Source organism: Oncorhynchus masou, chromosome 17 (genome assembly GCF_036934945.1).
Source record: "Oncorhynchus masou masou isolate Uvic2021 chromosome 17, UVic_Omas_1.1, whole genome shotgun sequence".
Lineage (NCBI taxonomy): Eukaryota > Metazoa > Chordata > Actinopteri > Salmoniformes > Salmonidae > Oncorhynchus > Oncorhynchus masou.
Genome location: NC_088228.1, coordinates 40,184,613 through 40,256,701, shown reverse-complemented (window position 1 = coordinate 40,256,701; position 72,089 = coordinate 40,184,613). Strand labels below are relative to the sequence as shown.

The window sequence follows — 72,089 nt, the reverse complement described above, 5'->3', positions numbered from 1 at the left end:
TTTATAAGAGTGGGAAATATGCTCTCAAGTGCACAAACCTGCACACACTCGCTTCAGCTTTCTGAGTCATCAAACCAGCAGCAGTCTGCCACACCCTAGCCTCCTTGAGAACCCTAATTGGAAAGCCTGGTGAAGTTAATGGCAGGAAGTAGCTAAAAAGGGGTGGAACCCCAGTTTAAAACAGTGATGCCTCACATCACATTAAACCAATCGAATGCCTTGCTTGGGCAGAGCAGAGTTGTAATGCCTTCATCGACTCTATTTTGTATATAGAGCACACTATAGAGCACAAATAACTCTGTTTTTCCTCCAGGTTTTTCTTCCATTTTCTGCAATGTTGCAAACTAGCATACGCAACAGCTCTCTGCAAAATGTGTCCTATCCTGTCAGAAAACAGTGATGTGACGAACATGCAGCTCTCTTTCTACGGGCATGTGGGGGGGGGGGGTTCTTGAAATGTAACATCCAATAAAATGTAGCTGTTGAAACACAGAGGACCATTCTCGCCATTTTGGCATATACAAAATTCTCCAGACCGACAAATTGGCATGACAACAACGTGATTTCGACGTATGGCTAAGCAAGACTAGCCACACCCCAATCCACGTTAGGGATTTGTAATTATAGTGAGATTTTCATAACCGAACCTCCCACTACCTTCTTCTTCTCCCTCATCATCCTCTCTCCCCCGCATTTCTTTTCCTCCTTCCTTTCTCTTTCGCTCCAGCACATTCCACCCATCATACCTCTCCTCTCTCTTCTCTTTTTCTCTTTTTCTTTCTGCGTTTGTCCTCTCTCTCTCACTCTGTGTTGGTTGTGTGATGATACTACTCTGTCTGTCTCCAAACTCATTTGCCCCCCATGACTCCCCTCTGTGTCCCCTGACCCCATCTACATCCCCCCACACTCATTCTATAAATACCTAGCACTGATGAGTCATTGGTGAAACGTATGTCGCTCACTCTTGCACTTCTTCCCTCACCCCCCCCCCTCTCCCTCCCTCCCTCCCTCATCCCTCTCTCTCTTTCATCTCACTATCTCTCTCCCTGCTGAGTCTCTTCCTCATTAAAGAGCTCACACACCAACACAGCACAGTACAGCACAGTCCATTCCAACTCAACTCAACACAGCACCAGCCCCGGTCCCAGTCCCAGCCCAGACCTGCCAGTGTGAGCAAGAGAGCAGAGCCAGGTTGTGGGTGAGTTGAGTTCAACAACTTTGGTGTTATTTGTGTGCATTCTCAGAATCAGACTATAAGCTCTGATTCTGAGAATGCACACAAAACAACATTTAAAGGTATTGAACTCTGAGAGTGTGGGCTGAACATTGTACTTGAAGGAGACATGGGAGGAGAGAAAGAAGTAGGTGCGAGACCAGGGATTGGATTTTTATTTTTTTCCCAATAATTTCATTCTGAACAGAGCCTCCAAAAATGTGTCACCCGTTTATCTACTCTGCGTCTCAGAAAGACACAGCGGTTAGAACCAAAAATCTCAAATTTGGACTCATCAGACCAATGAACAGATTTCCACCGGTCTAATGTCCATTGCTCATGTTTCTTGGCCCAAGCAAGTCTCTTCTTATTATTGGTGTCCTATAGTAGTGGTTTCTTTTCAGCAATTCGACCATGGCCTGATTCACGCAGTCTCTTCTGAACAGTTGATGTTCAGATGTGTCTGTTATTTGAACTCTGTGAAGCATTTATTTGGGCTGCAATCTGAGGTGCGGTTAACTCTAAATAACTTATCCTCTGCTGCAGAGGTAACTCTGGGTCTTCCTTCCCTGTGGCGGTCCTCATAAGAGCCAGTTTCAACATAGCACTTGAGGGTTTTTGTGACTGCACTTGAAGAAACTTTCAAAGTTATTGAAATGTTCTGCAATGACTGACCTTCATGTCTTAAAGTAATGATGGACTGTCATTTCTCTTTGCTTATTTGAGCTGTTCTTGCCATAATACGAACTTGGTCTTTTACCAAATAGGGCTATCTTCTGTATACCACCCCTACCTTGTCACAACACAACCGATGAGTCAAACGCATTAACATGTTATGTCTGGGGGCAGTATTGAATAGCTTGGATGAATAAGGTGCCCAGAGTAAACTGTCTGCTACTCTGCCCAGTTGCTAATATATGCATATTATTAGTAGATTTGGATAGAACACTCTGAAGTTTCTAAAACAGTTTGAATTATATCTGTGAGTATAACAGAACTCATATGGCAGGCAAAAACCTGAGAAAAAAATCCAACCAGGAAGTGGGAAATCTGAGGTCTGTAGTTTTTCAACTCATTGCCTATCGGATATACAGTGTCTCTGGGGTCATATTGCACTTCCTAAGGCTTCCACTAGATGTCAACAGTCTTTTGAACCTTGTTTGATGCTTCTACTGTGAAGGAGGGAGGAATGGGAGCTGAATGAGTCAGAGGTCTGCCAGAGTGGCATGAGCTGATTACGCGTGTTCACGTGAGAGTTAGCTTGCGTTTCATGGCAATTCTATAGATAAAGGAATTCTCCGGTTGGAACATTATTGAAGATTTATGTTTAAAAAATCATTAAGATCTACTTCATTTGACATGTTTCTACGGACTGTAATGGAACTTTTGGACTTTTCGTCTGGCCTGTGCGTCATGAATTTGGATTACTGGGCTAAATGCGCGAACAAAAAGGAGGTATTTGGACATAAATTATGGACTTTATCGAACAAATCAAACATTTATTGTGGAACTGGGATTCCTGGGAGTGCATTCTGATGAAGATCATCAAAGGTAAGTGAATATTTATAATGTTATTTCTGACTTCTGTTGACTGTGCTTTTTCGGAAAAGCTTTTTTAAAATCTGACACAGCGGTTGCATTAAAGAGAAGTGTATCTATAATTCCATGCGTAATAGTTGTATCTTTTATCAATGTTTATTATGAGTATTTCTGTAAATTGATGTGGCTCTCTGCAAAATCACCGGATGTTTTGGAACTACTAAACATAACACGTCAATGTAAACTCAGATTTTTGTATATAAATATGAACTTTATCAAACAAAACATACATGTATTGTGTATTGTGTAACTTGAAGTCCTATGAGTGTCATCTGATGAAGATCATCAAAGGTTAGTGATTAATTTTATCTTTATTTCTGCTTTTTGTGACTCCTCTCTTTGGCTGGAAAAATGGCTTTGTTTTTCTGTGACTAGGTGCAGACCTAACATAATCGTTTGGTGTGCTTTCGTCACAAAGCCTTTTTGAAATCGTACACTATGACTGGATTAACAAGAAGTGTATCTTTAAAAGGGTGTAAAATACTTGTATGTTTGAGAAATATTAATAATGAGATTTCTGTTGTTTTGAATTTGGCGCCCTGCACTTTCACTGGCTGTTGTCATATCGATCCCGTTAGTGGGATTCAAGCCATAAGAAGTTTTAACCTCTAAAGGATCAGACCCTTTTTTTTCTAAATTTTTGCCTAAAATTACAAAGATATTGAAAGTTCCTTCATAGAAGCCACTCACTCCTCTATATGTATAATTCCGTGGGCCTAATTCAAATAATGCATGTCATAACAAGATGTCCAGGGATTCAAGCCAAGATTTCTCCTCCAACCTCTCTCGGTCTCTTGCAACCTGCAAAATTTCAGTCACTCATGCCCTACACTTGTTTGTCCAATGGATGTAAACAACTATAGCTTGCCCGCTCCATTGCAAGATGCTCTATCCGCACTTATATCCGCAAGTAATTTAATTTAGAGCTAAAATCATGTCAATTTTCGTGGTTTAAAAAGGAACAGAAATGAACGCTATACAGTACCATTCAAAAGTTTGGACACACCTAGCCATTCAAGGGTTTTTCTTAATTTTTCCTGCATGGTAGAATAATCGTGAAGACATAAAAACTATGAAATAACACATGGAATCATATCGTAACCAAAAAGGTTTTCAACAAATCAAAATATATTTGAGATTCCTCAAAGTAGCCACCCGTTGCCTTGATGACAGCTTTGCACACTTGGCATTCTCTCAACACGCTTCCTGGGGTTATCTGAATGGATTTCAATTAACAGGTGTGCCTGTTAAAAGTTAATTTGTGGAATTTCTTTACTTCTTAAAGTTGGACGAGAGCTAGCAAGCTAGCTAGCTAACAAGAGTGTGTGTGCAGAGCAGCATCAGAATTAAAAGAAAAACATGTTATATACTTTTGTAGTTAATACATCCAACGTGATAACTATTGTATCCTTAACTAGCATTTGAAAAAGTTAATCCATTCTTCTCTAATTAAAAATACATGTCCCTAATTTTTGAATCACGCTTTTAAAGTCAGTAGACTAATGTAGACTATATCACTGGGGTGGCAGGGTAGCCTAGTGGTTAGAGCATTGGACTAGCAACCAGAAGGTTGCAAGTTCAAACCCCTGAGCTGTCGTTCTGCTCCTGAACAGGCAGTTAACCCACTGTTTCTAGGCCATCATTGAAAATAAGAACGTGTTCTTAACTGACTTGCCTGGTTAAATAAAGGTAAAATAAAAATGCTTTGAGGTGCAGGTAGCCTACACAGGCACTCACACTGGCAAAATTTTTCAGCTGGCAGGCAGACACTGGAATAAGTTTCTGAGTGAGGGAGGGCTTTGCATAGGTGCTTTGTGGTGTTTCTTTGTCGGACTGGGGGGGAAAAATGCACATAAAGTAAAATAACGTTATTAACCGCTTTTAAAATAATGGTTTTGTTCCAGAATAGAATAAAAATCCCTTTTGCACGTTCTGAATCTGTTCCTCAAATTATTTTGTTATTTTCCGGTTTTCGATTCTGTTCCCTGAACCAGTTCCAACCCCTGGTACACACACACCAAGTGTATGTGTGCCCTGCTGGTGGTGGTTTCCAAAAGGTTTTGCCTGACCTGCGTCAGAGGGTCAGTGGGCCAATACAGAATGTGTTACTGCTGGGAGGAAGTCAGACTCAAGCGCCAGTCCGTCTGAAGGAGGGACAGCCAGGGGAGCAGCCATTGGTGATGACTACCTATCTCTCAGTAGTGCTCTACAGTGGCTTCTGCTCCAAGTCTTCCGCCTACTCTGCTTTTCCTTCCGTGATATGTACAATAATTGGAACTGTCTAAGGGAAGGAGATAAGGGGATGAATAAAGGAAGGAAAGCATTATGAAAGAATAATCATTTGGTGGGTGCTTCTATCTGTCCTATTCCACACATGTTCTTCTATCTGTCCTATTCCACACATGTACTTATATCTGTCCTATTCCACACATGTACTTATATCTGTCCTATTCCACACATGTACTTCTATCTATCCTATTCCACACATGTACTTCTATCTGTCCTATTCCACACATGTACTTCTATCTATCCTATTCCACACATGTACTTCTATCTGTCCTATTCCACACATGTACTTCTATCTGTCTTATTCCACACATGTTCTTCTATCTGTCCTATTCCACACATGTACTTCTATCTGTCCTATTCCACACATGTACTTCTCTGTCCTATTCCACACATGTACTTCTATCTGTCTTATTCCACACATGTACTTATATCTGTCCTATTCCACACATGTACTTCTATCTATCCTATTCCACACATGTACTTCTATCTGTCCTATTCCACACATGTACTTCTATCTGTCCTATTCCACACATGTACTTCTCTGTCCTATTCCACACATGTACTTCTATCTGTCCTATTCCACACATGTACTTCTCTGTCCTATTCCACACATGTACTTCTATCTGTCCTATTCCACACATGTACTTCTATCTGTCCTATTCCACACATGTACTTCTATCTGTTCTATTCCACACATGTACTTCTATCTGTCCTATTCCACACATGTACTTCTATCTGTTCTATTCCACACACGTTCTTCTATCTGTCCTATTCCACACATGTGCTTCTATCTGTCCTATTCCACACATGTACACGTGTGTATTAATACACGTGTGAATTGGAAATGTGTTTTACATATTTTAGAGTGGGGTTACGTCACGGCCTGCTTTATAGTAACAAATATTGGGACATATTCCAACTTCCCCTGAGACACCCTCGTAGCTTGGGGTCACGTCACGGCCTGCTCTTCAATAACAAATACAGCTGATGATAATAACAAAGGATTTCATCCACAGTACTGCATCTTTCTATACAGTATTTTTCCACCTTTCAATACAAACCACAGTCCCGCACGTTTGCTTGCATATGAATGTATTGGAATTGTCCTGATATTCATGCAGCAAAGGTATTGATTTAGCCCTTGATAGAATGGAATTACAATGTCATTTCATCCTAGTCTGCTGGGATCATGGGAATTGACTTCCTGTGCGTTAGAATGGAAGGCTTTTGTTTACTCGAGCTGATATGAATGACTGTGAGTGTTGTATGCGATGAGTGATATGAGGTTGTAGGGGAGTGGACGGAATATGCAATGAGAGAACCTGGAACGGTTTGTTCTGTCCACATCAATTCATCATGCATCACACAGTCATCTTCACAACTGACACACTCACCAAACACACACACACACACACACACACACACACACACACACACACACACACACACACACACACACACACACTTCCTCCTGGCCTTCATTGCCATAGAAACGCTCATTTCGAGACACGATTCTAATCAAGCCGGCGTGTTAGTCACTCTGTGTCTTTGATGGAATGTACAGGTGTACATACAGTACGCGCACAGACACGGTTACAAGATCATTCTCATTCAGGCATATCCGCATTCCCAAGAATCACAATAATCCTCATAGCAACTATGAATGACACATACACATACGGAATGAGCACATACAAATATGGGCATTGTTTTAGACCAATCACAAACTTTGATTTTCATGACAATTTTCCAAGGTCAAATTAGAAATATATCAATCATTTTCATGACAATTTTCCAAGGTCAAATTAGAAATATATCAATCAAATGTATTCATAAAGCCCTTCTTACATCAGCTGATGTCACAAAGTGCTGTACAGAAACCCAACCTAAAACCCCAAATAGCAAGCAATGCAGGTGTAGAAGCACGGTGGCTAGGAAAAACTCCCTAGAAAGGCCAGAACCTAGGAAGAAACCTAGAGAGGAACGGCTATCAAAAAGGCAACCAATTATAGATCTGGACAACAATTCATTGGTTCTTTTGGAAACATCCATGCAGTACATTGCAACACAATAAAGCAATACTGTCATACTCATTTGTCACTGAACAACTATTATAAAGGCATGAAGTATGTTGTGATTTGCTCCAACACAGTTTTCCTGGTTGTCACCAAACCAAACTCATATTTGAGTTTTATCTCAAGAAAATGTTCATCTGTGATTAAATATAGAGAGGTACAGGTGCATACTTTTATCAATATCAGATCAAAACTTAAAGACCGGTCAAACAAGTCATCAAAACTCTATCATTCCAGTTTAAACGTTTTACAATGAGAAGAGATAATGGAAGGAATTTAAAGGACCATAATCTAATGACTCAGAACTTCAAGAAAAGGTCAAAAGCTGCCCAGATCACAATCTAAAATTAGGTGTACGTCTGCCATCTTGTGGCGGTTTTGGATGAGGCTGCAGAAATGCTTGTATAATGTATAGTTCATTATTGTGTATTTTGGGGGAATGAGTCTACTTGGGTTGTGGCTATCTTGTATGGATTTCTTGACATATGAGTGACCTGATATTTGAGCTTTTTTTCTATAGATGGTGTAATACTTTATTATCTTAAATGTCTTTGGTATTCACTTGCCTCTGCTGTTTTATACATTTTAAATAAGCCTACTACTAGATTCTATTGAGAAGTATTCTCTGGTACAATGAAGCAATTTCTAGTACGTTTCTCTAATTTATCAAATTGACCATCTGATGTCACTGTTGTCACATGCAAACCCAAAACCAACTCATGCACGCACAAACTCGTGGATGCAGACTTAGAACATTAGAAAAAGTTTAAACTGTTTCTGTCTCAAAATGCGCATTAGCCAATTAAAATCGTTGACATGGTTACAGGGGATAAAACACTACATGTTAGCTGTTAACATAACCCAGAGGGCACAATTAACCCTATGCTAACCTGACCAGGTGGCAGTGATTTTGTCCGGTAACAAATTCTGCATCAGCCAATTACAAATGTTGATGTAGTTGGACTTAATGGAACACTTTCCATGAGAGTGTCCTTAACATAAGCAAACGGCACCATAAAAGTTCTTAAAACACCCACAAAATTTGACTAATAGCATACAGTGTAGCCAGCCCGACTCCAAGTCATTTTCCCGTTTGTGGCAAGTTCGAATTCCAGGTGAGATATTGGCCGTGTTCGAGAGCATCAAAACGACTGCCGATTGACTGATAGATCTGCTAATTGCATAATAAATAACGACTCATTTTTAGGTCAGTCTGTCAGTCAAAATGTACCGATGGTGCATTGCGGTTTTGATCCTCTCAAACACGGTCAATGTTTTTCCTTTAAAATGTAGAATTACATTTATTCTAGTTAGGCCTATGCCTAACTGGGAACAGACACCAGTTCAATGTTCAGTTTTGATTAACATTTGGTTGAGTTGTCAACAAACGTGAATTCAACTTGAAATCAACTAAATATTTCACCAGGTCATTGGATTTAGGTTCAAAGTTGGTTGAAAAAAATACGAAATTCCTTTACCTTGATGACTTTTTGCAAATCGAATCAGTTTTCCACGTTGATTCGATGTCATCGAAAAGCATTTTTGTTGTTGAAATGACGTGGAAACAACGTTGATTCAACCAGTGGGTAATGTATTGCGAAGGAAAGTGTAGCCAACACATTTTAAATGAAGATTAAGAATAGCCTACATTTAACGAGCTGCATCTTTCTTCTGCCTTGTAGACAACTACACTGCTAATAATCAAGTTTATAGAGTACCACAGTACGAGTCATAATACCCATAAAATCTAACGGTCAAACAGGGAAAAAGTAACCTTGTCCGTGAAAGATTGACATGGTTATCAAAATGTCATGCCAGAGTAAGCCTACATGAAAAATAGGCCTTATTTTAAGTGTTTCTAAAATCCCCTATGGGAAAAATGAATGGTGGAAAAACGATTGGAACCATTTCCCTGTTTGGCCGCTAGGGTATTGACACCTCCACTGTGGGACTCTATTAAGCCTACATACACTGAGAATACAAAACATGAAGAACACCTGCTCTTTCCATGACATAGACTGACCAGGTGAAAGCTATGATCTCTTATTGATGTCACTTGTTAAATCCACTTCAATCAGTATAGATGAAGGGGAGGAGACAGGTTAAAGAAGGATATTGAAGCCTTGAGACAATTGAGACATGGATTGTGTATGTGTGTCATTCAGAGGGTGAATGGGCAAGACAAAAAAACATAAGTGCGTTTGAACAAGGTAGGTCCCAGGCGCACAGGTTTGAGTCAAGAACTGCAATACTGCTGGGTTTTTCACGCTCAACAGTTACCCATGTGTATCAAGAATGGTCCACCACCCAAAGGTCATCCAGCCAACTTAACACAACTGTGGGAAGCATTGGAGTCAACATTGGCCAGTATCCCTGTGGAACGCTTTCGAAACCTTGTAGAGTCCATTCCACGATGACTCAATATTAGGACGTTTTGCCTAAAACCCCAAACAGCAAGCAATACAGGTGTAGAAGCACGGTGGCTAGGAAAAACTCCCTAGAAAGGCTAGAACCTAGGAAGAAACCTAGAGAGGAACCAGGCTATAAGGGGTGGCCAGTCCTCTTCTGGCTGTGCCGGGTGGAGATTACAACAGAACATGGCCAAGAAGTTCAAATGTTCATAAATGACTAGCATGGTCAAATAATAATAATAATCACAGTAGTTGTTGAGGGTGCAACATGTCAGCATGTCATTTGGCTTTTCATAGCCGGTCATTGAGAGTATCTCTACCGCTCCTGCTGTCTCTAGAGAGTTGAAAACAGCAGGTCTGGGACAGGTAGCACGTCCGGTGAACAGGTCAGGGTTCCAAAGCCGCAAGCAGAACAGTTGAAACTGGAGCAGCAGCACGGCCAGGTGGACTGGGGACAGCAAGGAGTCATCATGCCAGGTAGTCCTGAGGAATGGTCCTAGGGCTAAGGTCCTCCGAGAGAGAGAAAGAAAGAGAGAAAGAGAGAATTAGAGACCATACTTAAGTTCACACAGGACACCGAATAAGACAGGAGAAATACTCCAGATATAACAGACTGACCCAACCCCCCCGACACATAAACTACTGCAGCATAAATACTGGAGGCTGAGACAGGAGGGGTCAGGAGACATTGTGGCCCCATCCGATGATACCCCGGACAGGGCCAAACAGGCAGCGTCAAAATGTGTGGGTTCGAGTAAAGGCTCAAAATGGCCAGAAACAAAGAACTTTCTTCTGAAATGCGTCTATTCTTTTTCTGAGAAGTGAAGGCTATTACACATGAGAAATTGCCAAGAAAATGAAGATCTCGTACAACGCTGTGTACTAATCCCTTCACAGAACAGCGCAAAGTGGCCCTAACCAGACTAGAAAGAGGAGTGGGAGGCCCCAGTGCACAACTGAGCAAGAGGACAAGTACATTAGAATGTCTAGTTTGAGAAGCAGACACCTCACAAGTCCTCAACTGGCAGCTTCATTAAATAGTACCCGCTAAACACCAGTCTGAACGTCAACAGTGAAGAGGCGACTCCGGGATCCTGACCTTCTCGGCAGTTCCTCTGTCCAGTGTCTGTGTTCTTTTTCCCTTCTTAATATTTTATTTTTATTGGCCATTCTGAGATATGGCTTTTTATTTGCAACTCTGCCTAGAAGGCCAGCATCCTGGAGTCGCCTCTTCACTGTTGACATTGAGACTGGTGTTTTCTAAGTGAACTTAAACTTTTGAACGGTAGTGTATCTTCTATCATTAAGGAGGTCGATGAGAACATAGGATTTGATCCTAATTTGATAACCCTCACATCAATCCTCCAATAGAGACCCCTTTCTGTGTTTGCAAGCATTGCTGCACGAGGGTGATACGTGCAAATTGGTGGCAGAACAAGGGGGGGTTGTTATAGAACGCCAGCAAAAACACCTCTATTTACATGTTGCTTATGAGTGCATTTCACACTACTTTTGGATTGTAATTGGATTTCATGGCTCATATGAATGTCCTGCATACTATGTCTTTGTCAACATCGCAAATCAACTGCATTATACTTCAAAAATACTTATTAAAAATGGCTGCCAGCCTATGTCAATAAGCATTCACAATCTAGCTAACAACTGCTGCATCCAAAAGGATAGATGGTATTGGCTTTCTTACTGCAGCAAAGAGTCGCTCACATCTGTGTGTGACGTCAGTGTGTCTTGTACTGGAAAGGGGTCATAGATCATAGAAAATCATAGAAAAAGGAACATAGAATGCCCACCCCAAATCACACCCTGACCAAACCAAATTACAGACATAAAAAAGCTCTAAGGTCAGGGTGTGACAAATATTCAAATTCGATCTACAGCTGTCCCCTAGTAATGAACCTGTCAGGAGTCGGGAAGAGACAGAGACAGGCGGGCAGGCAGGCAGTGTTTCTCAGCCCATCGAAATCATGAATCAGCTTGCATCATTTTTATGGATATATACAAAGAAATGTCAATTGGAAAAAGGTAAAACAAAACCAAGTGTAGCTAGTTTGCAGTCTTTCCAGCTTCAGCGTGAAGTGATTGTGTTAGCTGTGTTGTTCGCTTGCACCTCTGACGAACAGTGGACTGACAAGTGAGCACATTTTCTATGCCAGGCGAAAGCGTGCCTCATTATCCAAATAAATAGATGTCACTAGAAAACAGCTTAAACACAGGTAAATGTAGCTACTTTTCTGTTATTCTGGCTGCCAGTATGGCAATTGTGACACGCCCTGATCTGTTTCACCTGTCCTTGTGCTTGAGCTTGGGCTTGTCTCCACCTCCTCCAGGTGTCGCCCATCTTCCACATTATCCCCTGGGTGTTTATACCTGTGTTTTCTGTCTGTCTGTGTCATTTCGTTTTGTTCATTCAAACCTACCAGTGGTTTTCTCTTGCTGTCTTTGCTATAGTCCCTGTTTTCTAGTATCCCAGTTTTGACCTTTTATGCCCACCCTGACCCTGAGCCTGCCTGAAGTCCTGTACCTTTGCCCCACTACTCTGGATTTTCAACCCCTGTCTGCCTTGACCTGTCGTTTGCCTGTCACTGTTGCTGTAATAAACATTCTTACTTCGATACAGTCTGCATTTGGGTCTTACCTGAAACGTGATAGTACGAACTGGCCATGACTGACCCAGCAGACTTGGACCAGCTCTGCAATGCCATCTCATTCCAAGGAGCCACCATTGGAAGGCACGAGGAGCTGCTTTGTAGTCTTATGGAAGGGTTCCAGGCCGTTTCCAAAATCATGACCTAGCATTGGACGATTTGCGGGAGCAATTCCATGGGTTGTCAACTAAGATAGCGTACCGCATCACGCTGATGTCCAGGAGGGCCCTCGCCTGGGCTACGGCTGTTTGGGAACAACAGTCGGCCGTATGCTTCAGTCTGGAGGGATTTGTGGCAGAGGTGAAAAAAGTTTGAGGCTCCGGTATCTGGGAGAGAGGCTGCCCAGAAGTTACTCCAGCTTCGGCAGGACTCCCTCAGTGTGGCAGACTACACAGTGGATTTCCACACGCTAGCAGCAGAGGATGCCTGGAATCCGGAAGTGCTGTTCAACACGTTCCTGCACGGATAATCGGAGGAAGGAAAGCACAAGCTTGCAGCCCGGGAACTACAGATGGATCTCGACTCGCTCATCGCTTTGACCATCTGGATCAACGGTTGACTACAGGAACATAGGAGGGGGAAGAGGTCTGATTGCGGTCCCAATCGCTCAATCAAGGATCCCACCTTGTATCTGATGAACTCCGGAAGTCTCCGGCGTCTACCTCCCCGAGAGGATCCGAGGTTACCTGAGTTCCTCCAAGAGCCTCCGAAGACTGCCGATTCACTTCATCCCGTGCCGATGCAGATTGGCAGGGCTAAGCTGTCTCCATCCGAACGCGTACGCAGACTTGACACCCAGAGTTGTCAGTATTGCGGTACTGCCAGTCATTTTGTGTCTACCTGTCCCTTCAAGAGACCTAGCTTATTTGTAGGAATGAGTGTTCTGGTGGGTCTTAAGGATAATGTTGCTTCTCTCCTTAATCGCCCTCCTCTCCATGCCACCCTACTGTGGGGTGACCAGTCCAAGTCTCTCCAGATAATTATCAACTCGGGGCCGATATGAGTCTTATGGATGTTACCCTGGCGTCCGAGCTGGGAATCCCCACTCAACCCCTCTCCATTCCCTGGACATTAGCGCGCTGGACGGGCGCTCTATAGGCCAGGTCACCCTCCATACCACCCCTATTAACCTAAGAGTGTCGGGGAACCACAGCGAGATGATCCAATTCCTGCTAATTGATTCTCCGCAGGTTCCCGTGGAATTGGGATTCTCTTGGCTCCAGCGAAACAATCCCTCTATTGACTGGTCTACTATTGCCATTGTGGGCTGGAGTCCATTCTGCCACACTCATTGTCTGAAGTCAGCTCTGCTTGCCCTGGGGTGTCTTCCTGGGGGCTTGGAGATTGCCCCGGACCTCTCCGCCAGCCCCACGGATTACCAGGACCTCTGGGAAGGGTTCAGTAAGGCCCGGGCCACTTCGCTTCTGCAGCACCGACCGGTGTCCAAGAAGGTCAAGCCAGATGCACTGGCACTCCACTATAGCCCCATGGCTATACCCCCAGAAGCCGAGACCTTTCCGCCCCACTCCAAGATCATTAGCCCCTCTGCTGTTCGTCCTCTGTTACCACGTACCCTCCGTATACTTCCTCCCTTTCCTGCTCTGTGTCTAGAATTAAAACCATGTCTCACAGCCCTTTGTCTCCTATTTTAAAGCCCAGCCCTCTCCCCCATCTCATCAACGGCCAACCGGCGTACAAGGTGAGACGTCTCCTGAAGGTTCGACCTCGGGACAGGGGATTCCAGTAGCTGGTTGACTGGGAGGGTTATGGCTCGGGGGGAGGTGCTGGGTCTCCACTAGGGATATCCTGGACCCAGGCCTCATCTGAGTTCCAACGCTGGCACCCCACTCAACCAGGTATGCACCCAGGTGGGATCCCTAAAGGAGGGGTACTGTCATTCCCTGATCTGTTTCACCTGTCCTTGTCTTTGTGCTTGTCTCCACTCCCCCCGGTGTCGCCCATCTTCCCCATTATCCCCTGGGTATTTATACCTGTGTTTTCTGTCTGTCTGTGCCCGTTTGTTTTGCTCGTTCAAACCTACCAACGGTTTCCCTTTGCTCCTGTCTTTGATATAGTCCCTGTTTTCTAGTTTCCCGGTTTTGACCTTTTCTGCCCACCCTGACCCTGAGCCTGCCTGAAGTCTTGTACCTATGCCCCACTACTCTAGATTACTGACCTATAAATCTATATACAGTGTGTGCAAATGTAGTAAGATTAGGGAGGTAAGGCAATAAATAGGCCATTGTGGCAAAATAATTTCAATTTAGCAATTAAACACTGAAGTGATAGATGTGCAGAGGATGAATGTGCAAGTAGAGATACTGGGGTGCAAAGGAGAAAACAAAATATGGGGATGAGGTAGTTGGGTGGGCTATTTACAGATGGGCTATGTACAGGTGCAATTGATCGGTAAACTGCTCTGACAGCTGACGTTTAAAGTTAGTGAGGGAGATATAAGTCTCCAACTTCAGCGATTTTTTTCAGTTCGTTCCAGTCTTTGGTAGCAGAGAACTGGAAGGGAAGGCGGCCAAAGAGAAGTTGGCTTTGGGGGTGACCAGTGAAATATACCTGCTGGAGCGCATGCTACGGGTGGGTGTTGCTATAGTGACCAGTGAGCTGAGATAAGGCTGAGCTTTACCTAGCAAAGACTTATAGATGACCTGGAGCCAGCGGGTTTGGCGATGAATATGAAGAGAGGGCCAGCCAACGAGAGCATACAGGTCGCAGTGGTGGGTGGTATATGGGGCTTTGGTGACAAAACTGATGGCACTGTGATAGACTACATCCAATTTGCTGAGTAGAGTGTTGGAGGCTATTTTGTAAATGACATCACCGAAGTCAAGGATCGGTAGGATAGTCAGTTTTACGGGGGTATGTTTGGCAGCATGAGTGAAGGATTGTCTTTGTTGCGAAATAGGAAGCTGATTCTAGATTTAATTTTGGATTGGATATGCTTAATTTGAATCTGGAAGGAAAGTTTACAATCTAACCTGATGTAACAGTATAATTTTAAACCGTCCCCTCGCCCATACCAGGGACCTTCTGCACACATCAACAACAGTCACCCTCGAAGCGTCGTTACCCATCGCTCCACAAAAGCCGCGGCCCTTGCAGAGCAAGGGGACCAACTACTTCAAGGTCTCAGAGCAAGTGAAGTCACCGATTGAAATGCTATTTAGCGCGCACCGCTAACTAAGCTAGCCGTTTCACATCCGTTACACAGACACCAAGGTATTTGTAGTTGTCCACATATTCAGGATTCATATCCTAGCAGAATGTTGGTGACAAACTGTGTTGCTTGCAACAATTTAATTACATTTTTATGCCAAAGTTTACTGACACTGGCCATATTCAACGGGTATTGATAGTTCGTAAATTCATCAGTTATTCTGCGCTCTGGCACACTCAGACGAGAGTGCTCTGAAATCGGAGTAGATAGCCAGAGTGAATTTATGAACGCAGCCTTAATTGGAACTCTCCACAGATTAAGTTTGAGTCTGGTTGCTAAGCAATAGTTTTTTTTGGTCCAAATGATACCAGTCTGTCAAAAGTTGCTAGCTCATGTCTAAATTCTCTAACTAAATACATACTGCAATTCCAACCCCAGAACATCTTATCTTTGAAACCTCAAAATATCTCAACTTGATTAGCTAACAGCTTGAAGCTCTACATTTTGCCATGGAATTATTCATGTTATGTTCAACAACCAATCAGTGATCACGCACAAAATACAGCTGCATAATGTTGCCATTACCGAAAAGCCAGTCTCTTTGGGACACAGAGTACAAGGAGTGGAATGTTAGCTAAACAGACTGGTACCCAAGCTATCGAAGACCAGCAGTGAACAGTTTTTTCCTTAACAAAACGCATGATTCAAGAGGGGGTTCAAACCAATAATGTATGTACCCTGCCAACTTCATGTCAACCACTTTAGCGAATTGTGCCACCTGCAATGATGGTAATAACAGAAGCCCATAAGGCCCTTCTACTTTTTTTAATGATGTATGTTTAAACGTACATGTTGCAATTCATATTTTTTCCGTAAAAGCAAGTGTGTGAAATGAATAAGCAAAAATGTGTGATTTCGTAATATACTGTATGCTAAAACATGCCTTTTTAGTTTGTCTAACGTAGGTACTAGTAGCTAGTAGCCTAGTCCAGGGGTTCCCAAACCTTTTCACTCAGGCCCCCTTCCAGCATCGGGGAACATCTCGTGCCCCCCATTTCTATGGACACAAGCACTATTCATACACAAACTCTTCACACCCCTCTTGTTGGCTGAGAGAAAATGTTGCAGGTTTAAAGTTTATTTCCTGTAATTCTACACATTTTTGCAACGGGGTGCAAAGAAAATGTAGCAGTTTTAAAGCAAATTTTCTTGCAATTCTATACATTGCCATGACTAATATGTATTCATGTGATATTTGAATAACTCGAACATTACTACAAAATCTATGGGCTAAAAAAACAGATAAAAAATGTTAGCTGACATGGGCTAGTTGATCTGGACTTTTCTGACAAGTTATAAATGGCTCCCTAAGTTATGCAATGACAAGAGGAGTAGTGATGATGCACTACCCAATTTCGAAATTTCACCTTGTGCTTTCTACTATTACAACTTTCAAGAGTAAGTTGAAAATCAGACTGAGATCCTTAAAAAAAACACTGGCCTAGTCAAGGATGCATCAATTATGTAATATTGGGACTACACTTTACAGACCAGGTAGAACAAAAGTAAACCTTGAATTTTGAGATTTAAAATAACCCTTTGGTGGCCAAGTTGAGCTATTTTAAAGGCCCAGTGCAGTCAAAAACGTGACTTGCCTGTGTTTTAAATATATTTCCACGCTATGAGACTGGAATAATACTGTGAAAAGTATGTGTAAGAGCAGTTTGAGAAGACTATTCAGACAATAGACCAATAAGAAAGAGTTCCAGCCTCTCTGCCAATAACAGCTAATTGTCAGTTTCCCCATCCTCACTCAAATCACTCCCAGACAGTCCTAGCAAAATTCTTGATTGAGAAATTGCTCTTCGCTAAGAAGCTATTGCAAACAGCTATTTTGGTTTCATTTGACCATTTTAATTGAAAGCAGGATGTCTAAGTTGTCATTTTCATGATGGTAAAACAGTTTGTCGACTTAAAGTACCAAAACCAGACAGAAAGCATGCAGAAAAGATATTGAACTATATATATATTTTAAATAATACCATATTTGAGAACTACCAATCAAATAAAAGCTAGACAGTCAGGGAGAATAGACAATTTCAAAAACTGAGAATTTTTACCTTGTGCATTCTACTATTACAGAGGAGCAACATTAGCCATGGCAAAATACAGGAAATTTGCTTTAAAATTGCAAAATTGTCTCTGAGCTCCATTCAAAACTATGTAGAATTGCTAGAAATTAGCTTCAACACTGTGTATTTTTTCTCTCAGCTCAATGGAAAATGTGTAGAAGTGCAGAAAATTTGCTTACAACAGCACAATCTTCTCTATGCTGCCAAGATAACGGTACCTTTCTAGCTAAATGTTTACACTTTCTCCACCAATGAAATGTGGGGAGGTCAAAATAATGAAACTGTCTACCAAATCTAGTAATGTTAAAATGCTGATTACTTGCCATTATCATTCACCTGATAAGATGCAACTACAGAGGACAAACAGGTAAGCATTTCATAATTAGCATTTTTTAAATGATTGACCTTTTAGTCTGAGCTGAATTCAACAAAGTCTGTTCAAAGTGTCGGATGTCCACCTCTGTTGGTGGTGTTCATCAGACACTTCCTTCACCATGAAGTTTAGTCTAGTCAGATTGAAATACATTTATACAGGGATGATGACGAGGACACAGTGCTAAAACTTATTGGGTCTGTCAATAAGGAAAGATGTGGAAAATAATGTCATGTATCTATATCCCATAATTTTGCTTTTAATGAAAACTAAACTCATAGACGACCATCATTCATCATCAGAGGGAATATAGAATAATCAATAACCATGTATTGCCATCAAGAAAATGCCATATTATCGCTTCATGAAAGAGTGATAGCTAAGTAATAACTGATCTCAACAAATAGTATATTGGTTGATTATTGCCATAGTATATGAGCTTATATAGGTCAATGGTAAAAACTTGCAGAAACATACATTTGCCAATCAGGATAGTGTACTTCAGAGGGAGTGTTGGGGATTTAAGGCAGGGGTCCCCATTACATTCAGCTGTGGGCTGACATACAGTAGTTGTAAATTAATTGTACACTGAAAATTGCCCACAATATTCCCAATCAGTATTTGACGAAAACAGTATAATTTCTGACCTGGGATATGTTCACATATGTCTCTATTTATGCGTTTGATTACTTGGGAACAGATTTCCTAAACGAAAATCAGTTTGACCTCATTTCCTGGTGATTTCAGTGTTATGTCCAAGAAAAAAAACATGTCATTGTTTTGTTTTGATCAGAAAACTTTGGGGGCCCAAATAAAATGCCGACTATTGGGGAACCCTGATTTAGAGGGACGTAATTTGTTGTGTCCCACACAGACGGAGAGTGTGCCTGTGATCCATTGATATCATGTCTTCAATATTGGAGAGGAAGTGATTTAGCACAATCCTAGAAGAAAATAGCCATTCACTGTAGAAAATCTGAACCCATTCTGGTCTCAGGTTGGGACCGAGGGGCAGGGCCGCACTCACTTGCTCGGTCGGCTCTAGAACGAGGATCTACTGTGTTGTATTGTGAGTTTTCATCCGCAAATCGTGGAAGATGGCCGACGTACCGGCGGAGTGCACCATCAAAGTGATGTGCCGTTTCAGGCCCTTGAATAGTTCAGAGGTGACCAGAGGGGACAAATACATCCCAAAGTTTCAAGGGGAAGACCATGTGGTCGTCGGGGTAAGTTGGTTGCCATAGCTATTTATTTGTCTGCAAGCGAGTGCCCTCGATAGTGCGCTGCGCCACTGTTGATCGGCAAGTGTCAGAACAGTAGCTAGTTAGCTTAGCTGGCTAACATACCTGTCCACCCACATCAGCTATGTTTTGCACTGACGTTAGTTGTAGGCTAGCTTACCAACACCATCGCCGATCAGGACAGGACAGTATGTTTGGCTAACAGTTGGTGGCCAGTCAAGTGTGTATAAGTAGCTAGCTGTATTTCGCTGATTTGGCGAGTTGACTACAGTCGACGTGATTAGTTAATATTGCCGTATCGACTAGCTAGCCAGTCAGCTGTCACTAAACAACAACAATGGCAGCCAACTGCTTGCTATGCCTTTGCTAACGGCAGCTAACTACACTAGCGCCAACGTTATCTGCTAACAACATGTAATTAACTACACGTTGCCTTCAAAATAACTGCACATCTTTTGAGGTAACACCCAAAATCTGCTGGGACTGAGTTAATTTATCTAACTAGCTAACGTTAGCAATTTCAAGCATTGCTATGATTTGAAAGCTATCTAGTAGTTAGGCTGGTAGAACTGGCAATGGCAAATTAACTAGTTGGTCTAACGTTAGCTACACCTAGCAGCAAAGATGTTTCAGAATTTGACTAGCTAACTAGTATTAACTATTTAATCAACAAGATCACTGACAAGCGCGCTATGATGATTATGCCCCCTGACCCTAGTTAATTTAGTCAAACAAGACTGCTGTGGGATACAGAACACAGCTCAATACAGCACTGACTGTATCAACAGCAGAATTCAGATGCAATACATTTCGTTCATTTATAACCACTGGCAGTGCATGTGTTTTGTAGCTAGAATTTATTCATTTCATAGTCTTTAGCCTAAAATGGGTTTCTAACATGATGTAGACAAATACATTTCGTAATCATATTATTGTACTTGGCTACATTAGTTATCTCTGAACATATCTTGTTACAGTTACTCCACTGGTCCATTAGTAAATAGATTCTTTGGCCCAATTAGTCATCTTGTAATGTAAAACATTTTGTACATCTCAAATGGCTCCCTATGTAGTGCACTACTTTTGACCAGAGCCCTATGGGGTGTTCTGTATATAGGGAATAGGGTGCCATTCAAGATGCACACTTGTTATGCCAAAAGAAGGAAGTGCCTTCCACACAAAGTGGTGCTTAGAATGTTTTCAAACAGCAGACCTGGCCTTCATTCCTTATTTAATGGAGAAATCCATTTGAAAGAAAAAACTATGCACATGTCATTAAATTAAATCATCCATATGTACTGGTCACATCTTTACTAATGCTGCAGAAATCTGCTCTAAAGCAGTATCCACATCCATCGGATGTAGTGATCATAATATAATAGCCATATCTAATAAAACCAAAGTGACAAAGGCTGGGCCTAATATTGTGTATAAGAGATCATACACGAGGTTTGGTAGTGATTCCTATGTTGAAGTTGTAAAGAACATTTGCTGGTCTGTTGTGTGTAATATGGACTAAGCAGAAACTGCACTTGATGCATTTATGAAAGTGATTATTCCAGTTACTAATAAGGATTCAGCTATTAAGACAATTACTGTAAAAAGTGTTAAATCCCTGTGGTTTGATGAGGAATTTAAAAATGGTATGGTTGAGAGATTATTCCAGTTACCAATAAGCATTCAACTATTAAGAAAATGACCTGGCCTTCATTCCTTATTTAATGGAAAAATAAATGGGTTTGAAAGATAAAACAATGTACTCGCCATATTTCCATATTTGCGCTACAGGCCCTCAGAATAAGAACGATATGAGGAATAACCTTCCTTTGTCATTGTTCAAACAGAGCTTTAACTTTACAATGAAAGAACATAGAGGAACTCCAACGGAACCAGGTTAGAAATAACTGGAATTGACAGTAAAGCAATAGACATGAAAAAGGATGGTTAAATATTATATTTTCACCACAAGATATCCTCCTGTTTCTCATGGACTTTGATACACTGGACATGCCTCACCAAAGCCAACATCATTAAGTCTATAAAGCTTTTTACTGACATAAATAAATTGTAGTTCAGTAACTTATTTGCACCGAGTGTGTCCTCACAAATCTTCACCGTCAACCTACCTTTCAACACAGTCAGTGTCTCTTGTTTTCATTTAGGTAGTGCACTACTTAAGCAAAAAGGCACGAGGGGGTGTGGTATATGGTCAATATAACACGGCTAAGGGTGGTTCTTGTGCTCAACACAGAGTGCATGGACACAGCCCTTAGCCGTGGTATATTGGCCATATACCACAAACCCCCGAGGTGCCTTATTGCTATTATAAAACTGTTTACCAAAAGAATTCGAGCAGCAAAAAGCAGTTTTGTCATACCCGTGGTATACGGTCTGATATACCACGGCTGTCAGCCAATCAGCATTCAGGGCTCAAACCACCCAGTTTATAAATAATAATAACACACTTTGGTAGAGCCTAGTCCTAGGACGGCCTAGATTTGGAGGCTGAATGAAGAATTACATAATTCATGGGAAACACTCAAGATCAACAGACCTTTGGCGGTTATTATCTACTATATGTCATCATGGCTATTGGCTACTGAAAGGGATGCTCAGTAGGGATATATTTGGGCCAGGGGTGGATCTGATCTGTCAAAATAGGCAAGCTGGCCTAGTCCCATCATCCAAGTTGGAAGATAATAATGTAGTGTTTTGTAATATAAAATAGATTTAGAAGGTGATGGTTGTCTCCAGTGCTTGTTTTGTTTACATTTTCAGGGCTTGTGACATCACTTTCCCAGCTTATTATCAGCTAGTTGTAGGATCTGAGTTTAGGCTTATCTGGCTGTGTAACTAGACTCCACATCTCAATCTGGGCCTAGAGGTGTAAAAAGGACTATCAAATACATTTGATTGATTGATTAGTACCATGACCTCCACTGATGCTACCGTTGTGCTTACAACAGACTACCCATAACACACACACACACACACACACACACACACACACACACACACACACACACACACACACACACACACACACACACACAGCACCATGAGAGTGTGCTACTATCAGCTTTAGCAGTGGAAACTAACAGCAGGAGGAGAAGGGGAAGAGGATTGTAACTGGGAGTAGCCTACTATTCAGGCAGTTATTACCATTGCTTAGCAGATAGTCTATGGGGGGGTGGGGAGTTGCTAAAGCACTTGTCCTTCAACCCCTTAGCTACCCCTGCGGCTATTTATTTTGCTCTCTGAGTGATCTTGGATGTATCACTGGCCTATTGATTAGAAGTGTTTGTACATTCAAGACATCAGATTTGCCTAAAGGGTGGAAGACCAAGAAGCCAGTAGTAGTAGTATGCGTGAAAGAGATCACTTCTAAATACCAAAACAATGGTTTCACTGTGTCATCATGATTATCACTGAGTAATCATTGTTTCCGGCTACAGTGTAGTGGAGGTAACTGGGGTACTGCCTTCCAGACTCATGATGACTTTGAACTGGGGGCTGTGCTCAGGCTGTACTGTTAGTAAGGGGCCTGGCTGACCTGATGTTATGGGTACAGCTACAATACTCGGCTTCAGTGGCAGTCATGAGTTTGGTCCAAATGGCACCCTTTTCCATGTATAGTGCAATACTTTTGACCAGGCTCTGCACGATATAGGGAATAGGGTGCAGTGCACTATAACCAATAGGGTAACAATTGGGACGCAACCTCAGTCTGGCTATGTTGTGTCTGGCTGAACTTTAAGTGTCAAGTCTCGTGACTGGCCAGTAGGTCAGGTGATGCCAGGCAGATAACTGTTTATATTTAGAGTCATGTTCCTGTAAAGCTTAGGACGGATCTCATGTCAAATGCTGTTGAAGTAATATGGTTACAGGTTCACCAGCCTCATCTTAAGCCCATTCTGGTGGGAAGCTGCTATAGACCACCGAGTTCTAATAGTCAGTATCTGGATAATATGTGTGAAATGCTTGAAAATGTATGCGATAACAACAGAGGTATATTTTCTGTGTGACATAAATATTGACCGGTTTTCATGAAGCTGTCCCCCTGCTTCTAACTGTAACCAGCCTGCAACCTGGTTCAGGTTATCAGTCAACCTACCAGGGTAGTTACAAACAGCACAGGAATTAAATCATCCATATTTACTGGTTACATCTTTACTAATGCTGCAGAAATCTGCTCTAAAGCAGTATCCACATCCATCGGATGTAGTGATCATAATATAATAGCCATATCTAGCAAAACCAAAGTGACAAAGGCTGGGCCTAATATTGTGTATAAGAGATCATACACGAGGTTTGGTAGTGATTCCTATGTTGAAGATGTAAATAACATTTGCTGGTCTGTTGTGTGTAATATGGACTAAGCAGAAACTGCACTTGATGCATTTATGAAAGTGATTATTCCAGTTACTAATAAGAATTCAGCTATTAAGACAATTACTGTAAAAAGTGTTAAATCCCTGTGGTTTGATGAGGAATTTAAAAATGGTATGGTTGAGAGGGACGAGGCAAAATGAATGACAAATAAGTCTGGCTGCACAGCTGATCATCAAATGTACTGTAAATTGAGAAATCATGTGACTAACCTTAACAAGCAAGCTGCGCTAATGTTGCTATTTTGTAGAAAGCCTTTATTGATACTAGCCAGATGGCCAAAGTTAGATAACTACCTAGCAAGATGACGAAGAAACGATTTAAGTCACTTTCCATACTGCCAGTGCCAGCCCATAGCCAATAAATGTTTAACCAGCTAGCTAACGTTATCATATTCGCTCGCTAGCACAATATAGCTAGAGGGCTAGCTAGCAAAGGACACTGCACTCGGAAGCTGTTTCAAGGAAACTAATCCATTGTGATGTAATTATGTCAATAGTAGCTAGACTGGTTAGCTAGCTTGGAGGAATTTAGTGTTGTGTGCATTGTGTCTGTGTACTTAGCTACATTTACATTTACATTTAAGTCATTTAGCAGACGCTCTTATCCACCTTACACCATACAAGACTCACAGTGCGTTCGGAAAGTATTCAGACCCCTTTACTTTTTCCACATTTTGTTATGTTACAACCTTATTCTAAAATTGATTGAATCGTTTTTTCCCCTCATCAGTCTACACACAATACCACAATGATGAAACAAAAATAGGCTTTTAGAAACTTTGGCTAACTTATGAAAAAATAAAAACATAAATATTCTGTTCACATTGAAACACCTTTGACAACGATTACAGCCTCGAGTCTTCTTGGGTATGACACTGCAAGCTTGGCACACCTGTATTTGAGTAGTTTCTACCATTTTTCTCTGAAGATCCTCAAGCTCTGTCAGTATGGATGGGGAGCGTTGCTGCACAGCTATTTTCAGATCTCTCCAGAGATGTTCGATGGGTTCTGACTTCTAAACTTGACATATTGTTTAATCATAAGGTATTCTATGGAAAGGATAAGGGCCACTGGTTGTTACACCAGAAGTGAATGGTTATCTATAGAAGGAATGTATATGGTGTAGTCAAGTAAGGTTGGATATGAGCCAGTGGCTTGGAATGTACTGAGGAAAGGCAATTCATTTTATGTATTTATTTAACCTTTATTTAGTCAGTTAAGACCAAATTCTTAACTACAACAACGGACTACCCCAGCCAAAGCCTAACCCAGACAACGCTGGGCCAATTCTGCGCCGCTTATGGGACTCCCAATCACGGCCGGTTGGATTTGAACTACAGTCTGTAGTGACGCCTCTAGTACTGAGATGCAGTGCCTTAAACCGCTGCACCACTCGGAATAAGGGTTGATAAGGGTGGAGAGCTATGGATGAGTGAGGAATGGGGGCCGAGGTCAGGTCACATTAAGGGAGAAGGAACAGTTTATTACCCACATCACTTAACTTCCTGCCTAGCAATAAAGCTGTAATGTTTAGAGGGAAGGATGAGACATCACCTAAATTGGGGTATGTATACTTGTGCTGGTGGGAACATGTCTTCGTCTGTTCAGCTGCCTGACCTATTGGGTGAATAAACTTGGTTTGAGCTTTAATAATCGTCTGTGAGTTTTTACTCTGTTAATTTAGAACCTTCCAGGCTCTGGCTGGGCAACTCAAGGACATTCAGAGACTTGTCCCAAAGCCATTACTGCATTGTCTTGGCTGTGTGCTTAGGGTCGTTGTCCTGTTGGAAGGGGAACCTTCTCCCCGGTCTGAGGTTCTGAGCGCTGTGGAGCAGGTTTTCATCAAGGATCTCTCTTTTCATCTGCTCCATTAATCTTTCCCTCAATTCTGACTAGTCTCCCAGTCCCTGCTGCTGAAAAACATCCCCACAGCATGATGCTGCCACTGCAATGCTTCACCGTAGGGATGGTGCCAGGTTTCCTCCAGACATGATGCTTGGCATTCAGGCCAAAGAGTTGAATCTTGGTTTCATCAGACCAGATAATCTTGTTTCTCATGGTCTGACAGTCTTTAGGTGCCTTTTGGCAAATTCCAAGCGGGCTGTCATGTGCCGTTTACTGAGGAGTGGTTTCCGTCTGGCCACTCTACCATAAAGCCCTGATTGAAAGCCCGATGGTCACTCTGACAGAGCTCCAGAGTTCTGCTGTGGAGATGGGAGAACCTTCCAGAAGGACAACCATCTCTGCAGCACTCCACCAATCGGCCCTTCTCCCCGATTACTCAGTTTGGCCGGGCGGCCAGCTCTATCTAGGAAGGGTCTTGGTGGTTCCAAACTTCTTCCATTTGTGCCTCGACATGATCCTGTCTTGGAGCTCTATGGACAATTCCTTCGACCTCATGGCTTGGTTTTTGCTCTGACATGCACTGTCAACTGTGCGCTGTCAAATACATTTCTAAAAACCTATTTTCGCTTTGTCATTATGGGGTATTGCGTGTGGATTGCTGAGGATTTTTTGTGTGTATTTTATCCATTTTAGAATAAGGCTCTAACGTAACAAAATGTGGGGAAAATCAAGGTGTCTGAATACTTTCCCAAGGCCCTCTATACACACAGCACTGATTACATTGTGGTTATGTGAATTCCAGGACAGATAGTCTTTTGACCTTTTGACCATATGAAATTTGACCAACCTGATTCAAGTGTGCTCCATTATTCTGAAGCTGGACGAGTGTCTGGCCACAGCCTCAGCCTTCTGTTACAGCTCATTATATGGTAAAGTGGTTCCCATGATGCTGCTGAACATCAAATCCACCAGGTTGTGTACGTTGCCTGTGAATGAAGTAAAATATCATCACTCAATTAACCAATTGCAAGAGAATTAACGTTCACTACTTTGGAAGTAATTTATATGCTAATAAAGGGACTGTATAGTTACAGAATAGATTCAGGCCTGGTGACGCTGACGCCGTTACTATGCAACCAGCTGTGTAAGTTGCTGGACGACGCTGGGCCAATTGCCCTTTGGGACTCCCAATCACAGCCGGATGTGATACAGCCTGGAATGGAACCAGGGACTGTGGTGGCACCTCTTGCACTGAGATGCAGTGACTTAGACCGCTGCGCCACTCGGGAGGGCAAAATGCTTGCTGATGCTGATACTTTTGTTATTTTCTGCCTGAGCTATATTTGTAGTTGACCATCCATTTTTTTTGCTACAATCCATTCATTTTTGCCCTACAAAATACATTTTAAACTTTGAGAACAGGCATGTTGTTTTGGGTTAGCAGACGAAACCCCCAAATGCTAACTACCTAACTTGCAAATCCGAGTTAGTTATGTCTTTGTCCAAGTTGAAATTAGTTGACTTGCTAGCTAATGTTAGCTAGCCGATTTGAGTTTAAAGATTATTTAAAGAGAGGTCTACATCCTATTATTAGCTAGCATCCAAGTGCCTGCCCTAACGTGAGCTATGCACATCTTCCTCTCACATGCTACATCACATTACACGTTCGTTTGATAGATTTAACGAGCGACATTATCATTCCCCATTCATCTGTGGTATCATACACTAGCCTGGCCCGCTAGCATTATCAAATCATGTTGTATAACCAAAAGTAGCTACCAGCAAGCTCGTACCAGCTATCTACTTAGCTAACGTGCTAACCAACACCAGTGGTTGACAGGCAGCAGAAGTGACCGCGTCGGATGTAATCCATACTTGGCCATCTGGCAGTATCGTTGGAATTTTGCACCGACTTTATGGAAGCCAATTTTCACTCCTATTAGCCAAGCAAAATGTGCATGCGTTGGACCATATCATATACAGACTTGACTACAAACATCCGCATGGCAGCTGAGGGGTGGACCACAACGTGTTGTCTCTGGTCGATTGGGCATCACTGAAAGAAGTGTCCATGTCAGTGATCCATAACCAACCCTCCAGTATGTCATGACGAACACACTTACAAAACCTACTTTTGGACGAGACTGACTTTATGACCAAAATTATCCTGTTTACACTTTGGAGGCATTTTAGGCCTTTTCATTCATCCTGATAATTACTGCTGGGAGGGCACTGAGACGATCTGGTCTGCCCCCAGATCAGGCCAATGGTCTAGTCCGACGTGGCTGTGTCTGAATGGTTCATGTCCATCTGGTGGATAGGAAGGGGGAGAGGAAGGTTTTTGCACAGACCGAACTGGGGCCTTATCTGTCAAGCATTTCAGAGTATGAGTGCTGATCTAGGATCAGGTCCACCCTGTCAATTTAATCTTATTCATTAATATGATGAAAAATGCTAAACTGATCCTAAATCAGCACTCCGACTCTGAGTCACTTTATACAGTTCTTCAAGCTCAACCAACAAAGTGCCTATAATTAAGCAAAAAGGCACGAGGGGGTGTGGTATATGTCCAATATACCATGACTAAGGGCTGTTCTTATGCACGCGACGCGGAGTGCCTGGATACAGCCCTTAGACGTGGTATATTGGCCATAAACCACAAACCCCTGAGGTTCCTTATTGCTATTATAAACTGGTTACCAATGTAATTAGAGCAGTAAAAATACATGTTTTGTCATACCCATGGTATATGGTCTGATATACCACGGCAGTCAGCCAATCAGCATTCAGGACTTGAACCACTCAGTTTAATACCCTCTGTGGTTGACTATTTAAATGTATTCTTTTGTCCATTATTGCCATCTCATTAGAATGGTATGTGCTTTGTTTTCTCCCTCCACACAGCTCTCCTCCCGAATTGGCACCTTATTCCCTACATAATGCCCTACCTTTTACCATAGCACTATATAGGGAATAGGGTGCCATTTGGGACACAGACCATATTTGATGTAGGCTACCTTGCTCATTAGGCCAGAGCTGCAGAGCTGAAGCACAGAGCTGTGGGAGTGGGGAGACGAGAGCCACAGCACTATTCTGCATCCCAAATGGCACCCTATTCCATATATATTACACTACTTTGACCAGCTCGCTATATTGGTTATCTCTTGTGGACAGACTACGTAAACATGAAAATGATCTGACCAAATTACGGAAGATTTTAGTTCTGGGTTAACCAAGATTAATACTGTATATACAGTACCAGTCAAAAGTTTGGACACGCCTACTCATTCCAGGGTGTTTCTTTATTTGTATTGGCATTCTCTCAACCAGCTTCATAAAGAATGCTTTTCCAACAGTCTTGAAGAAGTTCCAACATGCGGATCACTTGTTGGCTGCTTTTCCTTCACTCTGCGGTCCAATTCATCCCAAATAATTTCAATTGGGTTGAGGTTGGGTGATTGTGGAGGTCAGGTCATCTGATGCAGCACTCCATTACTCTTCTTGGTCAAATAGCCTTTACACAGCCTGGAGATGTGTTTTGTTTCATTGTCCTGTTGAAAAACAAATGATAGTCCCACTAAGTGTAAACCAGATGGGATGGTGTATCGCTGCAGAATGCTGTGGTAGCCATGCTGGTTAAGTGTGCCTTGAATTCTAAATAAATCACAGACAGTGTCACTAGAAAATCACCCGCACACCATCACACCTCCTCCTCCATGCTTCACGGTGGGAACCACACATGAAGAGGTGATCCGTTCACCTACTCTGCATCTCACAAAGACACGGCGGGTTGAACCACAAATCTCAAATTTGGACTCATCAGACCAAAGGACAGATGTTCACCAGTCGAATGTTCATTGCTCATGTTTCTTGGCCCAAGCAAGTCTCTTCTTCTTATTGGTGTCCTTTAGTAGTGGTTTCTTTGCAGCATTTTAACCATGAAGGCCTGATTCACGCAGTCTCCTCTGAACAGGTTGATGTTGAGATGTGTCAGTTACTCTGTGAAGCATTTATTTGGGCTGAAATCTGAGGTGCAGTTAACTGTAATGAACTTATCCTCTGCAGCAGAGGTGACTCTGGGTCTTTCCTGTGGCGGTCCTCATGAGAGCCAGTTTCATCATAGAACTTGATGGTTTTTGCGACTCCATTTGAAGAAATTTGAAAAGTTCTTGAAATTTTCCGCATTGACTGACCTCCATGTCTGACTGACCTCCAAGTAATGGACTGTCGCTTCTCTTTGCTTGTTTGAGCTATAATATGGACTTGGTCTTTTACCAAATAGGGCTGTCTTCTGTATACCATCCCTACCTTGTCACAACACAACTTGATTGTCTCAAACGCATTAAGATGGAAAGAACTTCCACAAAAGAAGTTTTAACAAGGCACACCTGTTAATTTTAATGCATTCCAGGTGACTACCTCATGAAGCTGGTTGAGAGAAGGCCAATGGTGTGCAAAGCCATCATCACGGCAAAGGGTGGCTACTTTGAAGAATCTAAAATCTAAAATGCAATTTGTTTAACACTTTTTGGTTACTACATGAGTATTTCATTGTTTTGATGTCTTCACTATTATTTTACAATGTAGAAAATAGTCTAAATAAATAAAAACCCTGGAATGAGTGTCCTTTTACCTGGTACTTTAGGTAACAGCTTGCCTTTTGGGACGTAGCATGGGTTAACATTCCGTGGCGGCTCACCAGGGGTTTATTGGTCTGTGTGGAGTTGATCATGGCGTTGTTTTTAACAGAGTGGTGGGGTGTTGCATTTGTTGGTGATTATAATGAGCGTTTTCTGTCGAAGAGAGCTGTGTGTCATGGGTGTGCATGTGAGAGCAGATTGATACCTTTTTGATAACTCATTTGGATGGCATAGCCCCTTACTGTGGCACACTTTATGTGGGCTTCATCTTGACTTTAAAGCTGTGTATAAATTGAATGTCAGACAAGTTGTTCAATTCATTCTCTAATCTCTCGTGCTCTCTCTCTCTCTCAGAGCAAACCGTTCCAGTTTGACAGAGTGTTCCAGCCCAATACGACACAGGAGCAAGTATACAACGCCTGCGCCCAGAAGATCGTCAAAGGTGAGCTCTCCTCGTTCACTGTTTATGAACACTCTCCCTACTGTAGGTGTTTTGTTCATGTGTCCAAACCTGAGGAGAAAGAGGAGTAACTTTGCAGGGACTACTGCCTTCTGGCTGTCTATTGGGTTTCTTTTTGTGACGGGGGTTGAGTACAGAAGACACATCATCTCTCTCTTGTACGAATGAATATAGTAGTCTTCTTCTTTCAGATGTTCTGGAGGGGTACAACGGGACAATATTTGCATACGGACAGACATCTTCCGGCAAAACACACACGATGGAGGGTAACCTCCATGACGCAGATGGAATGGGGATCATCCCCAGGATAGTGCAGGACATCTTTAACTACATCTATTCCATGGACGAGAACCTGGAGTTCCACATCAAGGTAGGTACTGGTTAGTACTCTGCAAATACATCCCCCTGCTTGCCTCCTCAATTGCACTCTTTTCCCTAGATAGTGCACTACTTTTGTCAGAGCCCATAGTTTCTGGTCAGATTTGTTCTGTCCAATTAGAACAACTCTTCCTACTCTCCATAGGCAGCATGCTAACCTTTATTGCCACAGCTAGTTCAAAGACACTCTGTAGAATCACTTCACTTAACAGGTTTTTAAAACCTATTGATTTCTCTATGTGGGATCTCTGCTAATAAGAGCTGACTCTTCTCTTCCAGGTTTCGTATTTTGAAATTTACTTGGACAAGATTCGGGACCTCTTGGATGGTATGTCCCAGGCATAGCCACTGTCCCAATGGCACCCGTTTCCCTACTTTTGACCAAGGCTCTCTGGTGAAAAGTAGTGTACTACGTAGGGAATGGGGTGCCATTTGGAACACACGTTGTATAGCCTGCCTCTCCTTTTGGCTCGTGGCCATGCTACAGTAGTGTGGATAATTGGCTAGTTCACATAACGATCTGTTGAAAGGCTACGTAGAGCTTATCTAATTAATGAAAATTTGCATATTGAAAGAGGAAAAGAGTGAAACTGTTATTGATATTGGAATGAATATTCAGTTCATTTTTTGACTGAAAAAAAATTGTCTGCATATTGGTACGTTAATATGCTGTATCTGGATCTGCCATTATGTAAATTCTCCCCACCCAGTTTGAGCATGAGGATTCTTCACACACTATGGCTGCATTTAAACAGGCAGCCCAATTCTAATCTTTCCCCCAATTATTGGCAAAAAAAGCTGATCTGATTGGTAAAAATATCAATTAGTGCAAACAAGTCAGAATTAGTCTGCCTGTGTAAATGCTGTCAAGGATACTTAAATGGCTAATTCAGGGGTCTCCTTAGTGTACATGAGAAAGTAGTGCACTATGTTTTCTGTCAATATACCTAGTAAAATAATGGTTAATAAACAGCGCTCAAGGGGGGCCCTATAAAATCTTTGTTTTTTTTCACCCAAATTATTTTGTATATATTTTTTTGTATATTGGTTTTTCACTCTCAAAATTATTGTTCATAGAGAAGCAATGAAATTGTATGTTCTGAGTCCATGTCAATGCTTAAATCATATTCGAATACCATTTTATTTTAGGTCTGGAAGAACACCAACCTATTTCAATATTTTTGTTGTGTAATTCCCCTTTAATTGCACATCTAGCGAGTACGGAATGTGCAGTCTAATGTGCTGGTCTAGTAACGCTGCTGCTAATTTCATAGCAAAGTTTGCAAATAACAGATACAAATGGTTTGCAAATAACAGATACAAATGGTTTACTTACTGCCAGGTAAACCCTACTTTGCAGTTACCATTTAATTGAGAAGGTTTTGGGGAAGTATTTCTGTCTGCACACAAGATGGTTATCACATCAACTGGCTACACACGGAGTGACAGGCAAACGCGCGCACCACACAGACAGACGGTGGCAATATGGCTGGAAATGATTTGGCAAATAGTGTGTTAGGTTTGGCTTTTTAAGCTAATATGCGAGATTTGTTTATGACAGTTTGCGGTGGAACACGTGAATATTGCATATACTTTTAGAATTGTTTGGCGAGCTACTCGTAGGTGGGCTGCGAGCAACTGGTAGCTGGCGATCGACCTGTTGGAGACCACTAGGATAATGAAATGTATGTTTCCTTCTCTCTTCTCCAGTGTCAAAGACGAACCTGTCGGTGCACGAAGACAAAAACAGAGTTCCCTATGTCAAGGTGAGGCTTCATTCAATCCAGGGATGAACTAACTGTCCCTCGCCCATTCAACTGTCACAGAGTTAGACCGCAGCCACCTAATAACAAAAGACATGAAGGTGTCACCTGACCTTGTTAATGTAGTTTTTCCCTATGAAGAGACACATTCTCTGAAGGTATGTACGCACACACTAGTGCAAGTCGTTCTGAATAAAAGCATTTGTTGAAATGGCATTTATTATTGTTATTATTATGTTATTATATTTAGAATTTATCAGATGGCCCAGTGTCACATCATTGTTTTGTTTTTTTTGCCCACAGGGATGCACTGAGAGGTTTGTCTGCAGCCCAGAGGAAGTCATGGACACCATCGACGAAGGAAAATCTAACCGACACGTAGCAGTTACAAGTAAGAGACCGCACCAAATCTACGTCCCAAATGGCGCCCTATTCCCTTTATAGTGCACTACTTTTGATCAATCCCCATAGGGCTCTGGTATGGGCCCTGGTCAAAAGTAGTGCACTATAAAGGGAATAGAGTACCTTATGGGACGCATCCCTAAGCACCAACCCCGAGCCTCACTTATCTTGTGTGTCCATTTCAATGCCATATTCTTTGCCGAAATGGTTCCTCTGTCTGTAATGTTACCTGATACACCTCAATAGGTCATTGAGTTTGATTTTCTTTTTGTTCTGATTTAAGAAATGGTGCTCAATGGTTTCTCACACTACCCTGGTCCCAGATCCATTTCTGCTCTCTTAACGACTCGTCACGCATCGCCACGTCAAACATGGCATGACAATTCCATAAAGTAGTTGGCAAGAGAGCACAAACAGATCTAGCATCCAGGCTATTCTCACGCATGTGTCAGAGCTCTGGTTACCGTAACCGACTCATCCATCAAATCAAACTACTGTATACCATAAGAAACAGTGTGCCACATACTACATGATCATACACTCTGTCTGTAGTGTATATTCATTCCCTTTATAGTGCACTACTTTTGAGGTTTCTGGTCTATGTAGGGAATGGGGTGCCATATAAATGCCTGTTCAGTGCTGATCCCAGATGTGTTGTCTTGCTGTAGATATGAATGAGCACAGCTCCAGAAGTCACAGTATCTTCCAGATCAACGTGAAGCAGGAGAACACTGCTACCGAGCAGAAACTCAGCGGAAAGCTCTACCTCGTCGACTTGGCTGGAAGTGAAAAGGTTGGAAAAGCCTTCGCACGTCTGAGTTAGCTTGTTGCAGGGGCGTGGGAATAAACAATGATATTAGGGGAGAGAAACCTGAACACTGCTCTTTCGTGTTCTGATGACGGCTGAGGGAGATACCGTTATGTAATCTTAATAAAGGTATACTGGCAAGAGCAGTCTCGCTCGCTTGCTCTCTCTCTCTCGCTCTCTCACACTTAGTCCTCTCTACTACATGGTAGAAATGGAAAAAAGATTTCCATCTCTGAGCAAATGCACATAGCCCATCTGTCTTTTCCCGGTCCCTAATGTTGTTATTATCAGAACTGATATCAGAACTGATTAACATCGTTAGGTTAATGTCATTCAGACCACATGCTTGACCCGTGATAATATACTATCAAGACCTCTTAAGGACTCTGTTGCAAAGAAAGTGTCACTGTTCAAGTCCTCCATCTTACCAGAAGGTCTGTCTCTTTCCTCCCAGGTCAGCAAGACGGGAGCAGAGGGTGCCGTGTTGGATGAGGCCAAGAACATCAACAAGTCTCTGTCATCACTGGGCAATGTCATTTCAGCCCTGGCCGAAGGGTCTGTGAGTACTTCTCTACTATGACGGATATTATGACTGGCGGTTCGTGTTCGTTCAGTGCAAAGACGCGTACTTTCATCTCTTAAAGACTTCTACATGTACCTCAAGGCAAGGTTTTGGTTCAAGCTGATTCAAACTTGTCTAATTCTACACCTTTTGTTTTAATCATAGATTGGTTTGTATTGTTTCTTTGCTCAGAATTTCACAACCTGGAGGCAATTCTATTGTTGTTTCTCTTAATGAATTGTCTTTGTTTGTTTGGTCTGCTTTGTTTCAGGGTTATATCCCATACAGAGACAGTAAAATGACCAGAATCCTTCAGGATTCTTTGGGGGGGAACTGTAGGACCACCATTGTCATCTGCGCCTCCCCCTCCGCCTACAACGAGTCGGAGACCAAGTCCACTCTCATGTTCGGTCAGAGGTGTGCCCGCTCACTAGCTCTTAAAGGACAGTTCACTCAAAACGATCTTTTCAGTAGTCCACTGTTGATACTTTAGTGAGCTATTCAGGGCTGTTGAATTAGAATAGGGTGTAAAGCCTTGGTCCTGTTTGTGATGTTCCCAGAGCGAAGACCATTAAGAACACTGTGTGTGTGAACGTGGAGCTGACGGCAGAACAGTGGAAGAAGAAGTACGAGAGGGAGAAGGAGAAGGGCAAGGCCTTGAGGAACACCATCACCTGGCTGGAGAATGAGCTCAACCGCTGGAGGAACGGTGAGGAGGACAGGACATTCACCTGCGCTGAGTCCCATATGGCATCCTATTACCTATGAAGTGCACTACTTTTGACCAGGGCCTACAAAACATTGATACCATTGACAGCCCATAGGGCTCTGGTCAAAAGTAGTGCACTATATAGTGAATAGGGCATCATTTGGGACGCATCGAGGTTTGGGCCCCACTCTTCACATCATGGTCTCATTTTAGCTGAGTGGCTGCATCATTCACTGGGAACCATCTGCACTGAGGGGAAAGACTCCACCCCCCTCCAGCTTCATCCAAAGCATGTATTCATTGTAGATTATTCAAATAATCCTCCCTCCCGAACACGACACCAATGACCATGACCTCTCTGGGGTAAAGTTTTCCCTAGGTATAGATCTAGGATCAGCTTTCCCTCCACCAATCCTAACCTTAACCATTAGTGGGGAAAATGCAAAACTGACTGAAGGTCAGCTTCTAGAAGCAACTTCATCCTACTCCTGTCTGATCTTTCTGTGTCACCACGCTGCCCGCTGCAGGGGAGAGCGTGCCGGTGGACGAGCAGTTTGACAAGGAGAAGGCTCAAGCTGAGGTGCTGGCCCTGGACAATGTGCCCAACGACAAGCCTGCCTCTACCCCCAACATGCCCCAGCTCCGTCTGACTGACGCTGAGAAGGACTCGTGTGAGGTGGGGCTGGCCAAGCTCTATAAGCAGCTGGATGATAAGGTGAGAGAGACCTGCCACAGGTCGTGTTTGTGTGTGTGTGTGTGTGTGTCTAAGCTCATCTTTCATCTTTGCAATGACCGCTTCTGTGACAGCACGGGCAGGGCCGTTGACGGCTATCTCCATTATGGGCCAATTGCACCCTCGTTCCAACTCAAGGGTGAAACCGGTCACAGAACCTCCAGTCCTGTAGGAACAGAACAGCCAGCCGCCCTGTGGTCATAGAGACCACAGCGTGGAACAGTCAATGGTTGAATTCAGAGAGGGTACTGTGCTTGAGCGGGAGCAGGCTCTGAGGTTATTTGCAGCAGTCTTCTCTCAGAAACATGGCCATGGCCTCTCCTGTTCACCACTTCATTTTGAAGGGAGACAATGCTCAAACTCAGGCCAAAATGTAGACACTTCCAGTTTGAGTCCTGTTTTAAATGTGTGATGCTAACCATGTCCTCTATCTGTGTGTCCAGGATGATGAGATCAACCAGCAGAGCCAGCTGGCGGAGAAGCTCAAGCAGCAGATGTTGGACCAGGAGGAGGTGAGTTTGTCTGTTTCCCAAATGGCACCCTTTTCCCTATATAGTGCAGTACTTTTAACCAGAGCCCCATGGGTTGAATCATAAAATGGATTCAAAACGTGTTTGTATTTGTAGCTACTGGCGTCGTCTCGGCGCGACCACGATAACCTGCAGTCAGAGCTAAACCGCCTGCAGGCTGAGAACGAGGCTTCCAAGGATGAGGTGAAGGAGGTTCTGCAAGCATTGGAGGAGCTGGCTGTTAACTATGACCAGAAGAGCCAGGAGGTCGAGGACAAGACCAAGGAGTTTGACATGGTCAGCGATGAGCTCAACCAGAAATCGGTGAGACAATGTCCCTCATTGTCCCTGCTCATGAAGAGACCTGTCTCTCTCTCTCTCTGTCTGATTCATTGTGATGCTTTCTAGGATCTGCATGTAATTTTTTCCTGGTCACTTCGATATATTCTTATAATATTTTAAATACATTACCAGTCAAAAGTTTGGACACACCTACTCATTCCAGGGTTTTTCTTTATTTTGACTACTTTCTCCATTGTAGCATAATAGTGAAGACATCAAAACTATTAAATAACACATGGAATCATGTAGTAACCAAAAAAGTGTTAAACAAATCCAAATATATTTTTGATTTTAGCCACCCTTTGCCTTGATGACAGCTTTGCACACTCTTGGCATTTTCTCAACCAGTTTCATGAGGTAGTCACCTGGAATGTATTTCAATCAATAGGTGTTAAAAGTTGATTTGTGGAATTTCTTTCCTTCTTAATGCGTTTGAGCCAGTTGTGTTGTGACAAGGTAGGGGAGGTATACAGAAGATAGCCTTATTTGGTAAAAGAACAGCTCAAATAAGCAAAGAGAAACGACAATCCATCATTGCTTTTAGACATGAAGGTCAGTCAATCTGGAAAATGCGCGGTTGCAAAAGCCATCAAGTGCTGTGATGAAACTGGCTCATGAGGACCACCACAGGAAATGAAGACCCACAGTTACCTCTGCTGCAGAGGATAAGTACATTAGAGTTACCAGCCTCAGAAATTGCAGCACAAATAAATGTTTCACAGAGTTCACAAGTAACAGACACATCTCAACATGAACTATTCAGAGGAGACTACGTGAATCAGGCCTTCACAGTCTAATTTCTGCAAAGAAACCACTACTAAAGGATACCAATAATAAGAAGAGACTTGCTTGGGCCAAAAACACGAGCAATGGACATTAGGCTGGTGGAAATCTGTCCTTTGGTCTGATGAGAATTTGAGATTTTTGGTTCCATCCGCCGGGGCTTTGTGAGACGCAGAGTAGGTGAATGGATGATCTCTGCATGTGTGGTTCCCACCGTGAAGCATGGAAGAGGAGGTGTGATGGTGCCTTGTTGGTGACACTGTCTGTGATTTATTTAGAATTCAATATAGTATATTATATTGTCAATATATTTTGATTTGTTTAACATTTTTTTGGTTACTACATGATTCCCTATGTGTTATTTCATAGTTGTGATGTCTTCACTATTATTCTGCAATGTAGAAAATAGTAAAAATAAAGAAAAACCCTTGAATGAGTAGGTGTGTCCAAACTTTTGACTGCTACTGTATGTCAGTCATGGCCCTTTTTTGCCCCTAATATTTAGGAAATATTCATGTCAAGAGGTTTTTCTCTTTCTCTCTCCAGAGCGTCCTGACGTCCATTGACTCTGAGCTGCAGAAACTGAAGGACATGAGCAACCACCAGAAGAAGAGGGTCTCTGAGATGATGTCATCACTACTGAAAGACCTGGCAGAGATTGGCATCGCCGTGGGCAGCACCGAGATCAAGGTAAAAGGACATGACACATCACCACATGACACTCCAAAGATTGGCATTATTTTGTTGGCAACTGAAGGAAATGTTTAATGTCATTTTCTCAAATCACTCACTTTACATCAGCCGATGTCACGAAGTGCGATACAGAACCCCAGCCTAAAACCCCAAACAGCAAGCAATGCAGATGTAGAAGCACGGTGGCTAGGAAAAACTCCCTAGAAAAGCAGAAACCTAGAGAGGAACCAGGCTCTGAGGAGTGGCCAGTCCTCAAATAATAAAATCACAGTGGTTGTAGAGGGTGCAACAGGTCAGCACCTCAGGAGTAAATGTCAGTTGGCTTTTCATAGCCGAGCATTCACAGTTAGAGACAGCAGGTGCGGTAGAGAGAGAGAGTCGAAAACAGCAGGTCCGGGACTAGGTAGCACGTCTGGTGAACAGGTCAGGGTTCCATAGCCGCAGGCAGAACAGTTGAAATAGGAGCAGCAGCACGACCAGGGGGACTGGGGACAGCCAGGAGTCATCAGGCCAGTCGGTAGTCCCGAGGCATGGTCCCAGAGCTCTTGTCCTCCAGGAAGAGAGGGAGAGAGAATTAGAAGGAGTATACTTAAATTCACACAGGACACCAGATAAGACAGGAGAAATACTCCAGATATAACACTGTCCCTAGCCCCCCGACACAAACTACTGCAGCATAAATACTGGAGGCTGAGACAGGAGGGGCTGGGAGACAATGTGGCCCCGTCCAACGACACCCCCGGACAGGGCCAACCTGAATAAAATCATAACACTACTCCGACTCCTCTCTCTCTCTGTTTCTCACTCACCTCCCTCACCCCTAGCAACACGACGGCAGTGGTCTGATAGATGAGGACTTTACGGTGGCTCGCCTGTACATCAGTAAGATGAAGTCGGAGGTGAAGACCATGGTGAAACGCAGCAAACAGCTGGAGAGCACCCAGTCAGAGAGCAACAAGAAGATGGACGAGAACGACAAGGAGCTGGCCGCCTGTCAGCTAAGGATCCAACAGGTATTAACATATCGTTACATATAGAAAGTGTATTATTAAATGATCTCTATGGGTATTAGCCCGCTTCTCTCATCATAGTTCTAGATCCACACACTCCACAACAGCCTCAATCTGCCACTATCAGGGTTGCGCTCAATTCCATTTAAATTCAGTTAATTCAGGAAGTAAACAAAGTCCAATTCTAATGCAATTCCCTTCCTGAATTGACTGAATTTAAATTGAATTGGCCATAACACCATACCATAATCACTCTCAGCAACCTAATCTTCCACTGATGTTTGGCTTGGCAATGACAGTGGAGTAGGCAAAGCACAAACAGATCTGGGATCAGGCTTACTCTTTCCTGTTCCTCCCATGAACACAGTAATCAAACTGAGACCTGCTAAAGAATCAGTAGCTATTTAATCCAGATAAACCCCATGTGTTTGTGTAATTAACATTCTCCATCTCCCCCCCCCATGCAGCACGAGGCTAAGATCAAGTCCCTGACAGAGTACCTTCAGAACGTGGAGCAGAAGAAGAGACAGCTGGAGGAGAATGTTGACTCTCTGAACGAAGAACTGGTCAAGATCAGTGCCCAGGGTACCACACACACACACACACACACACACACTGCTACAGCTACTCTCTATGCACTGATAACACATAATGGAATACATTGCATATAAACATCTCTAAAACAGATTTAAGGCCTTTAGTGCCACCTAGTGACAAATGTTTCCCTTTTGCAGAGAAAGTCACCGCCATGGAGAAGGAGAACGAGATCCAATCAGCCAATGAAGTCAAGGTACGATATCTTCTCCATCCCACAGGGCTGCCTTCTACACCAAATTCAATTTCAGATCAGTGGTGTGAACCAAATAGTGCACTACTTTTGACCTAGTTGACTAAACTCCACTCCATGGAGGTTTCTGATGAACTCCACCAACGGCGTGGAACCGAGACCAGGCTTCATAAAGTATTGACCTCCGGGGAATTGAGTAGTCGGAGCTTGATTCCACAGAGCCTGGTCTCAGCTCCACGTCGTTGGTGGAGTTCATCAGAAACCCCCCTCACCGTGGAGTTTAGTCTGCTACTTTTGACCAGGCTCTGGGTAAAAGTAGTGCACTAAATAGGGAATAGGGTACCAGTTGGGACGCAGACCCAGAAGTCATGATGTATTCCAGATGATAAGGTTGATTGGTGTCCTCTTGGTACGACTAGTCCAGACTTGTCCGACTGCCTACTATATGTTACGGATGTTGATTGGTGTCCTCTTGGTACGACTAGTCCTGACTTGTCCGACTGCCTACTATATGTTACGGATGTTGATTGGTGTCCTCTTGGTACGACTAGTCCAGACTTGTCCGACTGCCTACTATATGTTACGGATGTTGACTGGTGTCCTCTTGGTACGACTAGTCCAGACTTGTCCGACTGCCTACTATATGTTACGGATGTTGACTGGTGTCCTCTTGGTACGACTAGTCCAGACTTGTCCGACTGCCTAATATATGTTACGGATGTTGACTGGTGTCCTTGGTACGACTAGTCCAGACTTGTCCGACTGCCTACTATATGTTACGGATGTTGATTGGTGTCCTCTTGGTACGACTAGTCCAGACTTGTCCGACTGCCTACTATATGTTACGGATGTTGATTGGTGTCCTCTTGGTACGATTAGTCCAGACTTGTCCGACTGCCTACTATATGTTACGGATGTTGACTGGTGTCCTTGGTACGACTAGTCCAGACTTGTCCGACTGCCTACTATATGTTACGGATGTTGATTGGTGTCCTCTTGGTACGACTAGTCCAGACTTGTCCGACTGCCTACTATATGTTACGGATGTTGATTGGTGTCCTCTTGGTACGACTAGTCCAGACTTGTCCGACTGCCTACTATATGTTACGGATGTTGATTGGTGTCCTCTTGGTACGACTAGTCCAGACTTGTCCGACTGCCTACTATATGTTACGGATGTTGATTGGTGTCCTCTTGGTACGACTAGTCCAGACTTGTCCGACTGCCTACTATATGTTACGGATGTTGATTGGTGTCCTCTTGGTTGGTCCAGACTTGTCCGACTGCCTACTATATGTTACGGATGTTGATTGGTGTCCTCTTGGTACTAGTCCAGACTTGTCCGACTGCCTACTATATGTTACGGATGTTGATTGGTGTCCTCTTGGTACGACTAGTCCAGACTTGTCCGACTGCCTACTATATGTTACGGATGTTGATTGGTGTCCTCTTGGTACGACTAGTCCAGACTTGTCCGACTGCCTACTATATGTTACGGATGTTGATTGGTGTCCTCTTGGTACGACTAGTCCAGACTTGTCCGACTGCCTACTATATGTTACGGATGTTGATTGGTGTCCTCTTGGTACGACTAGTCCAGACTTGTCCGACTGCCTACTATATGTTACGGATGTTGACTGGTGTCCTCTTGGTACGACTAGTCCAGACTTGTCCGACTGCCTACTATATGTTACGGATGTTGATTGGTGTCCTCTTGGTACGACTAGTCCAGACTTGTCCGACTGCCTACTATATGTTACGGATGTTGATTGGTGTCCTCTTGGTACGACTAGTCCAGACTTGTCCGACTGCCTACTATATGTTACGGATGTTGATTGGTGTCCTCTTGGTACGACTAGTCCAGACTTGTCCGACTGCCTACTATATGTTACGGATGTTGATTGGTGTCCTCTTGGTACGACTAGTCCAGACTTGTCCGACTGCCTACTATATGTTACGGATGTTGATTGGTGTCCTCTTGGTCGGACTAGTCCAGACTTGTCAGACTGCCTACTATATGTTACGGATGTTGATTGGTGTCCTCTTGGTACGACTAGTCCAGACTTGTCCGCCTGCCTACTATGATATGTTACGGATGTTGATTGGTGTCCTCTTGGTACGACTAGTCCAGGCTTGTCCGCATGCCTACTATATGTTACGGATGTTGATTGGTGTCCTCTTGGTACGACTAGTCCAGACTTGTCCGACTGCCTACTATATGTTACGGATGTTGACTGGTGACCTCTTGGTACGACTAGTCCAGACTTGTCCGACTGCCTACTATATGTTACGGATGTTGACTGGTGACCTCTTGGTTACGATGTTAGTCCAGACTTGTCCGACTGCCTACTATATGTTACGGATGTTGACTGGTGACCTCTTGGTACGACTAGTCCAGACTTGTCCGACTGCCTACTATATGTTACGGATGTTGACTGGTGACCTCTTGGTACGACTAGTCCAGACTTGTCCGACTGCCTACTATATGTTACTGTTGATTGGTGTCCTCTTGGTACTTGTCCGACTGCCTACTATATGTTACGGATGTTGATTGGTGTCCTCTTGGTAGACTAGTCCAGACTTGTCCGACTGCCTACTATATGTTACGGATGTTGATTGGTGTCCTCTTGGTACGACTAGTCCAGACTTGTCCGACTGCCTACTATATGTTACGGATGTTGATTGGTGTCCTCTTGGTACGACTAGTCCAGACTTGTCCGACTGCCTACTATATGTTACGGATGTTGACTGGTGTCCTCTTGGTACGACTAGTCCAGACTTGTCCGACTGCCTACTATATGTTACGGATGTTGACTGGTGTCCTCTTGGTACGACTAGTCCAGACTTGTCCGACTGCCTACTATATGTTACGGATGTTGATTGGTGTCCTTTTGTGTGTCATCCCCAGGAGGCTGTAGAGAAGCAGATCGCTGGTCACCGTGAGACCCATCAGAAACAGATCAGCAGTCTGAGAGATGAGCTGGACAAGAAGGCGCACCACATCACTGAACTGCAGGAGTAAGAGACTAAACACACCCCCATGTACACATTGTCCACTGTTTACTGTGATTATGTCCCACTTGGGAGGCAACTACAATGTCTCCTGTCTCCAGGGCTAGGGTGTTACACCGGGGCCAAGCTTCCTGCCATTCAGGACCTCTATACCAGGCGGTGTCAGAGGAAGGCCCTAAAAATGGTCAAAGACTCCGGCCACCCAAATCATAGACTGTTCTCCAAAAGGCTTCTTGACAGCTTCTAACCCCAAGCCACCACAAATGGCTACCTTGACTATTTGTATTGACCCCCTTTTTAAACTGCTGCTACTCACTGTTTATTATCTATGTATTGTCATATTACCCCTGCCTACATGGACATATGACGTCAATTACCTCCACTAACCTGTACATCCGCACATTGACTCGGTACCGGTACCCCCTGTATATAGACTCGTTATTCTTATTTTATTGTGTAACTTTTTAAACTTTAGTTTATTTACCAAATATTTCTTACTCTGCATTGTTGGTAAGGGCTTCTAAGTAAGCATTTCACATGAAGGTTGTACACCTGTTGTTTTCGGCGCATGTGACAAATATATGATTTGATTTGTTCCAGTCTCAACCAGGAGATCATGCTGGAACAGGAGCGTCTCAGGGTGGAACACGATAAACTCAAGTCTACCGACCAGGAGAAGAGCCGCAAACTTCACGAGCTAACGTACGATACAGAATATGTGATCGCTGTGGCATATACACACTGATGTTGCTCCCGAGTGCCCACATGACATGCTCATTATAGAAGCTATCACTTCTGTTCAGCTTAGATTAGCACTATACTTGTCCAGTGTTACTGCGGTCAAGCTGTGGCTAACGCGTCCGTGTGTTGTGCTGTGCAGGGTGATGCAGGACAGGAGAGAGCAGGCCAGACAGGACCTGAAGGGACTGGAGGAGACTGTGGTGAGTAGACTACAGATAACAACAGCTCTTCGGTTTCCCCCTTAAAGGGCAGTTAAAAGGTACATTTGAATGAACCTTTATAGTCAAACTTCTTTCTTTTCATGAATCTTTATGCCTTTCTATGAATAATAATTGCAAAAAAAAGCAGGGTAATTTGGGTGAGTGTTTCCATTCCCCTTTAACCTAACACTTCCCCTACTCCGCCAGGCCAAGGAGCTCCAGACCCTGCACAACCTGAGGAAGCTGTTTGTCCAGGACCTGGCTACCCGAGTGAAGAAGAGTGCTGAGATGGACTCTGATGACACAGGAGGCAGCACAGCTCAGAAACAGAAGATCTCCTTTCTGGAGAACAACCTGGAGCAGCTTACCAAGGTTCACAAACAGGTATGTTCTCAGCTGTGAAACCAACAATTAGACCCAAACACACTGAAATCATACCAACTCTAGTGCTTTTGGAGATGGCTAATGTGTCAAACCTCTCTCTCCCTCTCAGCTGGTGCGTGATAATGCAGACCTGCGCTGTGAGCTTCCTAAACTGGAGAAGCGTCTGCGTGCTACGGCGGAGCGGGTCAAGGCCCTGGAGTCGGCGCTGAAGGAGGCCAAAGAGAACGCCGCACGCGACCGCAAACGCTACCAGCAAGAGGTGGACCGCATCAAAGAGGCCGTCAGGGCTAAGAACATGGCCAGGAGGGGCCACTCTGCTCAGATCGGTGAGGGAAGCTACACACTGCATGCTGTAATCCTGGTGGTTAATGTATGGTTGGATATCCAGTACATTAATGGATGCCATTCCTAAACTGAGTTCCTCTAGTATATATTTTTGTGTACTGCTTTTACATTGGCTGCCTTGTGTGTGACTTATGTTTTTATTGTTTTTGAGCTCATACAAAACACATTGCAATATATGTATTCCAATACCTACAAATGGCTTAATAAACGTGATCCTAGAACGTTGAACACAAACGTTATTCAGTACATAAATGCATGCCGTTCCTTAACTGTTGTGTTCCTCTGCCCCCCCTCCACAGCCAAACCCATTCGTCCTGGCCAGCCTCCAGTGGCGTCCCCCACCCACCCCAACATGAACCGCGGCGGAGGGGGTTTCTACCAGAACAGCCAGGCCGTGGCCATCAGGGGAGGAGGAGGCATGAAGCCAGACAAGAAGTGAGTGACTGACTACTGCCTCAATGGGAAAAATATACTGTAGAATATGATGAGAAACACAAGTTTGATCCATAACTCCCAACATGGGGATCATTTCGACTTCTCCCATATATCTAAAAGAGTTGATGCATTGTAGTAATGTGTTCAGGGCCTGTGTGGTTCAGTTGGTAGACCATGGTGCTTGCAATCAATGCCAGGATCGTGGGTTTGTGTCCCACCGCTGCCCCCCATACAAAAATGTATGCAAGCACTACTGCAAGTTGCGTTGGATAAAAGTGTATTTTATATGGCATATACACACAGTGGCCAGTTTATTAGGTACACCCATCTAGTACCAGGTCGGCCCCCCCCTCCAGAACAGCCTGAATTCTTTGGGGTGTTGAACCATTTCTGAATTGGTGTCAAGGGACCTAATGTGTGCCAGGAAAACATTCCCAACAATATTACACAACAACCACTACCAGCCTGTACCGTTGACACCAGGACACCACCACCACCAGCCTGTACCGTTGACACCAGGACACCACCGCCACCAGCCTGTACCGTTGACACCAGGACACCACCGCCACCAGCCTGTACCGTTGACACCAGGACACCACCGCCACCAGCCTGTACCGTTGACACCAGGACACCACCGCCACCAGCCTGTACCGTTGACACCAGGACACCACCACCACCAGCCTGTACCGTTGACACCAGGACACCACCACCACCAGCCTGTACCGTTGACACCAGGACACCACCACCATCAGCCTGTACCGTTGACACCAGGACACCACCGCCACCAGCCTGTACCGTTGACACCAGGACACCACCGCCACCAGCCTGTACCGTTGACACCAGGACACCACCGCCACCAGCCTGTACCGTTGACACCAGGACACCACCGCCACCAGCCTGTACCGTTGACACCAGGACACCACCGCCACCAGCCTGTACCGTTGACACCAGGACACCACCGCCACCAGCCTGTACCGTTGACACCAGGACACCACCGCCACCAGCCTGTACCGTTGACACCAGGACACCACCACCATCAGCCTGTACCGTTGACACCAGGACACCACCGCCACCAGCCTGTACCGTTGACACCAGGACACCACCGCCACCAGCCTGTACCGGACACCACCGCCACCAGCCTTGACACCAGGACACCACCGCCACCAGCCTGTACCGTTGACACCAGGACACCACCGCCACCAGCCTGTACCGGACACCACCGCCACCAGCCTGACACCAGGACACCACCGCCACCAGCCTGTACCGTTGACACCAGGACACCACCGCCACCAGCCTGTACCGTTGACACCAGGACACCACCGCCACCAGCCTGTACCGTTGACACCAGGCAGGATGGGGCCAAGGAGTCATGCTGCTTACACCAAATCCTGACCCTGCCGTCAGCATGACCCAACAGGAACTGGGATTCATTGGACCAGGCCATGTCTTTCCACTCCTCAGTTGTCCAGTGTTGGTGATGCCCACCGGAGCCGCTTCTTGTTGTTTTTAGCTGATAGGACTGGAACCCGGTGTGGTCGTCTGCTGCATTAGCCCATCCAACGAATGGTGCGTTCCCAGATGCCGTTCTGCACACCACTGTTGTACTGCGCAGTTATCTGCCTGTTTGTGGCCTGCCTGTTAGCTTGCTCGGTTCTTGCCGTTGTCCTTCGACCTCTCATCAACAAGCTGCTTTCGCCGAAAAGACTGCGGCTGACTGGATGTTTGTTTGTTACACCATTTTGGTTAAACCCCAGACACTGTGAAAAGCACAGGAGGCCGGACGTTTCTGAGATAATAAAACCGCGCCCCTGGCACCGACGATCTTACCACGCTCAAAGTAGCTCAGATCACATGTTTTGCTCATTTGAACATTCAATTGAACAGTAACTGAATGCCTGTCTTTCGTCTTTATATAGCAAGCCACAGCCACATAACTCACTGTTTGTAGGAGCAAACCATTCTTTTTAGAACGGGATGGTGTACCTAATAAACTGGCAACTGAGTGTATATATTATAGTGAATGCAGTGTAGTAATTCTGATGCCCCCCTCCATACCACATAGGTCAGATGGCTAGAGTAGAGGCCGGATCTGATACACAGGTGAGACTGACCGGTACCTCTATGGCCGGAGGAGGCAAAGACGATGCCCATAACACGCTTAGTATGAATGGGCCTGTTTGAGAGGCAGCTAACCACAGGGCTTGGGAGTTTTTAATGGGTCAATTTTCTCCTGTGATTGACCTGTGTTAACAGATTCTAAATAGTAGCGCTCTGAAGAACACTCCTGTGTGGTTGAATGGCCTTGACTTTTCTGGTGGCTAGCATGGACCCTCTGATATGAGTCATGTTTGGTTTTGCTAACCCCTGCTAATGTTTTCTAAAATCTTATTACCACATGTACATCTAACATGCCAGATTATTTCTCTCTTGGGAGATGCCAGTAACATTTTGTGTTGGTAGACGTCACCCATGTCTTGTAAGACTAACAGCCCCCCCTCTCTTTCTCTCCCTACCTTCCCTCTCTCTCTCTACTCCCTACCTTCTCTTTTCCTCTCTGACCAACTTCCCTCTTTTCCTCTCTTCCCCAACTTCCCTCTCTCTCTCTACCTCCTCTTTTCCTCTCTTCCCCAACTTCCCTCTTTTCCTCTCTTCCCCAACTTCCCTCTTTTCCTCTCTTCCCCAACTTCCCTCTTTTCCTTTCCTCCCCAACTTCCCTCTTTTCCTTTCCTCCCCAACTTTCCTCTATTCCTTTCCTCCCCAACTTTCCTCTATTCCTTTCCTCCCCAACTTTCCTCTATTCCTTTCCTCCCCAACTTTCCTCTATTCCTTTCCTCCCCAACTTTCCTCTATTCCTTTCCTCCCCAACTTTCCTCTATTCCTTTCCTCCCCAAATTTCCTCTATTCCTTTCCTCCCCAAATTTCCTCTATTCCTTTCCTCCCCAACTTTCCTCTATTCCTCTCTTCCCCAACTTCCCTCTTCCTCTCTTCCCCAACTTCCCTCTTTTCCTTTCCTCCCCAACTTCCCTCTTTTCCTTTCTTCCCCAACTTCCCTCTTTTCCTTTCCTCCCCAACTTTCCTCTATTCCTTTCCTCCCCAACTTTCCTCTATTCCGTTCCTCCCCAACTTCCCTCTATTCCGTTCCTCCCCAACTTCCCTCTATTCCGTTCCTCCCCAACTTCCCTCTATTCCGTTCCTCCCCAACTTTCCTCTCGATCTCTTCCTCTTCTCCTCTCACATTTGAAGCATTTGAAGATGGGAGGGGACATGACATCACAGAAGATGCAGATGGATATCACCCTGGCAACCTGTCATTCCATTACAGCCATTGGCTTCCTGCAGGCTATATATTAGAGAGAGGGAGGAGTTTTAATATAAATACATATTCCTGCCCTGTACAGATCCACCTACCTTCATGTTTCTTCTCTCCGGAACAAACAACAACAGCGAAATGAATTTAATATACAAAACAAAAAAAACAACAAGACGCCCATCAACTGCAGAGGGCAGTCTTTGCGCAATGAACTACATTTGACTTGAATGTGTAGCTTTGTTTTTCGTGGCACAGTTTGTCGTCATCTCTGATGTCTTAAGGTTTGGTCTGCACTGTGCCAATGTGAATGTACGCTAACCGGGATTTCAAAAGAGATGAGAAAATAAGAAAATGTGACTGAAACACAGTAAATATAAATGTTGATCCCTGATACCACAAACATTCGAAGGCTAATCTCTTGTACATTATTATTATTATAATGGTTGTACCACACTTCTTTCTATCAATAGATTTGACAAGCTTCTTGAAAGGTTTGAACCGAAATGGATGTCATTTTGAGCACTACTGTCCTGTTGTACATATGTAATATGGCACATGCTTCCTTAAGAGGTGTGATTCCAGTTCAGATTGATTTAATTACAGAGGCCATTGTTTTTACTGTAAGGAAGATAAAGTGCTGGCGCGGTGACTCCATTAAACGGATATGAGAAGGAAAGAGGAGTCTGATCAGGACAAGCTTTCATGCCTGCGTCCCAAATGTCTTTATTCTTCAAATGTTATTTATCTATCTGGCCATTGTTTTTACTGTAAGGAAGATAAAGTGCTGGCGCGGTGACTCCATTAAACGGATATGAGAAGGAAAGGGGAGTCTGATCAGGACAAGCTTTCATGCCTGCGTCCCAAATGTCTTTACTTCTTCAACGGGTTGGATGTTATGTATCTATCTGGCCATTGTTTTTACTGTAAGGAAGATAAAGTGCTGGCGCGGTGACTCCATTAAACGGATATGAGAAGGAAAGGGGAGTCTGATCAGGACAAGCTTTCATGCCTGCGTCCCAAATGTCTTTACTTCTTCAACGGGTTGGATGTTATGTATCTATCTGGCCATTGGCGCACATAGATGGCACACACACGCTGGTCCTCTCATCCACTCACCATTTTTGTCCTGACCTCCTCTGAACAAACCATTGGCTGGTGGTTGTTTTAACATTTTATTTGAAACTTAACTGTTTATAGTACTTTGATCAATAGGCTCCTTTCTGTGCCCCCACCCCCCACCACCAGTAATGTCAAGACGTGTGGAGTAAATGCATTTAGGGGGGGGGGCTCTGTTTAAATGGATATTGGGAATCGATATAAGGCAGGCTCTGACTTTTCCAAAATCCGCCCTCTTTTCATTAAGTCAGGTCAAGTGCACATGTAATATTATTGTGGATTGGTGTAGTTGTCTCACTGTTCTATAGCTTGACCAGCATATCTGATCTGTATTGGTTGGAATGTTGGATGGCAGTGTTTGATTGGCTCGCCCTTGCCACTGATCAGCCAGTTAGATGAGCAGGGGGCCTTTGGCTAGGAAGGGGATTGGTCGGGTTCAGTCTGCTGGTAAACTAGTCTGTGTCCGTAATGGCCCAGCCCTGTGGGCCCTGGTCAAGACGACATAGTGACTACGGTGCTGTTTCAGACTCTGCCTTTCCCAAAGCAGTGCATCTTGGGAAGTGGTTTATTAATGATCGAAGTTGTAATCAGGAGCCAAGGATTTTATACATTTGACACTTCTTGTCTTGCGTTTGTTGTTTTCTTCCCGAATCCCCTTCAATTATTTTTCCTGTGAGAGTAAAATGTCTCTCCAACCCTTGTTTTTAATGTCATTTTGTGTAAATTCTGAAGCATTTGCTGTTGCTGTGATTGTAGGCCAGCATGAAACAAAAACACTGACATCTTGTGAGTACAATATTATATACCAATGATATACTGTTAGGTGTGACCAGGGTTGAGTCTTTAATAGTCTGCAGCCACAGCAAGGTGTTGGGTTTTATGTTATGAACTTTTGTTGTTTTTGGAAGGATTTGACATAAAATTGACAGATAAGATGGCACTTAATGTAAAGTTTAAACCTTAAACAGGGTTAGAAAACACTCCAACCTATGGTAAACCATACTTTCTGCTATTAGAGGCTAGTTTGGGAGAGGTAGGTAGCCTATACCTTTGACAGGACAATGTGTGTCAAGTTTTCATCTTTGTAACCTTTAGAACAGTAAACACTTTGCAACGTGGTCTTCAAAGTGCATCGTACCCTTACCTGCCAGGGTTCCACTGTACTCCATCAAGTTAATGGATATGAAATGGGGAAGTACAGAAAAAGATCAACAACCATTTGTCCATGATGTTTTACCAAATTCATTTGTTTGCATTGATTCTAAAGAAAAGCGTAGCCACTTTATTACTGTGTAATAGTTACTTAAATTTCTAATTGACAGATAAGGATTCCATCAATGGAAAAAGGTACTGGTTCATTCCTAGGGCACCTCCCAAATGACACCCTATTCCTTATGTAGTGCACTACTTTTGACTGCATAGGGAATAGGGTGCCATTTGGGACGGAACCATAGCGACCTGGGGAAGAGGTTGAATGATATCACCATTTTGGATTGACTGCATGATGTAAATGTATGTGTGATTAAATAATTCTGAGAAAAACCTACCTGGTGTCAGTCTAATTCAGTGCTCGACTCATTCGGTCTCATTCAAACTTTCTTATGGAGTGCATGGCAAGTTCTAGGATGATATTTCTGGGTGGGCAGATAGAAATTTGTTGGCTATTTCTGAGGTAATAGGACTCAAGTGTTTAACATGACTCAAGCGTAGTAATTTGGGCTGGCAAACAATACCTTTTGGGAGGGCAATGCCCTGCACCCCCACTGGAGACGCCCCTGTGGAGGTGCTCTAGATTCTATTGTGTCTGATATTGAAAATGATCAAAGTAACCGGACGTTGCCAATTTTGCATTATACCATCTTTGTTATATTGTTCATACCACTGAGAATTCCAGTTGTAATGGGGTGTAACCTTGATAGATAGATACAGTGTCAAAATGTATTCTTGCATGTGAAAATGAAAAGAATCCGGCAATAAATATTGAGATCTGATTTACTGTGTGAACAGTACTGCATACAGCAGCTTTATGAGTGCTGTAGCCATACTTGACATTACTGCAGTGACCACCAACCTGGTTTCAGAGCATTTCATGTTATTCTGTACACCCATTTAGTATGATATTTTGTGTTTCGAACGGTATGTAATAATTTGTTGATGTCCATCACTCATTTTGTATTATATGTAAGGAATGTGCAAAGCTTACAATGTGTTACGAATTTTCCAAACGTACAATATGTTACGAATTCTAGCTAGGTGGCTAACGTTAGCTAGGCTATAGGTTAAGGTTAGCGTTACTGTTAGGGGAAGGGCGAGCTACAAGGTTTAGGGAAAGGGTTAGCTAACATGCTAAGTAGTTGCAAAGTAGCTAAAAAGTAGTAAGTAGTTAAAGTTGCTAATGATCTAAAATTGTAAAGTTGTCTGTTGCCAAAGTTAGTTACTTTAAGGAGCAGTTCTCTCTCTGTGTGTCTAACCCCAAGAAGTTCTGGAAAACGGTTAAAGACCTGGAGAATAAACCCTCCTCCTCACAGCTGTCCATGTCCCTTAAAGTTGATGGCTTGGTTGTTACTGACATGGACATGGCTGAGCTCTTTAATCACTACTTCATTAAGTCTGGACTCCTATTTGACTCAGCCATGCCTCCTTGCCTGTCCAACATTTCCTCATCTCCCACCCCTTCTAATGCGACCCGCCCTGATGCTTCTCCCTCTTTTCCCCCTGTCCCGCTACAAAGTTTCTCCCTGCAGGCAGTTATTGATTCTGAGGAGCTAAAGGAGCCCCTTTTAAACTTGAACCCTAAAAAACATCTGGGTCAGAAGGTTTACACCCTTTCTTCTTTAAGGTTGCTGTCCCTATCATCGCCAAGCCTTCCCATTGCTTGGAAGGCAGCCACAGTTCGTCCTTTTATTTAGAGAAGAGATCAAGCTGATCCTAACTGTTATAGGCCTATTTCTATTTTGCCCTGTTTATCAAAAGTCATGGAAAAACATGTCAATAATCAACTGACTGGCTTTCTTGATGTCTATAGTATTCTCTCTGGTATGCAATCTGGTTTCCGGCTCAGGTTATGAATGTGTCACTGCAACCTTATAGGTCTTCACTGATGTCACCATTGCCCTTGAGTCTAAGCAATATTGTGCTGGTATTTTTATTGACTTGGCCAAAGCTTTTGATACGGTCGACCACCCCATTCTTGTGGGCTGGCTAAGGAGTAATCAAATCAAATCAAATTTTATTTGTCACATACACATGGTTAGTAGATGTTAATGCGAGTCTAGCGAAATGCTTGTGCTTCTAGTTCCGACAATGCAGTAATAACCAACAAGTAATCTAGCTAACAATTCAAAAACTACGACCTTATAGACACAAGTGTAAGGGGATAAAGAATATGTACATAAAGATATATGAATGAGTGATGGTACAGAGCAGTATAGGCAAGATACAGTAGATGGTATCGAGTACAGTATATACATATGTAAACAAAGTGGCATAGTTAAAGTGGCTAGTGATACATGTATTACATAAAGATGCAGTATATGATATAGAGTACAGTATATACGTATACATATGAGATGAATAATGTAGGGTATGTAAACATTATATTAGGTAGCATTGTTTAAAGTGGCTAGTGATATTTTACATAATTTCCCATCAATTTCCATTATTAAAGTGGCTGGAGTTGAGTCAGTGTGTTGGCAGCAGCCACTCAATGTTAGTGGTGGCTGTTTAACAGTCTGATGGCCTTGAGATAGAAGCTGTTTTTCAGTCTCTCGGTCCCAGCTTTGATGCACCTGTACTGACCTCGCCTTCTGGATGATAGCGGGGTGAACAGGCAGTGGCTCGGGTGGTTGTTGTCCTTGATGATCTTTATGGCCTTCCTGTAACATCGGGTGGTGTATGTGTCCTGGCGGGCAGGTAGTTTGCCCCCGGTGATGCGTTGTGCAGACCTCACTACCCTCTGGAGAGCCTTACGGTTGTGGGCGGAGCAGTTGCCGTACCAGGCGGTGATACAGCCCGCCAGGATGCTCTCGATTGTGCATCTGTAGAAGTTTGTGAGTGCTTTTGGTGACAAGCTGAATTTCTTCAGCCTCCTGAGGTTGAAGAGGCGCTGCTGCGCCTTCTTCACGATGCTGTCTGTGTGGGTGGACCAATTCAGTTTGTCTGTGATGTGTATGCCGAGGAACTTAAAACTTACTACCCTCTCCACTACTGTTCCATCGATGTGGATAGGGGGGTGTTCCCTCTGCTGTTTCCTGAAGTCCACAATCATCTCCTTAGTTTTGTTGACGTTGAGTGTGAGGTTATTTTCCTGACACCACACTCCGAGGGCCCTCACCTCCTCCATGTAGGCAGTCTCATCGTTGTTGGTAATCAAGCCTACCACTGTTGTGTCGTCTGCAAACTTGATGATTGAGTTGGAGGCGTGCGTGGCCGCGCAGTCGTGGGTGAACAGGGAGTACAGGAGAGGGCTCAGAACGCACCCTTGTGGGGCCCCAGTGTTGAGGATCAGCGGGGTGGAGATGTTGTTGCCTACCCTCACCACCTGGGGGCGGCCCGTCAGGAAGTCCAGTACCCAGTTGCACAGGGCGGGGTCGAGACCCAGGGTCTCGAGCTTGAAGGGTACTATGGTGTTAAATGCCGAGCTGTAGTCGATGAACAGCATTCTCACATAGGTTTTCCTCTTGTCCAGATGGGTTAGGGCAGTGTGGTTGAGATTGCATCGTCTGTGGACCTATTTGGGCGGTAAACAAATTGGAGTGGGTCTATAGGGTGTCAGGTAGGGTGGAGGTGATATGGTCCTTGACTAGTCTCTCAAAGCACTTCATGATGACGGAAGTGAGTGCTACGGGGCGGTAGTCGTTTAGCTCAGTTACCTTAGCTTTCTTGGGAACAGGAAAAATGGTGGCCCTTTTGAAGCATGTGGGAACAGCAGACTGGGATAGGGATTGATTGAATATGTCCGTAAACACAGCTGGTCTACGCATGCTCTGAGGGCGCGGCTGGGGATGCCGTCTGGGCCTGCAGCCTTGCGAGGGTTAACACGTTTAAATGTTTTACTCACCTCGGCTGCAGTGAAGGAGAGTCCGCATGTTTTCATTGCAGGCCGTGTCGGTGGCACTGTATTGTCTTCAAAGCGGGCAAAAAAGTTATTTAGTCTGCCTGGGAGCAAGACATCCTGGTCCGTGACGGGGCTGGTTTTCTTTATGTAACCGTGATTGACTGTAGACCCTGCCACATACCTCTTGTGTCTGAGCTGTTGAATTGAGATTCTACTTTGTCTCTATACTGACGATTAGCTTGTTTGATTGCCTTGCGGAGGGAATAGCTGCACTGTTTGTATTCGGTCATGTTTCCGGTCACCTTGCCCTGATTTAAAAGCAGTGGTTTGCGCTTTCAATTTCACGCGAATGCTGCCATTAATCCACGGTTTCTGGTTAGGGAATGTTTTAATCGTTGCTATGGGAACGACATCTTCAACGCACGTTCTAATGAACTCGCCCACCGAATCAGCGTATTCGTCAATGTTGTTGTCTGAGGCAATACGAAACATATCCCAGTCCACGTGATGGAAGCAGTCTTGGAGTGTGGAATCAGATTGGTCGGACCAGCGTTGGACAGACCTCAGCATGGGAGCTTCTTGTTTTAGTTTCTGTCTGTAGGCAGGGATCAACAAAATGGAGTCGTGGTCAGCTTTTCCGAAAGGAGGGCGGGGCAGGGCCTTATATGCGTCGCGGAAGTTAGAATAGCAATGATCCAAGGTTTTTCCAGCCCTTGTTGCGCAATCGATATACTGATACAATTTAGGGAGTCTTGTTTTCAGATTAGCCTTGTTAAAATCCTTAGCTACAATGAATGCAGCCTCAGGATGTATGGATTCCAGTTTGCAAAGAGTCAAATAAAGTTTGTTCAGAGCCATTGATGTGTCTGCTTGGGGGGGAATATATACGGCTGTGATTATAATCGAAGAGAATTCCCTTGGTAGATAATGCGGTCGACATTTGATTGTGAGGAATTCTAAATCAGGTAAACAGAAGGATTTGAGTTCCTGTATGTTTTTGTGATCACACCACGTCTCGTTAGCCATAAGGCATACGCCCCCGCCCCTCTTCTTACCAGAAAGATGTTTGTTTCTGTCTGCGCGATGCGTGGAGAAATCAGCTGGCTGCACTGACTCCGATAGCGTCTCTCCAGTGAGCCATGTTTCCGTGAAGCAAAGAACGTTAGTCTCTGATGTCCCTCTGGAATGCTACCCTTGCTCGGATTTCATCAACCTTGTTGTCAAGAGACTGGACATTGGCGAGAAGTATACTAGGGAGTGGTGCACGATGTGCCCGTCTCCGGAGTCTGACCAGAAGACTGCTTCGTTTCCCTCTTTTACGAAGTCGTTTTTTTGGGTGGATGGCTGGGATCCATTCCGTTGTCCTGGGTGAAAGGCATCAACAACATAGCTCAGGCAGTAGGAAGCTCTCTCATCCATTTATATGCAGATGATACAGTCTTATACTCAGCTGGCCCCTCCCCGGATGTTGTGTTAAATGCTCTACAACAAAGCTTTCTTAATGTCCAACAAGCTTTCTCTACCCTTAACCTTGTTCTGAACACGTCCAAAACAAAGGTCATGTGGTTTGGTAAGAAGAATGCCCCTCTTCCCACAGGTGTTATTACTACCTCTTAGGGTTTAGCGCTTGAGGTAGTCACCTCATTCAAGTACTTGGGAGTATGGCTGGACGGCGCACTGTCCTTCTCTCAGCACATATCAAAGCTGCAGGCTAAAGTTAAATCTAGACTTGGTTTCCTCTATCGTAATCGCTCCTCTTTCCCTCACCCCAGCTGCCAAACTAACCCTGATTCAGAAGACCATCCTACCCATGCTAGATTACGGAGACATCATTTATAGATCGGCAGGTAAGGGTGCTCTCGAGCGGTTAGAAATTCTTTACCATTCGGCCATCAGATTTGCCACCAATGCTCCTTATAGGACACATCACTACACTCTATACTCCTCTGTAAACTGGTCATCTCTGTATACCCGTCGCAAGACCCATTGGTTGATGCTTATTTATAAAACCCTCTTAGACCTCACTCCACCCTCTTTGAAATATCTACTGCAGCCCTCATCCTCCACATACAACTCCTGTTCTGCCAGTCACATTCTGTTAAAGGTCCCCAAAGCACACACATCCCTGGATCGCTCCTCTTTTCAGTTCGCTGCAGCTAGCGACTGGAACGAACTGCAACAAACACTCAAACTGGACAGTTTAATCTCAATCTTTACATTCAAAGACTCAATCATGGACACTTATACTGACAGCTGTGGCTGCTGTGTGTGATGTATTGTTGTCTACCTTCTTGACATTTGTGCTGTTGACTGTGCTCAATAATGTTTGTACCATGTTTTGTGCTGTTACCATGTTATGTTGTGTTGCTACCATGCTGTGCTGTCATGTTTCTGCCATGCTATGTTGTTGTTTTAGGTCTCTTTATGTAGTGTTGTGTTGTCTCTCTTGTTGTGATGTGGGTTTTGTGCTATATTTATTTTTAATGTATTATTATTGTTTAATCCCAGGCCCCCGTCCCCGCAGGAGGCCTTTTGGTAGGGAGTCATTGTAAATAAGAATTTGACCTTAACTGACTTGCCTAGTTAAATAAAGGTTCAATAAAATAAAACATTTGATTCAAACTTTCAACCTTTAGGCTAAACGCCGAGCCAGCCTACTTTTGTTTTTGCCTTAAGTAACCATCTGTCTTACATAACCATACCAAAGCTAACATATATTAATTTGAGTGTCCCGGATTTTTAAATGACTATGTTACGTCTAGTCTATGAGACCAGGCTGCGACTACAGGTGTTTGGAGACGTTTTCCCTTCCGCCACAAGGTGGCAGTACCCCATCACCGCTCTCTCCCTCGAAAAAAGGTTGCGGGCTGTCTTGAGTGGTAGTGAAGTTTGCAGGCAGGCAAAAGCGGGAGCGAGCACCAGCGGGAACGTCAAGGAAAAGTGGAAACGAGGTGGAGAAAATGTGTGTTGTGCTGCTACTAGTGGTGTGACTTCAGTGTTGGGTTGACGGGGAGGTGAAGGGGAAAACAGACGAAAAGTTTATGGAATTAACGATTTACCCTTATCACAAGTGCTTAGTTTTACAAAACAAGGATTATCACCGCCAGAAGAAAAGGTATGTCAAGTCTGATTTGTGTCTTTTCCCAGGAGATTGAAAAAGGTCTTATTTAGCAACCATAATTATCGTTAGTGCGTCTTTCCACAAATGTATTTGTTTTCAGCTAGGAAAATGACCCAATTTTCCTGTTTTGACTCACCGTTTCACGGCACAAGACACTGGTCGTTAGATTGTCGACAAGTAAATTACTGGTTTAGGTGAGAGCTTGGAAATATTGACCATGTACCTTGGAGGTAAACACAAACCAGGTAGAGTTGCTTATTTCGTGCCCTGGAATGTGAAAATGAGAATGTTGAGACTCGTTTCCCCTCACACCACCTAGCTAGCTGTAGGTACCTATGGAGAAATGCAGCCCGGTCTCAGAGCAAAACCTATTATATTTGACTATATTTGACTACTTCTGTTAGGTTGCATTACATTTATGTAACGTGTAGTCAATGTAAATCTGAGACACTCAAATAACACGTTACATAAATGCGAGACACTCATAAGTTTATTTGGTATGGACAGTAGGTTGCTTAGTAAGGCAAAAATTAAAGAAGGGTGGTTGGTTGGGCGTATACTTCAAAGGTCACAGACATTTTTAGCTAATTAGGATGTTAGGTTCAAGGGTTAAGGTTAGTTTCTAACGTACTATATCATACTAAAGCAGTCAAACATAGTATATCATGCTAAACGGGTCAAATGTGATCCAGACATAGGATACTATGTCATACAACTTTTATTATATTGTATGACCACTATTACTTTGGTAGGCCAGTGTAACGCTAATGTAAAGTAACATGTATTAAATGATGTGGCATGGATTTAGTCAAATATATTACGTTTTGCTCTGAGACTAGGTTGAGAGAAGAGAGGCAGAAATATTCCAGGAAGCTATGCATTGGCACCGACCTTCATTCTGTTACCAAACTTTGCATTTGCAGGGTGATTGAGTTTTTATAAAGTGTTCTGTGGAAATTGTTTGAAGTAGTCCTTGTAAATAAAGCTGTTTAACTTTGCAATCCTTGTTTTTTGTTTTGACATTTTTAAAGTGGAAAAAATCTGAGTCTCAGCATCAATCTGTTACTGTGGAATTGCCCTGATTACAGCATATCCTCATCTCCTGCCTCATTTGCTAGAGAATGGGCTGGCCTGGGACAAGATTAGTTACAGCATTGCAATAGCATCACGATGCCCTCTGTGTATTTTAGTCCAGGATCTGTGTCTTCTCTTACCCTTGAAAGTTTCCTCAATAATCCCGGTGTTAGTTTCCAAGTTCTTTATTTATCTCCTTACCTTGGTGTCTGTCTCTTTCCATTCTGTAAATAACTGAATGAAGCATCATTGACAGGTTCTAAAATAAAGGCATCTTAAACAGCAGTACTGCAGCAGTCAGTGCCATTGTGTCGGCCTATTGAAATAACCTTCAGTAAAAGTAGCTGATGGCGACGTGACTTCCTCAGTCAATGCCTTATTATCTGTGAGGGAGGGAGGGAGAGTAGCTAAGTGGCGTGCTGACAGTGGCAGATTCTCCATTCCAGTCCATGTAGCCCATTGCTCAATAGATGAAAACACCGGGCCCTCGTCAAAAGTAGTGCACTATATTGGGAATAGGGTGCCATTTGGGATGCAAACACGGAGTTCCATCACTCCTAACTCGGCCTGACTTCTGTCCTGTAGCTCGTGACACTTTGTATTCAGTCAGTGCCATTGAAACTGCCCCTCCCAATCCTATCCCATCCAACACCTCATTGTACTTATGCCATCTTTGTTCCTGGAGGAACATAGGGCGTGTACTAAAGCACCTCATTATCACAGGAAACAGAAATGGCATTTCAAATGCAATTCTTTGCCTCAGTGGGTATTAGCGCTCTGTAGTGAGCAGGCAGATCAAAACCAGACGTGGTAAAGGGATATGTGACATTTTGGCAATCTGTTGCTGTAGACTTCCAGTCATTGCACTAACACTAGTTGGCAATGGTTCCAGAAACTACCTTAACTCCACGCAGAGATGGTATCCATGAGTTCGTCTGATTGGGTAAGTAGAAAAAAGGGCTTAATTGCCAAAATGTCACACTATCCCTTAAGGCACTGTCAAACACAATGCCTGACACATCTCTATCCGGCCCTTGCAATGATTTGGGTTGTCAATTCACTTTGTCCCGCTTTCATACCGCCTGTGATACACTGCACGACAAGTCCCAGCAAGTACTGCCAACATGCTGTGTGCCAAATGGCAGTGCATTGCCAACATAAACCTGTGGCGTTGGGCTGAGATGATCTATCGAGGGAGGAGCTGCTTTTTACTTTGTGTATATTTATTTATTCTGAGCATATTTCTGTTTGTTGGCAACGTCAATTCTTGCAACGAAATAATACTTGTTCGCTAACTGGAAATGCAGTCGAGTACTAAACTGTAAACCAATCAAAACTTGTGTACTATCTCTGCTGATCACGTCTGACAATCATTTTATCCATGCCAAAGGTAGTAGACAGCTGGCAACGGCTCGAGAGAGAGAGATCTGTCAGACCAACTGCTATCTGGTAGTCTTATTTATTTGCAATCTAGTTAACTTTTTCTTTTATAGAAACGTGATACCATCAATGCAAGCTGTAAAATTACTCCCAACTTAGAACACAGCAACCTTCGTAATGTAACTAGCTTGCTATTTAGTTACAAGTAGATCTGTTAATAGCTAGCAGAAGCAGATAGCTTTATCACGAGTTAGCTTGCCATTCCGGGACAAGAAACGTATTAGCTATCAGTTTATTCCAAATCAACCTCTACAGGAACCGTGTCCCCCCCCCCCCCGTGGGATGGTTGAGCTAACGTAGGCTAATGTGATTAGCATGAGGTTGTAAAAATTCCCAGGACATAGACATATCTTATATGGGCAGAAAGCTTACATTCTTGTTAATCTAACTGCACTGTCCAATTTACAGTAGCTATTACAGTGAAATAATACCATGCTATTGTTTGAGGAGAGTGCACAGTTATGAACTTGAAAAGGTATTAATAAACCAATTAGGCACTTTTGGGCAGACTTGATACAACATTTTGAACAAATATGCAATGGTACATTGGATCAGTCTAAAACTTTGCACATACACTGCTGTCATCTAGTGGCCAACATCTAAATAGCGCCTGGGTTGGAATAATACATTATGGCCTTTCTCTTGCATTTCAAAGATGATGGTACAAAAAACAACAAAAGAATGCATGTTTTTTTTCTTGGTATTATCTTTTACCCGATCTCATGTATTATATTCTCCTACATTAATTTCACATTTCCGCAAACTTCAAAGTGTGTCCATTCAAATGGTATGAAGAATTTGCATATCCTTGCTTCAGGTCCTGAGCTACAGGCAGTTAGACTTGGGTCATTTTAGGAGAAAATTAAAAAAAAGGGTCTGATCTTTTTAGTGATCTTATAGTGAAGCATACGTTGTTGACAGTTCAGTCTCCAGAGGCGCTTGGCATTTTTGGAAGCTCTCATTTCTGGACTGCCGCACTGTAAGATTGTACCCTCCACGGCACTTGATATCAAGGCCTAAAATGAACACCTGCCAGGAGGACGTAATGTCTGGAATGGCATCAAACCATGTGTTTGATACGTTCGATACATTCCAATAACCCCCGTTGTTATCACGAGCCTGTCCTACCCAACTAATGTGCCACCGTCCTCCTGTGTTCCACAGTGCAAGCGTTTCACTCACATTTGTGAATAAAAATAGTTATAAGTCAAGTATGAGCACATTTTATAGCAATGTGTTTCTGTTGTTTTGTTTCATAGCTGGTAGCTAGTCACACAGCGCTATGAATCCAAATATATCCCGCCTTGCGCGACACTGTCTGGCTGGGGATGCTGAAGATACATTTTTAGAAGCGCACAGTCGGAAAAGTTGGCATATTTTACTTAAGTCTACTAGTGGGACTTTATTCTTGTGTTTCTTAACTATTTACATTTTGTTCGCCAGCTAGGTTGTTTTTCAATGTTTGAGTTTGCTTCAACTGCCAGGTTACTAATCAGATTCTCTCTCAATGTTTAGTTCAACTCTACAAGAATCGACTCCTAAGTTGCCGTGGGTTCTTCAAGAACACAAACTCTTGCATCTTTCACAGCAAAGAAAGATCGAGCTAACGAGAGAGGGGAGCGGCACAGCCAGGCATAGCTTGGCATGTCGGCCACCAGGCAGACAGTCAGAACCTTGCCTCGGTTATCATAAAGATGTATAGGCTACAGCATTGCGATATCTTGCAATTTCTTTGCTTCCAATGTCTTGCACAAGTTCACTACATTAGGGGCTATCAATAGGCTGAGCTATTCTACACGCAACAGTCTGAAGACCAAACACCCTAGCGTTTTACATAGCCAAGGGAAAGAGAAGGCAAGCCAGCGAGGGAGAGCGGATCGGGGCAGACAGTCGGAATTGTGCACATAGAATATAGCCTATGTTTTGATCATTTGTATTTCGCAATTTCTCGTGTTGCGTAAATTCAACAAAAATATATATTATGCTATCAATGAGTATGGCTAAGATATACTTCATAGTGCCAGTGAATTGAAGTTGAACAATGTGAAATGCACCAAAAGTATTGAGCATATAGCTTATTTAATGAAATCCTGTCTGGCTGTTGATGTCCTATAGATAACAAAGTAGGGCATCCGATATAGGGCTTTAACATGGTAAACAATAGGCTTATCGGCATAGTGTGCCGCATCCTCCCATGAGACCTGTCAGCAGAAATATCACTGAAATATTATAGTTCCTACACATCACCTTCTGTATTCAAACAAAATAGGCCTTTTATAGGCTAAGTTGATGAGCAAATGGGCAGCATCATGCTCATGTCAGTCCGCTAGAATGCAAATGCAGTATTCCTAGTAGGACTCTGCAATAATGGGGCGCATTCGTTTCAGCGTGTTTTGGGAGTCGAGCACGAGTCCTTCCACCACCACTACAGGAGTCGGCGTCAGCTCCAAAAAGTTGTGCACTACTTACACCGTCACTGACGACTCCAGCAGCTTGAGATCCCTGGGCTGGTGAAAAAACTACAGGCTGGTAGATAGATCTACCTGCCACAATGGCTGGTGGACCAAAAAGTTAGTTTCAGGCCCTGCTTGATATATTGAGTGGTAGGTTACACTATATTTAGATACTATTTAGTACTTCTAATACTGCCTGAGACACACTTGCTATTTGTCTTTGTACTCAGTAAATGGTGAAACACTGTTTGTGATGGTGTTCTCTGGTCGAATGTATACTGAACAAAAATATAAACACAACATTAAACATGTTACAGTTCATATAAAGAAATCAGTCAATTGAAATAAATTCATTAGGCCCTAAGGCACTGCATCTCTGTGCAAGAGGCGTCACTATAATACCTGGTTTGAATCCAGGCCACATCTGGGCGTGATTGGGAGTCCCATAGGGCGGCGCACAATTGGCTCAGCGTCGTCCGGGTTTGGCCGGAGTAGGCCGTCATTGTAAATAAGAATTTGTTCTTAACTACTTGCCTAGTTAAATAAAGGCTAAATAATTTTATTTAAATAAATAATAAACAGATTTCACATGACTGGGCAGGGAGCAGCCATGGGTGTGCAGTCTTGGGTGTGCCTGGGAGGGCTTAGGCACAACCACTTGGGAGCCAGGCTATCAGAATGTGTTTTCCCCACAAAAGTGCTTTATTAGACATAAATACTCCTCAGTTTCATAAACTGGACTAAAAATAAACTAAATCTCAGATGATCTCGCAGGTGAAGATGCCGGATGTGGAGGTCCTGAGCTGGCGTGGTTGCACGTGGTTGTGAAGCCGGTTGGACGTACTGTCAAATTCTCTAAAACGATTTTGTTGGCAGCTTTCAATTCTCTGGCAAAAGCTCTGGTGGATATTCCTGCAGTCAGCATACCAATTGCATGCTCCCTCAACTTGAGACATCTGTGGCATGACAAAACTGCAAATTTGAGTGGCCTTTTATTGTCCCCAGCACAAGGTGCATCTGTGTAATGATCATGCTGTTTAATCAGTTTCTTGATATGTCACATGTGTCAGGTGAATGGATTATCTTGGCAAAGGAGAAATGCTCACTAACAGGGATGTAAATAAATTTGTGCTCAAAAGTTGAGAGTAATAAGCTTTTTGTGCATATGGAACATTACTGCAATCTCTTTATTTCAGCTCATGACAAATGGGACCAACACTTTACAGGCTGCGTTTATGTTTTTGTTCAATATGTATGCATATAACGTACATTATGGAGAACATGTATCGTACTCAGTCATGGTAGAATAATGAATGGATTGGCAAGATTTTGTTTGTCAACTTTTAGAATGTTAGTAGGAAAGTTAATGATTTAAACAACCTAAATATGCCTTCACTGAACATTTAGTATTTGAAAGTCAAACATTCTATCATTCTCCATACCTTATATCCCGACGCATCCGACATTGTGTTATTGGGCAGCTGCTATTTGAGAACTCATCTGGTTTAGAAATCCAACTCTTATTGCAGAGTAGTTTTACTGTTTCAGAGAATATTTTATTGTAAGATATGCTATATGGGCATTTCCATCGAAAAGGACCCATGAGCACCAACGTGAAGTTCTCAGGAGCACGTCACATTGGGTGTAAATGACAGCCAAGAGTGTATTTTGAGAAATTAAGGCATTTATTTGAAAAAATTCAACCTTTTTCCAATCCTAAAAATGAGGAAGAAGCAAAGGCTTTGATTTCTAGTCAAACAGATGGAAAAGGCGTCTTACACAACATCTACCAGAAAAAGTCTTACAAGGTATTAGAAATACATCAGAACCCTTCCAACTAATATCAACACATTTAGTTTTGGAGAAATGATTTGCCTACTGTAAGTTTAAGAAACGTTGCTTTGTCTTGCAATTCCGTTACCAAAACGATACCATGGCACAAAAAAAAATACAAAATGAAAATGACACTTTTCCTAATAGCTAAACAACAAAATTGGATGTTATAACTCCACAACAATGCTTAAACCACATCAGTGGACCATTTTTGAGGTCTGGGGAAAATATGACAAATTTCAACCCTTTAATTCAGCCAGCCAGACAGGTGTGTTTTACTAGTGGTGTTTCCGTGCAAATAATCATAATTATGTCAGGTAGGCAAGATCGGACAGGAAAGCTGAATGATGCATGAATAATTTCAATAGCATAGTGATTTTATCTTTCATTTCCAAAGCCTATAGAGGGTTCAAGACTTTTAAAGACATTTTTCAATTACATTTTTTTTTCAAGGACCGACAGTTTCTATTTAATTGTTGTAATAGAAGGAAGAAAAATAAGAAAAAATCCCCAAAAAGTATGCATTGCCACTTTTTAAAGAATAATAAAAATGTTAACTTGTCAGAGGCACCTGAAAAGCCTCAGGGAAGCAAGGTTGATGGAAGAGACTGGTGTCTTCTCCTGGCTACTCTCGATTGTCTCCTCAGAATTAGATGGGGATTATATAGGAATAGAGCTTCTGCATCTTCCCGTCATTCTGGCCACCCGAATCAGGAGTCCTCTGATCAACAGTCTGTCTGGAAGAGATGCAGGCAATCAGACAGACCCAGGCTCTGTCCCAAATGGCACCCTATTCCCTGTGTCGGTGTTTCCCAAACCTGGTCCTGTAGTGTATATCTTGCAGTAAAACTGTAAACATGACTCGAAGACGGGTTTAATTTTACGTAGAAAATAATCCTCATCATATACTGTGGGCCTAGGTGATATCCAAAACAACTAATACACTACATTTTCAATAATTGTAATTAAAAATTTGTCACAGCGCATTTGACCAATCTGGGAGGTAGTCGTTTAAAGTATTCAATAATTTAGCTGTGTATTTCAGATGGCATCAAGGCATTCAAATGTACCAGAGGCCACCAAAATAGAGTTCGATCTGCCCAAAATATATATATATATTTGGGATGCAGCCTTGGCGCAGTGAATTGTGATTCATAAAACAATATTTTTACCACGTTGCATTAGCGTATTGAGTTTGCATTTAAATTGCCCATGGGACACTGCGTTTATCCGTGTTTATTTGGATCCTCTCTCTGGCTATTTTCTCTGGGATGTGTTTTGGGATCCATTATGAGGGTTAAATCTTCATGCAGCTGGATGAGAATAGATAACTCTGTGCTGTTTGTTAAACACACCTTCTGTCTCCAAACGATGTGCTTCATGTACAAAACATTGCATGCATCTTATGAGCAGCTTCCAGTCTCCAGAGCAGACCCGTTAGACTTTTGGCTACACAATAGGGCAAGCCCTGTCCACAAAAATAGGTGAGTAAAGCTACAGGTCTAGGCCCTAGGCATTGTCGCTAGGCACACAGATGATCTGGGTAAGGAGTTTGTCTTCACTGACTGAGCCACCTCGAGGCTTGGTTAGCCACGGTAACAGTAGCCTAAGCCCTATGAAGGGAGGAGACCGTGGGTGTTGGTTATGGAAGTTCTGCTTTAGGACCCCTTCAGTAAGCTCGTCCGAGGTAGAACGTCCCGTTGGGCAGGATCTTATCTCCTGGTTACGTAGTGTGAGACAGCTTGATGTACAAGTCACCCTCAGGACTGTACACTAGTCTGTCGTAGGGCCTTGCCCCCAATCAGAGAGACATCGGGTCACATGTTCAAGTCTTTGGTATGACTTGACCAAACCCCCAACCTTCTGATTTCAGTGCAGACTCTAACCCCCAGGGCAAGGCCACTAAATTGGTGCCCCTTTTTGAGCAGTTTTTAGACGAGTTTTAAAGTCACTCTCAACTGTGGCCTCTGTCTGGGCGTTGGCACACTGTGTGGAGCCAGGGTATAAATACACAAGGCAGTTTGGCTCGCTGTGGTCGTTCTGTGGGAACCCTTTTCTTAAGACCCCAGTAATTAGGCGACTCAAAACCAATGTTTTTGAAAAGGATTGTTTGGTGTACGCCTGGAAATGTGAGAGCAATGGAACCGTGTTTGTGCGATGACTGATTTAAGATGGCGACGGTCATGCTTTTGTGTTGAAAGATTCCTAATTGCCTGGTTAAAGTTGGATGGTAGAATGTATCCCAATACTGTGGCCTAAGCCTACGTGTAACAACTTTCTGAGGCACAGCAAATAAGCAATGCTCTTAGGCTGATCAAATCACAAACAATTCCCCCTTCTTGAATGAGCACAGTTTAGCCCATTGACCTAACATTTCTAGATGTTTTGACATCGCAGTGAGCTATGTTTTTTTTGTTACTCTCTTGGGTTGCCATTAGGGTGGCATAGGGTTTTGGGGTTTGGTTGTCGGGAAAATTCAAATACGTTTACTGACTGTCTACATCCCTGGGCCAGTTGTGTAAATGTCTAGCCTGGGATGTCAAATGTTAGCTTATTGCAATGAGTTATGGTTTAAATATTATATGGGATACCACTGTTTTGTGAATAGCTCCTATACTTTTGGCTGGCTGACTGTGAATGTCTAGCCTGAGATGCCTAGCCAAACTAAATAGGCCTATCTGTTAGGACTGCACGACATGGGCAAAAAATGTAATTGTGATTTTTGTACCAAATATTGGGATTTTAGATTTGACTTCCGATTTATACATCAAAACACTTTGATAAATTGTTGGAATAGTAGAAAATAGAATGATCATTATCATTTTATGGTTGGAATACAGTGGACACTTGGAATGCTATTTTGTTTGTCATTACGAATGAAAAAGTAAGGGAGGAGATATTGGTGACGGTAGGAACCAAAGTGTTTGTGTCAGTGTTTCCCATCGGACCCTAATTAAATTGAAATAGATTGCCTTTTCCTCTGATTAACACTGTAACCACTGGGCCTCGGGGGCCCGCCCTTCAAGATAATGAGCAGTCATTCTGACTACAACATTTTAAGTCTAATTTCAGTGTAATTAATAGGCTACATTTCAAGTTTATGAAGGTCATGGACAACATTAGAATATATACTGCTCAAAAAAATAAAGGGAACACTAAAATATCACATCCTAGATCTGAATGAATGAAATATTCTTATTAAATACTTTTTTCTTTACATAGTTGAATGTGCTGACAACAAAATCACACAAAAATTATCAATGGAAATAAAATTAATCAACTCATGGAAGTCTGGATTTGGAGTCACACTCAAAATTAAAGAGGAAAACCACACTACAGGCTGATCCAACTTTGATATAATGTCCTTAAAACAAGTCAAAATGAGGCTCAGTAGTGTGTGTGGCCTCCACGTGCCTGTATGACCTCCCTACAATGTCTGGGCATGGAACGGGCGGGCCAGTCCATAGCGTCAATGCCTTCCTCTTGCAGGAACTGCTGACACACTCCAGCCACATGAGGTCTAGCATTGTCTTGCATGAGGAGGAACCCAGGGGCAACCGCACCAGCATATGGTCTCACAAGGGGTCTGAGGGTCTCATCTCGGTACCTAATGGCAGTCAGGCTACCTCTGGCGAGCACATGGAGGGCTGTGCGGCCCCCCAAAGAGATGCCACTCACACCATGACTGACCCACCGCCAAACCAGTCATGCTGGAGGATGTTGCAGGCAGCAGAACGTTCTCCACGGCGTCTCCAGACTCTGTCACGTCTGTCACATGTGCTCAGTGTGAACCTGCTTTCATATGAGAAGAGCACAGGGCGCCAGTGGCGAACTTGCCAATCTTGGTGTTCTCTGTGAAATGCCAAACGTCCTGCACGGTGTTGGGCTGTAAGCACAACCCCCACCTGTGGACGTCGGGCCCTCATACCACCCTCATGGAGTCTGTTTCTGACCGTTTGAGCAGACACATGCACATTTGTGGCCTGCCCAAGATCATTTTGCAGGGCTCTGGCAGTGCTCCTCCTGCTCCTCCTTGCACAAAGGCGGAGGTAGCGGTCCTGCTGCTGGGTTGTTGCCCTCTTACGGCCTCCTCCACGTCTCCTGATGTACTGGCCTGTCTCCTGGTAGCACCTCCATGCTCTGGACACTACGCTGACAGACACAACAAACCTTCTTGCCACAGCTCGCATTGATGTGCCATCCTGGATGAGCTGAACTACCTGCGCCACTTGTGTAGGTTGTAGACTCGGTCTCATGCTACCACTAGAGTGAAAGCACCGTCAACATTCAATAGTGACCAAACATCAGCCAGGAAGCATAGGATCTGAGAAGTGATCTGTGGTCACCACCTGCAGAACCACTCCTTTATTGGGGGTGTCTTGCTAATTGCCTATAATTTCCACCTGTTGTCTATTCCATTTGCACAACAGCATGTGAAATTTATTGTCAATCAGTATTGCTTCCTAACTGGACAGTTTGATTTCACAGAAGTGTGATTGACTTGGAGTCACATTTTGCACGCCCAATTTTTCAGTTTTTGATTTGTTAAAAAAGTTTGAAATATCCAATAAATGTTCTACTTCATGATTGTGTCCCACATGTTGTTGATTCTTCACAAAAACACAGTTTTATATCTTTGTGTCTGAAGCCTGAAATGTGGCAAAAGGTCGCAAAGCTCAAGGGGGCCGAATACTTTCGCAAGGCACTGTATATATATATATATATATATATAATATATAATATTTTTTATTTTATAACAAAATAACATTTTCATTAGTTTGTTACTGTAGGTTATGTAAAAACAAAAAATATATATTAATTCAAGTGTTACATCAATTTTATTCATGGAGTGCCTTTGTTACAACTATGAAACAGAAAGCATATGTGTTTGAACGCGGTAACATCTTATTTGTATAGCTACAAAAAACATATAATATCCCAACCACCAAGACGCACGGTGAAATGATGAAATCATCAGTAGCCTTGACATCATCATCATAAGAAATAAAAGCAGTAATGGAAATGTAATGAATGTGTCTGACCGCAGTCAGAAATAGGACATTATTGTCAACTTGTGCTTACATGGTGTGTGCCTTCGCACAATGGCATCAGTTGGATCATGTCACATAAACAACGTATTCTGATGATGTTGCCGATGTTGTTTTTTTGCTTGAGATGTCGGGTCTGCTCTCTCAGTGATGACATTTTGTGCTGTTAATCGGCCATCAGCATTGTCACCGACTTGTTCAATCTAAACAGTGCCGTCCCTTCCTGTCTCACCGTGCCATTTGGTGGCGGCGCAGGCACCTGCACCGTTCGGCTTTTTTCTGCGCTTACGCCTCGCAGGTGTAGATTCAGGCTGAGGCTCAGAATCAGAAGAATAACCTTCAGAGATGTCATCATAATTAATTTCTTTCCCACCAGTGGAGTCATTTTCATTCAGATTTTGTAGCAACGCTGACACAGCGTCTGCATCCATTCGTCTCCCCCCCTTTCTCCCCCATCATACTTTATTTATTTAATCTGTCATGTGTGAAATACATTTATGTAGAGTGTAGGTTCATTTTCGAAGCAACTATTGGGGTGATTATCAACTGGGCACGGGTGGCGCCTTCAACTGTCGGGAGAAGGAGCGGAACAGTCCCTACTGGGGGGAGGAGGAGCGGAACAGTCCCTACTGGGGGGAGGAGGAGCGGAACAGTCCCTACTGGGGGAAGAAGGAGCGGAACAGTCCCTACTGGGGGGAGGAGGAGCGGAACAGTCCCTACTGGGGGGAGGAGGAGCGGAACAGTCCCTACTGGGGGAGGAGGGAACGGTCCCTACTGGGGGGAGGAGGAGCGGAACGGTCCCTACTGGGGGAGGAGGAGCGGAACAGTCCCTACTGGGGGATGAGGAGGGAACAGTCCCTACTGGGGGAGGAGGAGCGGAACAGTCCCTACTCCCTACTGGGGGAGGAGGAGCGGAACGGAACAGTCCCTACTGGGGGAGGAGGAGCGGAACAGTCCCTACTGGGGGAGGAGGAGCGGAACAGTCCCTACTGGGGGGATGGAGGAACGTCCCTACTGGGGGAACGGAACAGTCCCTACTGGGGGGGGAGGAGGAGCGGAACAGTCCCTACTGGGGGAGGAGGAACAGTCCCTACTGGAACGGAACAGTCCCTACTGGGGGAGGAGGAGCGGAACAGTCCCTACTGGGGGAGATGAGGAGCGGAACAGTCCCTACTGGGGGAGGAGGAGCGGAACAGTCCCTAGCGGAACAGTCCCTACTGGGGGAGGAGGAGCGGAACAGTCCCTACTGGGGGAGGAGGAGCGGAACAGTCCCTACTGGGGGAGGAGGAGCGGAACAGTCCCTACTGGGGGGAGGAGCGGAACAGTCCCTACTGGGGGAGGGAGGGGGAGGAGGAGCGGAACAGTCCCTACTGGGGGGGAGGAGGAGCGGAACAGTCCCTACTGGGGGAGGAGGAGCGGAACGTCCCTACTGGGGGAGGAGGAGCGGAACAGTCCCTACTGGGGGGAGGAGGAGCGGAACAGTCCCTACTGGGGGATGAGGAGCGGAACAGTCCCTACTGGGTGGATGAGGAGCGGAACAGTCCCTACTGGGGGGAGGAGGAGCGGAACAGTCCCTACTGGGGGGAGGAGGAGCGGAACAGTCCCTACTGGGGGGAGAGGAGCGGAACAGTCCCTACTGGGTGGATGAGGAGCGGAACAGTCCCTACTGTCGGGATGAGGAGCGGAACAGTCCCTACTGGGTGGATGAGGAGCGGAACAGTCCCTACTGGGTGGATGAGGAGCGGAACAGTCCCTACTGGGGGAGCGGAACGGTCCCTACTGGGGGATGGAGGAACAGTCCCTACTGAGGGGATGAGGAGCGGAACAGTCCCTACTGGGGGAGGAGGAGTCCCTACGGAACAGTCCCTACTGGGGGAGGAGGAGCGGAACAGTCCCTACTGGGGGAGGAGGAGCGGAACAGTCCCTACTGGGGGGAGAAGGAGCGGAACAGTCCCTACTGGGTGGATGAGGAGCGGAACAGTCCCTACTGTCGGGATGAGGAGCGGAACAGTCCCTACTGGGGGGAGGAGGAGCGGAACAGTCCCTACTGGGGGGAGGAGGAGCGGAACAGTCCCTACTGGGTGGATGAGGAGCGGAACAGTCCCTACTGGGGGAGAGGAGCGGAACAGTCCCTACTGGGGGAGAAGGAACTGGAGAGGAGCGGAACAGTCCCTACTGGGGGAAGGAGCGGAACAGTCCCTACTGGGGGAGGAGGAGCGGAACAGTCCCTACTGGGGGAGGAGGAGCGGAACAGTCCCTACTGGGGGAGGAGGAGCGGAACAGTCCCTACTGGGGGGAGGAGGAACAGTCCCTGGTACGGTCCCTACTGGGGGAGGAGGAGCGGAACGTCCCTACTGGGGGAGGAGGAGCGGAACAGTCCCTACTGGAGGAGCGGAACGGATTAGAGGAGGAGCGGAACAGTCCCTACTGGGGGGAGGAGGAGCGGAACAGTCCCTACTGGGGGGAGGAGGAGCGGAACAGTCCCTACTGGGGGGAGGAGCGGAACAGTCCCTACTGGGGGGAGGAGGAGCGGAACAGTCC

The 72,089-nt window shown here is 44.0% G+C and overlaps 2 protein-coding genes across 7 annotated transcripts in view; both read left to right on the top strand.

Annotated features, from left to right (window-relative positions):
- The first annotated feature begins 18,818 nt into the window (after nt 1-18,818).
- Nucleotides 18,819-49,127, top strand: LOC135559038 (kinesin-1 heavy chain-like). Of its 2 annotated transcripts, XM_064993357.1 has the most exons (25): nt 18,819-19,150; nt 30,396-30,483; nt 30,693-30,871; nt 31,159-31,207; nt 32,590-32,645; nt 32,946-33,033; nt 33,713-33,837; nt 34,307-34,411; nt 34,686-34,831; nt 34,975-35,123; nt 35,651-35,838; nt 36,300-36,368; nt 36,483-36,689; nt 38,037-38,180; nt 39,008-39,196; nt 39,661-39,778; nt 39,928-39,983; nt 42,889-42,998; nt 43,593-43,694; nt 43,873-43,933; nt 44,141-44,317; nt 44,427-44,643; nt 44,962-45,097; nt 47,160-47,197; nt 48,341-49,127. In XM_064993357.1, the coding sequence occupies exons 1-24, from the start codon at nt 19,022-19,024 to the stop codon at nt 47,170-47,172; spliced, it is 2,901 nt and encodes a 966-aa protein (XP_064849429.1). In that variant the 5' UTR covers nt 18,819-19,021; the 3' UTR covers nt 47,173-47,197; nt 48,341-49,127. The 2 variants fall into 2 exon arrangements, with proteins under 2 accessions (XP_064849429.1, XP_064849430.1); XM_064993358.1 differs by lacking the exon at nt 47,160-47,197 and having other exon boundaries at nt 18,820-19,150.
- An 8,381-nt stretch (nt 49,128-57,508) lies between these two features.
- Nucleotides 57,509-72,089, top strand: part of LOC135559036 (rho GTPase-activating protein 12-like) — a 156,642-nt gene continuing 142,061 nt past the window's right edge. For all 5 annotated transcript variants that reach the window (XM_064993356.1, XM_064993355.1, XM_064993353.1 and 2 more), the window contains exon 1: nt 57,509-57,694. The gene's annotated coding sequence lies outside the window, so the exon portion shown is untranslated. The remainder of the gene's footprint in view (nt 57,695-72,089) is intronic.

Excerpts from the sequence above, each read along its gene's own strand:
- LOC135559038 (XM_064993357.1), top strand. The coding sequence starts at position 19,022 with ATGGCCGACGTACCGGCGGAGTGCACCATCAAAGTGATGTGCCGTTTC. Across the intron at positions 19,151-30,395 it reads AAGACCATGTGGTCGTCGGG|AGCAAACCGTTCCAGTTTGA; the intron begins GTAAGTTGGTTG and ends TCTCTCTCTCAG. Across the intron at positions 33,034-33,712 it reads CCGACACGTAGCAGTTACAA|ATATGAATGAGCACAGCTCC; the intron begins GTAAGAGACCGC and ends GTCTTGCTGTAG.